The sequence below is a fragment of the Mustela lutreola genome, chromosome 7 (genome assembly GCF_030435805.1).
Source record: "Mustela lutreola isolate mMusLut2 chromosome 7, mMusLut2.pri, whole genome shotgun sequence".
Classification (NCBI taxonomy): domain Eukaryota; kingdom Metazoa; phylum Chordata; class Mammalia; order Carnivora; family Mustelidae; genus Mustela; species Mustela lutreola.
Genome location: NC_081296.1, coordinates 114,957,389 through 115,016,477, shown reverse-complemented (window position 1 = coordinate 115,016,477; position 59,089 = coordinate 114,957,389). Strand labels below are relative to the sequence as shown.

Here is a 59,089-nt window from a genome sequence, read left to right as displayed (position 1 = left end):
AAATTTTTAAAATTACTCATTGTTTATCTTAAACACAGTTTAAGTGTATTTTAAAGGATGTCCTTTATTCTTGTTTGCCAAAGTTGGCAATTCTACTTACATGTTACAGTAGTACATCGTAGAGTAGAATTGTTAGATGATAATGGGTGCAAATGAAAAACTTTAAAAGATAATGTCAAATTTTTTTTCTAGCATGGTTGAACTAATTTTCACTTCACTATCAGTGTATGGCAGTTCCAAATTCAGCCATATCATATCAGAAATTCGATATATAATCGTGGTCTTAACATAGTTGTGCATCTTCTTAAATTCCATTTTTTTTTTCCTATTTCCTCTACTGTGAAATGCCTGTTCATATATTTTACCCATGTTTCAGTTGGGTTGTTCACCTTTTTCGTATTGATTGGTAGCATCACCTTATATCTGAATACAAAATTGGTGTATGTTATATGTATTATAAATACCTTTCCCCAGTCTGATTTATTTTTGTTTACTTTATGGTGATTTTTGATGTACAGAGACCCTTATTTCTAGTGTAGTCAATTTTTAAAATATTTTCCAGTAAGGGTTTTTGTCTATAAATATGTTCCCTATATTTCATTATTAGCTAAGCTAATGCCAGTACTGTGACTTAATAAACTTAAATGATCGGTAGCTTAACACGAAAGAATTTTTTACTTTTCATGTTAGGTTCAATTGATGGCCAGATGGGGCAGAAAGTGTTCTGCTCTGAGAAGTCATCCAGGGACCCAGACTGATAAAGCCTCTGTGGTCTTCAGCCATTGATTTTTATTTTTTTAATTTTTTAAAAAGATTTTATTTATTTATTTGACAGACAGAGATCACAAGCAGGCAGAGAGACAGGCAGAGAGAGGAGGAAGCAGGCTCGCCACTGAGCAGAGAGCCTGATGCGGGGCTCGATCCCAGGACCCTGAGACCATGACCTGAGCCGAAGGCAGTGGCTTAACTTACTGAACCACCCAGGCGCCCCCAGCCATTGATTTTTAAAGCCACCCTGAACATAGGGGAAGAAAGAATGCAAAATATTGCATGAGAGATTGTTATGAGCCACGTCAAAAGTGGTGTACACTTAGTGGGTAGTCTGCTAACCTCTGCTGGTCCACGAACTATTTATTGCCTTCCCATTACTCAGTAGTACAAAAATTAAGAATAAGTACTTGTAAACTTTTAACAGCAATCTGGCAATGTAATTTTATGTCTGTTAAATCTAATAATAAAAAACGGGCTTGGATTTGGTCTGACTTTTTAAAATATCAATTTTCTGGTAATTTATTTGTTTTCGTTTACAGAAGTATTGATCCATAATAAATTGGAGACATATTGTCCATTACCACAGACAGTTCAAGAAGCACTGGTGTGCACTATTTCAGTCCATATCCTATTATCCAAAAGTCTCTCACATAGTCCTCCCCCGAGGCAAAGAGACCTGGGAAATGTCCCTAACTGGGCAACCTCTTCCCCACAACAACTCCTATCTATGGAAGAGGTGCATAATCTTTGTTGAACTGCCAACATTGTTGCTACAAGTTTATTCCAAAAGTCCAAAAGTATTGCCTTTCACTTTGGATTCACTGTATCTATCTAAAAATTATTTCTATGTGTGGTATGAGTTAAGGAACCAATTTCACTTTTTTGCATATATATAGCCATATATATATATATATATATATATATGTATATGTATTTTCCAAATGTGTAATTTTCTAGCACCTTCGATTGAATAGTCCATCCTTTCCCTAATGATCTAAAAAGTCACTTTTGGGGCACCTGAGTGGCTCTGGGTTAAGCCTCTGCCTTGCGCTCAGGTCATGATCCCAGGGTCCTGGGATCTAGCCCTGCATCTGGTTCTCTGCTCAGCAGGGAGCCTGCTCCCCTCCCCCCCTCTCTGCCTGCCTCTCTGCCTATTTGTGATCTCTGTCAAATAAATAAATAAATTTTTAAAGAATAAAAAATAAAAAGTTACTTCTGTGCCATATCAAATGTGCGGGCCTAATTGAAGCCAATACACAATTGTATGGCTCTGTACCTGTTAAGATAGAAAATATTTACTGCTAGTATATAAAATTTATTGTAGCGATTCTGAATACTGATTGCTCCCCCTTTCCCATGGGGCTGGTTGGTTTTTTTTTTGTTTCCTTGTTTATTTGTTTAGTGACCTGACTGGACTATTTTAGTGAGGTCCATTTCACCAAAGAGGTGAAGACTCTTTAAGTAGCTACTCAGAGGGTACATCCCAGGTAACTTTGTACACAGGTACCTAGGATGAGAGTGGTTTTAGCAAGGCTTTCTTTGGCTGTCTCTTTTCCAGATCTCTCCATTAAAGAGCCTGACTTTGTTGTTATTACACCCAGCTATTGGGCTCGTAACTACCTGTTGTTGCTCTTGACAGTATCCTGGGGACACAAGCTAATCCAATTACATTTCAGCTCGTTTGCAGAGATAGGCTTTGAGGCTTGCTCAGATCTCAAGAGGGCTTCTCCTAGTTGTCTCTTTCCTTGGCTTCCCCCCACAGCTCCCCCCCACCCCAACCCTGCCAAACTCATTGGTCTGCAGTTTAACTTCTTGCTGCCATGGAGCTACCAGCCTCCTCTTAATTACTTATCATGAGAACATCCATTGTTTTCAAGAGCACCTTTGGGTTTGAATCTTCTCACACTCTTCCAAATAAAATCCATTCTTGTGGGGAGAGCGTCAGAGTTCTCTGTTCTAATGGACTTTCTCTCCCCCTGGGAGAAATTTCTGAGCGACTGCTGTGGAGTTGGGGATGGAGACAGGGGCCCACTTCTCTCAGAATGATACCTCTGCTATAGGAGCAGAGTCGTGGGTGGGGGGTGTGGGGTGGCTATAGTCTCTTCCTTCTCAGGCTTCCTCTGCTGGCATGGAACTCCCAGCTTACATGAGAGTGGGGATGAAAGCCACTGGGATCTGAGCACTCTTGGCCTGCTGCACCTGGGATAGAGCCTGTCCTATGAATAGTCTCTGAAAGGAAGAAAGGAGTTCCCAATGTCTCCAGTCTTCAGGCTGTACTTACCTGGAATTTAGCCTTTGCAACATGAAGTTAAAGAGAATAAGAAGTGCTGGCAGCCTGGCCCTCCCAGAGAGGTACCATAGCCTTTTATTGGGACAGAGGGGTAGAGGGAACCCTTTCTTGGCCACACCCACCTGGAGTTGAGCTTTTGTCATACTGAGCAGGGTAGGGGAGGCAGCAAGTTATGGCGCAGGTGGTGTCACTAACTCTTGTTATTCTTACCAAGATTTAGTATACTTTCTTAAATAAAATTTTCTTCATCTGTTGTTTTCTCTTCAGCCAATTTCAAGAAACTTTAAATGGGATATATATATATTATTTTTTTTAATTCTTGCCAACTGTAGTTGTTTCACTGGGGAGCAAGTCCATGGAGCTCCTCATAGTGCCATTTTTCTGGACATGCTTTTAAAGGCACAACTCCCCCCTCCAATGATTGATCAGTGTGGTGGCGTAAAGGCCCCAGCCCTCTCTGTAACTTGGGACAACTCTCAAGGACCATCCCAGGTCCAGAGCTCCGCACATGGCTGCTGAAGACATTTTTTGGGACTGCATCTCAGCTCTGTTTCTCACTCACTTTTGCTTTTTTGCTTTCTCATGTTGTCCCTTAACACACTAATACATGACCTGCAGTCTCCATCTCAGGTCTACTTCCCAGGGAACCCAACAGCAGATACTTGGGCATCATTATACTATTCTCTTTACTTTTGTACATGTTCAAAGTTTCCATAGTGGAAATTTAAAGAAAGAAAAGAACTGAGTCAGACTGGATGTGCGGATAAGGTTGGAAGTGACAAGTGACCTCTAGGGATTGGTTTGGGACACTGAGCGGGAAATGCAGGAGGAGGAGGCATTTGGAGAACATATGATGAATCATTTGGAGCACAGTTTTTCAGAGGCCAAATCTGAGGTTCCTTTGGGGAGCAGTATAGTCTGGATACAGATTATCAAGCTAGAAACAATTCATGGAAAGAAAAGGTAATGGTGGCCCAGAACACATTAAATGGCCAGTAAACATTCTATTTAGTTTTCAATCATGTTTTGCTCAGTAAACAGCTGACTGTGTGAGTAGCTCATACAGGGGGCTGTTGATGGTAGGCACCACATTCTGGAATATTTGTATCACCTACAGTTCTTAGAATAACATTGTCCTGGTCTGTTCAAGCTTCTTTAAGAAAAAAAGCATAAACTGGGGAGCTTATAAATAACAAACCTTTATTCCTCACAGTTCTGGAGGCCGGTGAGAACCCTGTTACAGTTGAAGATCACTGACTTTTCACTGACTCCTCACATGGCCAAAGGAAGCAAAGGAGCTCTCAGGAGAAGTTGTGAACATTCCTATGCTGAAATCTAACCTCCAAGATGATGGTGTTAGGAAGTGGGGCCTTTGGGCAGTGATTAAATCATGAGGGTGGGGAGAGAGAGAAACATCTGTTTTATAAGGGCACAAATCTCTTTCATGATGCTCTACACTCATGATCTAAACACTGCCCAAAGGCCCTACTTCCTAACAGTATTATCTTGTAGGTTAGGTTTCAACATATGACTGTTGAGAGGAAGCAAACATTCTAAACAGCAAACCCCTTGGACTCACTCAACCCTCAGTAACTATTCACTGAATGAATGGATTTCACTGGAAGACTAGAAAATAGTCCTGTTTTCTCCATTCTCTTTTTCCAGTGATAATTCTTCTCTGGTCCTCCTGTCACAAGAGATATTTCCCACCTTTGATCATGTGTGGGTTGTCCTTGTGTAAACAGAGTGGAAGGTTTTAAGGAGCAATCAAAGATGAATCATATGGAATCCCACTCAAAGGAACTAAGAACTTTAGTAGGGGAGATAAGACGTGCATAAATGACCAAGGAAGCTTAAAAAAAAAAACAAAAACCCAAGAAGTTAAGAAAGCTAAAGTTGTAGTGACATGGAAGTTCACAGTGGTGACAAGTATTTGCAGTCGAATTTGCCTGGGAGGAGGCATAGCACCTACCCAGGTTGTGCTGGCTTCTCTCTACTTTGTTAATACCTCATTTTTTGCTTATGCTTTTGTTCTTGCTTTCAATATTCTACCAGCAGAGTGGGAAATCAGGAAACAGTTTATGATGGTTTATCCCACAGCTGTTCAGAGTTCCTGTGTTTATCATAGCAGTTGTGTAGAACCATTTAAAAAAAAATCTGTTTCAAAGAGCAAATATTATTATCCAAAAATATTTGAAAAGGAGTTCTAGAAAGTGTTTCTTAATGTTTCAAAGATCTCTAAAAATAGGTTTGACTGACAGAATTCTCATGTACTTGTGAGAAGATACATAGATATAGATATAGATATGATGTTTCTCAACTTTTTAAAATGCATTGCCCTTGGTGATAAACATTGCCCACTCCCCACCGCCTCAGCTTGCTCTGCTCTGTGGAGAATTGCCAGTTTATGATTATTAAGCATCCATAAGACCAAAAAAGTTTTAGGACTCTTTAAATGGCACTTCCCTAAATAAATTAATACAAACACAAAAGTTTAAGGCCACATATCAGTTTTTATTAGTAAAACATATTTAAACCACCTCAATCACTTTTTAAAAATGGACTCTTAATTTCTTCGATATTCTATTTGGAAAAACCATGAACAGCAAATTTTCCTGAAGGAAAGAATTTAAAATAAAATGTAAAATGTTGACAACTGTGGATATGCACAGATGAGGTTATTAATTGAAACAATACCTTTGTTGTCTTACTACAGACTGCACAATTTTAACACACTAATTACAGGAGATTAAGTTTAATGCCCCAAGCTTCTCCGTATTCCATAAACTCACCTCACTTCTGTCCAACTAGATTATTTTCTCCCAAAAGATTCTCAATAGCTGGCCTCAATAGGATGCTGGCACACAATATTCAAAAAACACAACAAATAAAAAGCAAAACAAAACAAAACAACACCTGGGGCAGCTAAAATTCCAATTAACTTAATCAGGGATATCTCAAAGTGCTTTATTAAAATTAACTAAATCTGGGGCGCCTGGGTGGCTCAGTGGGTTAAGCCTCTGCCTTCCGCTCAGGTTATGGGATAGAGACCCACATCAGGCCTCTGCTCAGCAGGGAGCCTGCTTCCCCCTCTCTGCGCCTGCCTCCTCTCTGCCTTCTTGTGATTTCTCTCTGTCAAATAAATAAATAAATAAATGAAATAAATAAAATTAATTAAATCTTTGAGTGCTTTATGAGAAATACATGTAAATAACCGAAAGAGTCCTCTATTTCTGACCAGATTAATAGATGATTAATTTTTTAAAACCTGTTATAATGTTAAGCAAGCTTCAATCTGTTAGGAGACCTCAGATATTTTTCTATTCCATAAAGCACAGCTTCCCACCCCAAAATATTTGGGAGTTCCACAGACAGCTCCACAGCAACACACTGAGTCTCTATGCCCTGAATCTCCCAACCGGCTCATCCCAAGGAAAGTTTGGGCAAGGGCCAGGCATCACAATTGGACAAATCAGCGGAGACAAAGGGCACTGCAGACCACTAGCGCACCCCGCATGCCCTGCCAGAGGCTGGGAGGGGCCCGCGCCTCCCACATGAGCTCTTACACGTAGGCGGGCGCCGGAGCAACACCCCCACAGAATGAACCCCGCCTGGGAGACGAGGGCGGGGGCCCGGGGCTGCGGTACTGTGGTGCTGCGCCCGAGCACGTACCGGGGCGGGGCCTGCAGGGGGGAAGGCGGGGTTTGGGGAAGTTTCTCCCAGCGGCTTGTGTTTCGCATCCTAACCATGTAGTACCAGCGGCACCAGGGATAGAAGGGGGTGGCCGGTCCCTTCCGCCTGTTATTTTCCCCGACGAGGGGTCTGTCTGATCAGTGCTGCTCTCAGGCACCTGTCTTTCCTCTCCGTCCCGGATCATGGAGCCGAGAAAAGGGAATAAAAGAAATTAAATAGTACAAGGAGATCGGGTGTCTGGGCAGCTTCTTGGATAAAACCGTCCACTACAGGTAAGAAAATTATGTCCAGACCTCTGAAAGGTGTGAACACAACAAAGCTCCAGAAGGCGTTTGACAGGAGGGGCTGTGGTTAACGTATAGCTTTTATTGTACAGGGAGACTATTTCATATCAAATTCTACAGATCGAACAACGATCTGTAAAACGATCTGGGACAACAGGTTCAGCGCTATTTTTAAGGGATGAAATACGAGTAAAGTGGTTAGTGGCAGACCTAAAAAAACAAACAAACCTGAGTGAAAGATTTTTTCCGTTACACTTTTGTTGTTTCCAGTTGGCATTATATTGGCAAAGGTTTTATTTAACCAAAATCCTTAAAAAAAAAAAAAAAAAAAGATTCCATATTCTTTGCACCTTTTTTTCTGATGTTGCTATATTAGAAATCTCAATTTTTAGAATCTAAATGTTTAAGTTTTTGCAAAGCCAGCAACTTTAAGTTCATCTTTTCTGTATTTTAGAGGTTGTAGGGGAAAAAGAGCTATTCCGAGTGGTAGTTGCAAAGTTATACAGACTTAAAAGAAAATAAACAGGTCTATTATGCCATTAAGTCGAACAGCCCTGGGAGAACTATTATCATACATTGGTATAACCTTTTATAGCTCATTAACAGGCTTCCTTCCCATAAATCACCTCTTTTACCTGTGAGTTAATGTTTTTCATCACCAGACACCTGAATCTCTAGATCAGACTCAAAATTCGATAGCCCTTTAGAACACCATTTTTACTCATTTCATGTCTTGCCATTTCTCACTTAGGACATACCCTAATTGTTCTCTATGATTCCATTGCCCTCACCCCACCTGATATTTTTTTTTTTAAAGATTTTATTTATTTGAGAGATCACAAGTAGGCAGAGCAGCAGGCAGAGAGAGGGGAAGAAGGCTCCCTGCTGAGCAGAGAGCCTGATGTGGGGCTCAATCCCAGGACCCTGGGACCATGACCTGAGCAGAAGGCAGAGGCTTAACCCACTGAGCCACCCAGGCACCCCCCGTTTGCTATTTAAACAGGGAAAAGGGTATGTTCTACTGAACTGGCTGACACCCTACGGTATTCCGCACCATGGGCTTTGGAGTCACTGATGGCCAGCTCAGATGCTTTGAACCTTGAGCTACCTCTCCAAAACTGTTTCCTTACCTATAAAATGAGATAAATTCACATGTGTTTTTTTGAAGACTGAGAGATAACATGCAAAATCTTAGCACAAAGTCTAACATATAATACCTAATAGATGTCAGATTCATTTTAAACTCATAGTCTAAAAGCCGTTGTACTTAGCTGTGGTAAGCTGTCTGTGGAACTCTTAGTACCAAAGCTAAAGGTAGGGCTTAGAACTAAAGAACAAAACATACTAAACTCCCTTACCATACTTTGTTCAGGTGTTAAAATAATATAGCAGCACCAGCAAAGTAGGAAAGTGATAGGCATGCATAGGAAGGAGAGAAAAGCTATTACAGAATTCTAGTTGCTAGAGCAGGGTTATACTTCAGAGAAAGGCATTATAAAGTAGTAAGGGACAGTCTCAGAGAGAGGCACAAATACTGGGAAGACCGCTTCAAATACTCCAGGGGTGGTGAATGACCAAGAGGTGGGTACTTATTTTCTTCCAGTCCTATGGTCCTTTAAAGTGGTTTTCTCTTCTAAATCATTGCTTTTAACAAGTCATTTTCTCCTGGTCGTTACATAACCTGACCACTTATTAATATTTGAAAACTATACATAAACTTCTAGTTTTCAACTAGAGCTAATTTGCTACCAAAATAAGCAAGAATTTTTGCTATTTTGACCTGAAAATATTAAGCAACTATTTTATTCTAACATTCCATCTCTATACTATACGTAATGAAATACAGATGTGCTTTGGACTGTAGTATTTACAGTGAAGTATACATATGCCCCCAAAATCTTGGATTAAGTCTATTACAAATTTTTGTTCCCAAATTTTCATGTTATAACAATTAATATTTTTTCAGTCTAAGAGAAGAAGAGCCACCTAAGATCTGGGGTTTAGTTTATTTTGTTCAGGATATTTTGTTCTTGTAACACCAGGACCTAAGGCTCTGGTACTGCCTATGTAATTTGTCCATAAAAAACATTTACTTCTAGGTGCAGAGGTTCACAGTGATTTTTCATCTTTTTGTGCTTGTTTTTTAAAAGTGAGAATATATTACTTTTATAATCAGAAAGATAGCTGTTCTATAAATAAAATATAGGAAAAATGAGTAAAGTTATTTAAAAAATATATACAGTATCATTAAAACAAAACAAAAAAAATGCAAGGTTTGTTCTAGTTTCAGATTAGAGTCAGAAGACCTAAGTTTAAATCTTTGGTGTATCATTTATTACCTTGAAAACTTAGACAAGTCAATTACCATTTGAGGTCTACATTTCTTCATCTATGAAATGGGAATAGATTGGAAATCTTTAAAGGCACTTCTAGCCCTTACAACATTATGTAACTATAATGTTCAGGATTTGTTTTACTCATCCCATTCACATAGGATTAAAGTATTAAAAATGGCTTTACTTTAATAGGTTCATAACTTTAAAAAATGACAAATTTCTAAAAGCATATTTTATACAGTGGAACATTATAGTTTGCTTTTACTTGACATTTAGGGACAGTATACATTAAGATGATAAATAAATAGGAATAATTATTTACGTAATTTTCATAAGATAATTAAATTGTTGGTAATCAATTTTATGAGCTGGAGGCACTTGAAGCAAATATTTTACAATAAAAGTTGATCAAAGGGGGCCTGGTCCACAGAAGATGTTTATTTGATGTAACAAAACAATACAGTTAGTGTTAGATCCAACCACAAAAAGCAAAAGGAATGGAAAATTTGTACAATGCACATAGAAAAACAAGAAGTTTACTGTGACAACTATATATTTCTAAAATAATGCTTCTAAAATTACTCAATTATTGAAATCTATATGAAAACAGAAGGATGTTAATAGCGACAAAGTGCATAAAACCAAACATCAAATTTTGAGCAAATTAACATACTAGGCAATTTTGCTAACAAAGCATGATTTTTTTTTGTTCACAATCTGCTCAAAATATCTTTATACCAACAGGGTGGGCAGAACATTTAGGTTTAATATCAATTACACAATATTAGCATAAACTTCCACAACTACAGATAGGATATTGTTTTCTTTTGAGCTGGCAAAGTGACTACAGAAACATCAGATCATTTCTCTGAATTGAGAATTTTATCCAAATAAATGTCACATACCTTCCAGATATATGCATATCTTTCTATATCATGTAAATGGCTTTACCCATTTAAATAATAAACCATACAAGCATTTAAGAATCATTATTATATGATTAACAAAGTCATGTTCCAGGTTTAACAATTTCATAGGCCAAAAAAAAATTTTCTTCTTAAAAACTAGTTTTATAAATGCAGAATATATTGCATGAGTAACTGCTGGTATTTTTTTAAGAAAATATATTGTGCAATTGTGGCTACCATGTACTGCTGGCAAATCATTATTTATGTAAAATGTGAAAAAACTGAGTAAAAATTTTTCAAACTGATCATGATGAAAGGTTACTGCCTCCTTCAAAAAAATTATATTGGCATCTTATTAAAAATAATTCGATAAGGGACAAAACTCCCTAGCCCAAAATAAATAAATAAAAAGGTGCATTTTAAAAATGATACTACTGCAATGTAATGGCTTAAATACCAAGGAACTGTGAAAATGTGCTGTGATCTGGCGTTAAAGAATGTACTAAAAAAGAGCATTAATGTAAATGAAGTAGAAAGGGGATCAAGATTGAACTAACCAAGTTTGTGCAGTATTGTAGCCAGGCTTCTAAAATTAGATATAGAAAATATAAATAGACTGCTTTAGGTAATGAGCCACCAGTGTCCAAAAAAAGGAATGAGATTATGAAAAAGCTCAGTTAACTTGATCCAAAGCTCTGAGTAATTCTTCACCCTGCAGTAGGTTTCTGCTGCCTTGTATAGGAGCATTAACTTCACAATCATAACTGGTCAGTTGTGGTAATCCACTCTCATCCATTGATTGCCCCAGCAGTCTACATGCTAAATCTGAAAAACAAAGACATGCCTAAGTATTCATTCACCAAGTCAATGAATATTATTGAACATTCACTATGCTATAGATATTGCAAGAAACTGAAGCAAATAAGCTCTGGGTCTTTAATCTATGGTTTAGTCTGTGGTTTTAGAACAAAAGCACAGCTATGTAAATAAGCAAGTGCAATAAAGTGTTACTGGTGCTGTCAGAAGCATTTAAAAGACATGATGGCACAAAGGAGTGATAAATCAGTTTTGAAAAAGGCATAAAAATGTACAAGTTTCAGCTTCTATTTAATATTGCTAGATAAAGACACATAAATAAAATATAATTACTAAAAATTAAAAGTTCCATCTTGAAATAGCTATTCCTCCATTACCACCAGTAGATAAAATGCTAACATTACTTTTAATGATGCTAAAGAACGAAAATCACTCTCACTGAGAGTAAGCCTTCTAAATAAAGTTTCATATATTTTAATTCTCTGTGGGATGTTCAAGGGTAGAAAGAATAAACTAACCAGAGGGTATTAAAATAATTGTCTTTTGCTCCATTCCACTGTGTTCACTAGATTTGCATCCTTTTACGCGTTTCCAAGAAAGTGACGTAGTAGTTGCACGATCATCTGGCTGCTGTAATAATGTTCCCTAAAAACAGTAAAGTTACTTCAATTTTACTATGTTGAATTTTTATATAATCAAAAACTCAAATCAGTTTAATAACAGTATGCAGGCAAATTTCTTAAATAACGGTCCTAAATTATTTTATTTCCTCTTAATACTATGATAAAATCATTTGCCACTATGGCAATTGTTTCTGTAAATGCTTTCTAGTTAAAATGCTCTGAAAACATCAATGTGGATTACACAATCCCTGATTTAACATTAACTACTGTTTTTTGGGGGTAAAGATGGGAAAGTAACTGAAAGGGAAGAGAACAAGACTGGTGGTGAGAGTGAAGAAATTCACTTTTTACTTAAAATTCATCTGTATTGTTGGGAATTTTTACAACGAGATTGTATTCATTCAATTTATTTCTATGAAGTAGTGCATACAAAGTGGAAGAAACAATATTTAACCTCTGAAAATACAACTCTTGTATTTGGAAGAAATAAAGAATTACTTATACATGGCACATTAGCTAGAACAGAAAAACAAGCATGTACTTTCACACTTACAATTCCTACTGCTTGAAAAAGTGAACCATCATGTTCTATTTTTCGCTTTCTCTGAGCATTCTGCAAAGCTAGTATCTTTGGATTTAGTTCTTCCTCAGGAATGGTGGTTCTGAAAAAAAAAAAAAATGGTTGCTTTACTATTATTTTTAAAATATCCAACTAACTTTTTGAAAACATATAATGCCTATTTGTCAACATTAAGGAATATGTTTTATGTATGAGAACTTTCCTGATTAGTTTATCATCTTAAAAGTCAAAGCTCAATTTTTGAAACAAAATTTCTTAAAATATGCATTTACCTATTTATAAAATAGATCTGAACAAAACTAAATTGATATTTTTCTAGGTTAAAGTGAAATACTGACTCTTCATTTCACCCAGTATAATACAGGTATTATTGGGACTACAGGAATACAAGATTAATTTCACATTTGAAGAGTGATTTTGTTTATAGAACATTGCATGTCATTAGTTCATTTTAGCATCATGCCCACCTCCAAGATAAGGAGGTATATAACACCCATCTTATAAATGAGACCTGAAGCTTGTTAGCAATGGGACCTTAAGCAAGTTACCTAGTTAGCTGCAGCTATGGAAGTACATTCTAGATCTACTGATACTCACTTCTCTCCCAGTAATCTTTCCCATTAAGCCACTCTGTCCTCAGTATTGATCTGGTTATCAAACCTGAACTATCTGCACTTAATATTAAATAGTGAAGAATCATTTTATGCATCAGGCACATGAATTCTGTTAAGTTTTGTCTTTACAAGAACTCCTTCCCCCAACCCATACACAATCACAATGGCTCCTTGCTCTTTTCCATATAGTTAGGAATACCGTATGGATAAGCATTATTCAAATTGCTCTCCTACATGCAGTTTTGTTTCTATTTTTTAAAAAGTCTATAAAACATTCACTATATAGATAGGGAGGTTTTAAAATTCCTATATAAATACATTATCTTTATGAAGTATTACTGACATGTAAATACCATTTCAGTAGCAGTAAAGAGAAAGACTATTTCTTCAAGGTAAGTTCATCTCTTAGAAGTGTTTAGTGTATAGTATTTTGGAACTAATGTGAAAAAAACCTACTAAAGTGACTAGATGTTACACTATACTTTTGACAGGTACACAGTTGTTCAGAAAACTGAACATTCCATAGTTCTCTGTAGCTAACAGTAAACTATAAATGCAAAGTCACTGCCAATTCTATAACTATATTCATTCATCATCCATCTAATAACCATTTACTGAAAAGTACCACACGTTACATACTGTACTAAGTATTAGCACCACACAAATGTCTAAGATACTGTCACTGCCTTAAGGAACTCAGTCTAAAGTCAGTTGGTGACATACTAATTTATAAAGTAATATAAACATTACATTAAAAAAAGTATTTTGTTATTCTAAAGCCCCAAGATCTTTTCCTAGTTCTGGGAAAAGGTTCCTCCTAGCATTCTGTGTCAAAATAGTGATGAAGGACAAGAGAAAAAAAGCCATAAATTCTTGTTATAGCAGTGCTTTTTTCTTGCTATCGTTATTTGGTTCAGTCAAGGCACAATAGAAAAGGAATTGTTTCTTTCTTCTTCATACTGCCCCACTGACTAGCTAAAACTTATTTCCTCTTGAGTACAGCCTCAAATTTGAAATATCAAATCACACTATAAAAATTATATACAGAAATTATTAAAGTTTGGGTGGTGTACAGGTATTTGCTCAAACTAACTCCATAAAAGCAACATCATAAATCATGCTTAGATTCATGTTATAGCTCTTAAACACTAATTTAACCTATAATATAGCTAATGTTCTATTAATATGTCATGAAAAATAAAAGCAATTACACATAAATTTTAAAAGAAGGCTTGTAAATACCTGTATTGAATACTGAGGACTGAAGACTATCGGGCTCAATTTGAAATGGGGAATTGGAAATACCCTTAAGTTGGAAGGTCTTTTATTCAGGTAAGCTTTAAAATAACTCAAAGAGACAAAAACAATGAGGATAGTTAACTAGTCTGATTTAAACAACTATAAGAAACTGGGCCAATTTTGCACAGTTAAGAACTTACTGGCTACATTTTATTTTAAAAAGGTACTGGAAGACCTTTCTAACACCTACATTTTGGATTGGTGATGTGATTATTTTTAAGAAAATACACAATTTAGAAAGATTTTTTTGAGTGCTTGTTTTACCAGAATTTTGTGCGTCAATTTAATGTTCTTAAAGCATATTTTCCAAAAGTTAGCTATGTTTAGAAATAAGTTACCACCACACATATCTTCTCAAAAATAATAAAAGAACTGTAACTTGAATGTTATGTGTAAGTACCTTTGACTCAAAGTGACAGATAACACATTAGGGCTTCTTGGATGAGATTTTTCTGTCTGTTCTATGACTCCTTTTCCTGCTCTGTTTGGTGAGGCTGTCCGACTTCCAGTATCACTGTAAGGTGATGTTGTGGTACTAGTAGTTACTTTAGGTACGTGAGTAGGTGATGGGGATGCAATCAATATTTTAATGTCTTCTATACCATCATCTTTTGTCACTGTTTTTAATTCATCAGTGGTAGCAGTGGTACTGGTAGTGGTAACAAGAGGTTCCTGCATTTGAGTCAGCTGGAATACTGTAATTGTGCTTGCACTTTGAGGGCTTATAGAACTGCTTTCCAGTGGCGACAGCTGATCGAAGGAACGTAACTGGAAGTCATCATCCATTGGGATATAAGGAGCTAACATCTCCAGGTCTAAATCAGTGTCCTTTAAAACAACAAGTTAACACAAGTTAAACCCCAAATCACTTCAAACTAAAAATTAATAAACTTTGATAGAAAATATAATAAACATGTTCCTGTACCTGGGTGGAAAATGGATTCTTTGCTTCTGTGTCTTCAGCAAAAAGTTTCTCTACCAATTCCAGCTTAAATTCATTGACCATATCACTATCCACATCAAAACAATATTCACTGGGACTGTTAGGCTGTAAAAGGAATTCAATGTGTTTACTTTTCCCTGAGGAAACATGCATATTATTTTGCTAGTGGTCAGAATTCTCAAATCACACCTCAGAGAATACACAATAAAGTCTGTGTCTTCCATCACATTTTATCTAACTAGTGAGAAGTTAAACTTCTGACCTTACATTTTTAACTAATTTTGCCAATATATACATTTCTAACTGTGTAACAACATCATTTATAAAAATAGGACTAAAAGATACATTTGTCTGTTTCTTCTGAAGAAAAAACTCTCTTATAATTCACTTCCACATGGTACCAAACTGGCCAGTAATTAGGTATGATACACTCACTGGAATCTTCCTTTGTTCTGAGAAGCCACACTTCCATAGATGTACCTAAAAATCTTACATGTATTTTGGGTGTGGATACTTAAGTTCTATACTTGCCTTCACCTTAATGAATGCAGTACTATTTTAGGAGTTCTGAGCAAGGATTCTAATCAGAAAACTGTAAATATATAGTCTAAGCATAAACTTTTGTTTCCTTCATTTTAACATCTTTGTTAGATTTAAAAAAAAAAAAGAAAAGAAAAGAAAAGAATCAATAGATTTTTATGCTGGGTAAAGCAGAGCAACCACAGCACAGAATACATTCTCCAGAAGGCTGGGAGTTGTCAAATCTCCTACTCTTTGCCTGCCAGTCTCAATTGATAAATATTTAATGTAAAATTATTCACCACTTCCTAAGACCTATTTATGCCTACAGGTCGTAATATTCAAGTCTGAGTTACCCTACTCCTGAGCATAGTTTTAAACCTAAGAGGCTCTGAAATGGAATCATTCTAGATTTAGAAACAGAGCTCTATGTGACATCTTTAGTCTTGGTCTCAGTCTAGCCCTGGAGTATTTTCACGGTGTTTACAGAAAAACTATTACCAAGACAGAACTTGAATAAAAAAATAGTTATTAGGCATTCACTGTGTAAGAACTTGGTATTTTCATGTTATGCTAATCCAGAACAGTGATGGAAATTGGGCTAAATTATGCAAATAGCTTAGGGTCCTTTCCCTTTTAAGCTTCACTAAAATAAGACTTTTGCTACTTGACAATCCTCCAACTCAAAGGGCAGTAACAATGGGCCTGGAGTAATGATAGGGACACACATAATTATCTGTTGATGTCTAAATTTAAGACTTTTTGTACTCATTTTATAAATACATTCCTGAACATTAAAATGTGAGTTATCCTCTTCTTTTATCATGAACCTACCTCAGGTGAACTTTGTCTAGTGCTTCCATCAGAAGGACTAGCTGGCTGATCCTGAATCTGGGGCATAGTAAAAGACAGTTCCAGTGACTCTGGATTTGGCTCTAATTTTAACACAATTTCTTGATTGAGTGCAGGGTCAGCACTACTTCGAAGTGGCTTTGGAGTTTCAGAAGGAGGTAATGGAGACATTGCCAAATTTATATTCTGTAATTTTTCATTGGATGAGGGAAGCATTACATCATTATACAATGGAACTTCCTCAAGTTGTTGGTCATCAGTTTCTGTGTCTATAGGGAAAAAAATTATTAGTCAATTTAAAGAATACCTAAATTTTAACATATACAGAAATGTATGCCCCTTTACAAAAGGTCTAATTCATTCAAAAATGTTACCAAATTTTCCTTAACCAGGAAGTTTACACATATAATAAGTATTAATTAAGTCTGAGTTATCTTTCCAATCTACTATTGACAATTTCTATTATACTTATGGCATAAGAGCCCTGCAATTCCAACTTTTCATACCTTATATTCATTAAAATTACACCAACTTCGAAAAGTAGTTTTTATTTTCAATGTTTGATATTATGTTATGACTGGTTTTTATCTTTTAATGAACTACACTTACTGCAATATAACTTCTACATTGTGGAAAAAATATGGCAATAGGATATAGAAATAGAGTAACTAAGAAACATTAAAGTGGGAAGAAGAAATACCAAGAACCCTTTGAAGCACAAATTCCAACACTGTTGACAGAAGCAGGAATGCTAAGAAATTGTTAAGAGCAAAAATATTTACACAAATACTTTGAAAAATATGTAAGACTATGATGTCCAAATGATACCAACAAAAATATGTCCAAATTCTGTTAAAATGGGCTTATAGCAACAGACAGTCTTTAGTCAATCAGAAGAATAACTAAAGACCCACCATTGCTGCCGAAATCTAAAGATATGATTGTGTCTCCAGCAGCTGGGGCCAGCAAAGTTAAAGCATCAGGTTCCTTCTTAAGTTTATCAAAGAGACTACTTGTATCTTCTGATTCAACTTTGGTGAATAGCTGAGTCATTTTCATATCTGAAGATTCAACTGGTTTGAGGACACATTCTGTTTGTTGAAGGGAGAAAATCAAGTCGTGCTGAATAATACCACTGTCAAAAGAGAGAGATTAGTAATTCTTAAAGGAGCATTGACACAATATGGGGGGGATGGTCTCTGAAATAACCCTATCTCTTAAAATTCTGCTTTATGAAAAGGAACATTTTAAGATGCCTTATCCTAATTTCTCTTGCATACTTGGTCACATTTAGGGTTTAAAACACCAATATGAAATAAACACTTAAAAAAATACAACATAGTTCAAATACTGACCAATTAAGAAACTTCAGCTATCCCTTTGGAAAGAGTAATGGTGACAAAGAAATGTTAATAGTCAAGTATATGAAGGGCACAAAGAGATCTTCACTATTTTTGGGCTGACTGACATGGAATGGAACTGGCACAGAAGAACTCTTGGGAATGATTTATGAGGCATGACCTAAGGATGGTTCTAGAATATAAAGATAGATAAACACCCAAGGCCTTTCTAAGAATGTGCTGTATTTTCCTTGGTGGTAAGAAAACGATATCGTGATAACACTTGCAGGATAGAGTTGAAAAGGGATGATGAATAGATCCATTTTTGTGTTTAGCTTAAATGTGAATTTTATTGTCCCTTTAATCAACAAATATTTAAGTGTTCACTAAGTGAAATGAACCAAGGATACAAAGTTTAAAATACCTAACTCTTGCCCTTAGAAGTTTATAACCCAATGTGAAGTAGATGTTCAAACAATTAAAAAAGTGGTAAATGCTAACATAGAGAAAGTGTGCTTCACAGAGAAGCCAACAAGCTGAAACTCTGGCTCAAGTAGGCTTTTTTGGCAGATGGGGTAGGGTGAAAAGAAGGACATTCCAAGTGGGTGATTCTTACATAATGGCAAAGCCACAAGAGAACTCTTTGGCACTAATATTAAAACGTTAAAGTATGAAAAAAACTACAACAGCAACATTAAAGGATGGGGTCAGAAGTGGCAAAAATAAAAACAAATGACCAAAGTCTTCCTAAGAGAGGTGGTCAGTTTTAGAAAGACAATAGAGAAACTGTGAAAGCATGGGAGTATAGAAAATGACAAGAAATGATGCTATGCAAGTAAGTCATGGTTTATCTTGGGGGTAATAAAAAGATCTTTGTAAAACCATTCTAAGGAAAACGAGATGATCAGATATTCATGCAAGTAAACTCACTATGGTGGTAATCTAGAAGATGGACTAGAAGGGGGCAGTCACCTGAAGTAGATCAAATAAAAGACTGGCTTATGAGATCCATTATATTCACAAGCCAATCATCTAAAAGAAGAGTTCATGAATATACAAGAGCCATGTGCCACATTATACAGCCTTTTACAGTCACCTTATATAGGATTTCATCTAATCCTCATTACAACCTTCTGAGTTAAGTTATTATCATTTCTCCTTTATGGTTAATTTCCAAAGAAATGAAAATTTCCCATGGAAATTTCCCATGGAGCTAATAATGACTATGACACAAATCTAACTATTCCAAGGCCAGTATTCTTCTACAAAAATAACATAGTTATTTGAGATAGTATATGCTGATAGATACACAACTAGAACAAACTAATCCAATAGGAGATGTGGGCTTTTTTTCCAAGGTCCTTTTTAAAAATGGGAGCGAAAGGATGGGAAGAGATAGCTACAGATAATAGTAAAATCACTGTAGAATAGCTCAGGTCAGAGTACTGAAAATCATAATTAGGTAGAAATGTGAAGATAAAATTCAGTTAACATTTTATAATCTTTCCTTCCTATAGAAGAACAGATTATCCAAAAAAGTAATGACTTCTTCCCCAAAGTATTTAATTTCCAAGCTTACCTCACCACATAATTTACACATACAATGCACTGTGGTTGAGAGTTCTTAGTGTTATATATGACAGTTGCTTGAGTTTCAACCCAGACATATCCACCTCTTTTGGCAAGCATCCTGTACTGTCCTGTGGTGACTTGTCCTTTAGTAAACACTAGGAGTGGAAAGGAAAGGAAAAGTAACTTTGAATTTTCAGTCAAATGAATGGATGCTGAATGTTGGTCATTATTTCAAAAAAGAGAGATGTTTATTTTAATGGAATCAATTGTAACCTTTTAAACTGACAGAGGAAAAAGCTCTGGCATAGCCAAAGATACACCTATTTCATTTTTCTAACCCCCCAAATAAACTCCTTTCCTGCCAATCTTCATGTTAAATAAAATGAAAGCCAGGAATGAGGGACAGCAGTGACTAAAATTCCTTTAATAACTTACATGTTGAAAGTATCAGAAAGACTAGAAAATGAATAATCTTGATTTAAGCAAGTAGCACTGCAGTATTTCTACTGAGGTTTCCAGAGAATTAACGATGCTTCAAAATAGCTGGGCTGGCATACCTGAATCTCAACTGATACCATGTTGAAATCTTCTGGCAATTTAGGCAATCCTAATCTCTTACTGATTTGGGAGAAAGTACTAGATAAATAGTAATGATGACATTATCATGAGGATTGGGGTCCTGACTGCCAACTTGGGATCATTCTGCAGTCCCAGGCTAATCATACCAACTCAGCGACATTCAGGTATTCCCAATCACATTGGGAAGTCATGTTTAGGTATAGATTAAACAGGCAAGTGAGATTTCAAAGTCTTACTTACTATGGATCTTTAAATAACATTCAGGAGTAAAACAGAATTGTATCTTTTATCAAGGTTACCATTTTTACATGACATTGATCACATTCACATTCACATTCATTAAGTCACTGAACAATTATTTTCTTGAGTACCTTCCATGTGCCAAACTGGTTTGCATACTTGTATGAATTCTGAAAATGATGCTATAACATTCTATGATCATTTTTTAGTCTTTGTGTTTAAAATACCAAGGTAGGGTTTTTTTGTTTTTTGTTTTTGTTTTTTAAAGATTTTGTTTATTTATTTGACAGACAGAGATCACAAGTAGGCAGAGAGGCAGGCAGGGAGAGAGGAGGAAGCGGCCTCTCTGTGGAGCAGTGAGCCCGACGTGGGGCTTAATCCCAGGACCCTGGGATCATGACCTGAGCCGAAGGCAGAGGTTTTAACCCACTGAGCCACCGAGGCACCCCCCAACGTAGTTTTATATATCATTAAATGATTCAATCTTAACTAGTACTGGTTATAACACAAAACATAGACTTAATGGTCAAAATCCCTTATGAAGAGTTCTATTAAGACATTTAGTGTAGAAGGGGCACCTGGGTGGCTCAGTCGGTTAAGCATCTGCCTTCAGCTTGGGTGCCAGTATCTTGTGAGCAGGGAAGAAGCAGGCTCCCTGCTCCTCGCCTCCCCCATCCTAAGTCCCCTTGCTCCTGCACTCTCTTGCAGTCTTTTTCAAATAAATAAATAAAACCTTAAAAAAAAAAAATTTTGGTCTAGGAGAGGCGCCTGGGTGGCTCAGCTGATTAAGCATCTGATTCTTGATCTCAGCTCAGGTCTTAATCTCGGGTTTTTGAGTTCAATACCCAAACTTAAAAAAAACAAAACAGTTTTTAGTCTAGGAAGACTAGTTAATTTTAACCAAAAAGTTAGATACATAGCTAAACGGTAAAGAGATTGCAAGAGTTAAATAATTAGAATATCTGTAGTTCTTCCACTGTACTTACTATCATGATGAGTTTTGGTCAGATGGTCCGAGTCCAAAGCATGATAATATTCATAAATTGAGCGGCCCAAAAGTTCTTCTGGCTCATATCCCATCAATTCAGTAATTCTGTTAAGTAAAAAATGTAAGAAGAGAAAAAAAGAAATTAAGTGTAAAAATTCTGCTTCTCCAAAGTAACTGATATGCATGAAGAGCATCTTTCTTGGCTTAGAATAAATTCACATCTCACCTTTAGTTACTGTACAGTTAACTAAATGCAGCACCATGCACTTCAGTAAGTCCTTTGGGTTCATCCTGCTACCTGACCCTTTTATCTCCTTCACCCAATTCACCCAAGCTTGTTACCTTTTTTTTTTTTTTTTAAAGGTTTACTTATTTCAGAGAGAGAGAGAAAAAGAGAAAGAGTGTGCACACAGTTTGATATGGGGGCCAAATCCCACACCTCCGAGGTCATGACCTGAGCAGAAACCAAGGGTTAGACACTCAACCCACTGCATCACCCAGGTGCCCCCTATTTTCATCACATTTTACAGTACTTAACGTTTGGTAAAAAGGGGATTCATAAAGAGAAAGTAGTACGAAATTAAATGATAAAAGTTATAAAGGTGTAGTCACTGACATTTAATTTGAAATATAAGATTAACTCCATAACATTTGTTTACCACAAAACCAGATTTTGTAATAGTTCCCTTAGGCAAGGCTTCACTTTGTGGAAACAATATTTACTACAGAATTTTAATATCACTAACCAAAGACTATCTACACTAAATGGGAACTTGAGAATTATATGTTAGTTGGTTTTGAGAAGATGCTCTTAGGTTTTTTAAACAATACAAAATTATAGGAATTCATTTCAGATAAAAAAAATGATATCAAACTAAAAATGGAATAGAAAATAATTCAGTTACCCCATTTGGTTTCTGGGAAACTCTTTTAGGACAGAGATTAGATCTTATTACTTTGTACAACCAGTCTGAAATGGAATGCATTTCATGTGAAAGAGAATGCTGTCTTCTTAGCACCATACTAAACAGAAATGTTCTCTTTTTCCTGAGAGCAAAACAGGAGTTAAAGTTTTCAATTTCTCAGACTTTAGAATTTAAAGAACTTTCTAACCAAGGTGTAAACAAAAGTTACTTAAGGTACTGTGTCCAAAAAAAGTATGAAAAACATACATGGACGATATCCTTCCAAGAAACGTATAGAAAGTAATACTCTTTGTGTTGTCACACTTTAAGGCAAGATCTCTCATATAATTTATTCCAAAATAAAAATAGGTAGATAGAAAATGGTTTGTAAAAAAACAAATTAAGCCAAACCAAGCTAAAATCCAGACTTCTTTACAAAGGGATATCCCTAAACACACCTGCACTAGGTGGCAGTGTTACAAAGGAACTGTCTTATAAAAAAGTCCTAGTTCTTTAAATTATACTCTGAAAATAATTTTAATTGGTTTTATAGGTTATTTAAATAAAATTCCCATTGAATAAAAAAAAATTCCATTATTTAAATCTTTATACACCTAAGTATGCCTGGCATTGTTCTAGGTGTAAAAATACAAGGTCAAAACTCAACATGTAGCTAATCTTCTATAACAATTACCATTACTACTTATGAAATAATGCGGTACATGTAAAAAAAATGGGGCTGTTGCAGGAGTCAGAGGACTACCCTTATCCATAAGAAGAACTAGTGGAGTGAGGGACAATTTCTTATAGGAGACTTAATAAGATGAACACAGGAGAGAAGCAGAGCGAGCAAAACCACTTCAGGAAGGCATACCAGAAGCAAAGATGGAGATGAGAAAATGCTTGAGAGTGTATAAACAAGAAAGACTCCTGGTTGGGGTGGGGAGGGCAGGTGAGGAGAGAGGAGGCTAGAGAAGTAACCAGATTAATGAGGGCTTTGTATTATCATATTAAGAATCTCTTGTTTAATTAGGTGTCTAGTCAGTACTTCTCAATCTGAGTTAAGGTGTATCTAACACTGAGGGATATATGATGTTAAAATATAAACAGCATATTTTCCTAGAAAGTCAATTTTATTTAACTTTGGAATATTATATAGCTTATATTCTGTACCAGAAAGGGGAGTGATCCAGAAAAATCTTATCAAAAAGTGTTCTTAAGGGACTAGGAACCTGTGATCTAAAGCAACTATGCAGCATATTATTCATTTTAAGTGTCCTGAGAGTAAGAACTATTGCTCTTCATTTCTACTTTGCCATGAACTTGCAGATGCTCAAATAAATGTGCATAATGACGACATGTGGAAATTAGTATAGTAAATATTAAGTGTTTGAGGAGAGAGATTCTGAATGCCAGAAGTTTGATATATTAGATTTTCTCAAAACTGAGCAAAAATTTTTCTAGCTTCAGTTCTTAGGTTAAGATACGAGAAGTTCCTAGAAAGAGCTCTAACCAGAAAACAATCTCCTGGTCAAACTCAAAACCTTACTTGGTTCATCTATAAGCAGGCAGTCTTTACTCCTCTGTCATGATCATTTTCCAGTTTTCTAATATAACCAAAGAGAAATGTCACTCCTTTTCTCAGATCTCATTCTAGCTCCACCACTTGAATTTCTTTCCCAATTTACTTCTATACTTTGCTGAGTTCAAAAAATAAAAAATAATTCCTCAAAAAGATACGGGTATCTCTGTCCCATCATATAGTCACATGAATAATGGTAATAAATGCCATAAAATACTTACTAGCTTTCCTATCTTCATTTTTCTGATAGCTGACACCAGTGGTAAAAAAGCATTCACTATATGTATAAGACACTCAACAAACTCCTTCAATCCTGGCAACAGCCTTTCAAAATATTACCCTTATTTAACAGGCAAGGATCATAAATTTGAAATAGCTAAGTTCACATACCAAGGCCCCACTGTAAGTATCAGAGCTGCAAGCTAGGACTGAAGCCAGGATTATGTGATTTTAAAGCCAGAGTTCTGTCACATTTCCTTGTCCAGTGGGGCGGGGGGATTACTATACTTTATGACTAAGTTCTTAAAATTTGTTTTCTCATACAGCCTTTAAGTTGACCCTACCAAAAGATGAAGAAACTGATGCTCAAAAAGAAAAACTAATATGCCCAAGATCATCTGGATACAGGCAGCAAAGTCAGGATTTAGTAGCCTGGCTATGGAATCTATGCCTCCAGCTACTATGTTACACAGTCTTACACTGAAAATGGGACAAGCAAGCAAATAATTGTTAAAAGTAGAAAAAATGTTGTAACAGATGTATGCACAAAGAATAGTATAGTTTCTTGAAGGAAAAAGGAAAGCTCCAGAGAGTAGATGGCTCTTGAAAGGTAATATGTGTTAGGAAGTGAAGAAAACTTCAGTGCAGAATGGGAAAATGTGTGTAAAGGCACTAAGACAGGGAGTCAGCATGTGGTGATCTCCAGCTGTAGGATGTAGGGGGCCACACCAGAGGAATCACCTCTTTTCTTGAGTAATTTAGACAACTGGGCTAGGGTCAGGTCATAAATATCTTTGTTGGTCATGCTAATAAGTTTCGGTTTTATTGTGGAGGTCTATTTTTCTTTCGGCTTTTCAGCCCATATCTTTTGATAAAGAAAAATCTCCTGTCCTCCTCTAAATGTTATAAACCGAAGTTTGTTCTGTGTAAAGACAAAGGGAAGCAACTGAGGCATTTTCAACTGTAATATGACCGGATCTAATTTTTACATTAGGAAGTCCATTTTTTGAGAATGTGAATGAGAGATTAAAAGACCTACCTACATCCACTGGCAGAGAGACAGCTTAGGAGATTATGGCAAAAATTTGAGCCAAAGGTTGTAATAATGAGCTGAGAATTCAGTGGCAGTAGAGTAAGGGTGGGAAGGAGCAATGGATCAAGAGATATATGTAACATAGTAAATCTGTAAGATTTAGACAAAAACTGAGTACATATAATGAAAATAAAAGTTAAGGATAAATTCCAGATTTTTGCAGTTGTGTGTCTACAGTGGTATACTAAGCATGTTAGCATTTTAAAAGGAAAAGCAATTTTTTAAAGTTGTTGTTTGGAGGAACGGTGGTATAATTTGGTCATAGAAATACTCAGTTTATTAATACAGAAGAATATCAAGATAAAAATATCAAATTGGCAATTAAAAATAGTTATGGACATAAATTTGGGAAATGGCAATAGAAATCGTGGGCAATATGTAGGGTGAGATGATAAAACACTTTCCTCTCTAGTCCATAGCCATGATCTATTCTTCCTCAAATTACACATTATGTCTTTGAAATACATTTATTTTCTTTTTGAATACATTAGAAAGGAAAAAGACAAACACTGTGATTTCTGGAAAACACCTTGGTAAAGTATTCATAGTGCATACTTAAATGTGGCTGAATTCATCTATAAAGTTAATGTAATACTACTGAGTTCTACAATGTATCACTGTATTCAACTTAGTGGAAGGAACCGTACAATCTTTATTATAGTGAACAGTAAAAAAAAATGCCAGGGACTAATTGAAATTTCAAATTACATCTTATATATCATTTACCTTTCATCACAATAAGAAAATTTCATATCCAGACTGTGACGACTGAGAAAAGTCTTGCTATCTAAAGGAATTTCAATATTTGATGGATGAGGAATGGGTTCACAAATGAGCACCAAGCACGTCATAGGTGGTTTCTTATACCCACACTGGGATTGGTTACTATTAGTATCGTAGACATGAATATGGCCTGTGCAGTGAAGTACCTGTGTACAAAGAAAACAAAGTAGTTCTTTAAAAAAATATAAAAATGCTATTAAAAAACGCAGAGATAAGCAGTTCAAGTGTGACATAGCAAGGAAGCTTTGCTAAAACTTATTGGCATTAGTAGATTAACCGTATCTTTGAAATCAATAAATGTTTCCCCTGTAACACCACTCATGACTCAGGTACCATAAATTACTCTTTAAAAAATTTCTTCCAGACAAATCTGGGCTAATTTTTCATTCATCTGGTCATAGTGGCTATTTATTATTTTGTTATTTCTTGTTTTGATGACTGTCTCAACACTGAGCAAAGAAATGCAACAATAAACAGAAAATTAAGTTCTATCAAAATTCAAATATTCAGAGGGCAGCAAAGCCAAATGATGAAGTTAGCTTGGTACACAAGTGTGGCAATCACATAATTGAAGTTCATGCCTCAAACTGAAAAATTCCTAGTTTTGGATGGTAACTCTGCAAATGTCAATGAACAACTCTAAGTTTTCCCTCACAGTTCTAATGCTATCTTAAGTATTGGCAGTATTGAGATGTGTATTACCACTTACAAATCATTTTTACTTACCTTCCAAGTTGCCGACTTTATGTTCATAGTTCTCCCCCGGCTAGTTAGGGTACACTTCATTCTGAGAAAAAAGCTTCGCTGTGTATTCTGCTCTTTACCCTTTTTCACAAGGCCTAATGAATGAAAGCATGAAATAAAATTTAAAAACATAATTAAATATTTAAATCTGTCACAGTAAGAGTAGAACCTAGGTGCTATTTTCAATTGGAAGTCTCAGCATGAATAGCAATTCACACTCCAACACGTACAAGGGATCTAACATGCTTCAATCAATGACTGGGGGTGACAACTCTAATGATTCCCCGGTTTCATCTAACAGTTAATCATTTCACATCCAAGCCAGTGAAGTTGGCAAAATTACAAAGAACTATAAATGTGGTATAAATTTGCCTTATAAATGTGCTATCAGTTTACAGGCCCACTCCAGAATAAGAACTTCAACAAACTTCTCCAAACCTTTGAACACTCTATTTACAGAACTTTTAAAATAGCAACTTTCTTTTCAAAGCAAATAGCATTTTTATATTTTTTATTTTTTTACATTTTTGATTTTTTAAATCTTCCTGTAAAGCAGGCATGACATTATTTCTACTTTTGTTACTAGAGGAAAAAACAAAACAGAATAAAATACTAAATGACTTTTCAAAGCAAAATTAGAGTGAAATAAAATCAGGTTTATTCACTCCCATTCCAATCCTCATAGAACCAAGAAATGGTGAAAGGAAAAAAATGAAAAGCACAGAGGTACGGAATGAAGAACACATGTTTGGGGAACAGTAGATAGTTCAGGCTACTGCAATATGAAGTATAAGCAGAAGAGTAATGAAAGAGAAAGGGAAGATTAGGGCTTTGGATGGTTTAATGAGGAATTCAGCCTTAAATATACAACATGGAGCTTCTAAAAAATTCTGAGACGGGAAGCACAATCAGGAATTTAAGATACATTAATCTAGAAGCAATATAAAAGATGTATTAGAAATGAAATACAATGATGGTAATCAGGGGCTGAGCAGTAGCAGAAGTGAAAAGGATGACAAAAGACACACTAAGAGCTAGAATCTGTAACAACCTGAAAACTGATGGAAGTAGGTAGGTAGAAGAGAAATTTAAAAAGAAAAAAGAGGGGCGCCTGGGTGGCTCAGTGGGTTAAGCCTCTGCCTTCGGCTCAGGTCCTGATCCCAGGGGCCTGGGATCGAGTCCCACATTGGGCTCTCTGCTCAGCAGGGAGCCTGCTTCTCCTCATCTCTCTCTCTGTCTGTCTCTCTGCCTATTTGTGATCTCTCTCTCTCTGTCAAATAAATAAATAAAATATTTGAAAAAAAGAATAAATAAAAAGAAAAAAGATCTGGAGATTTTAAGGCTAGCATATTAAATGAAAAGTGCCAAGTAGAAAAGAAACACAATTTTTTTTTCTTTAAAGATTTTTTTAATGTATCTGACAGAGAGAGATCGAGAGAGAGCACGTGCACAAGCAGGGGGAACGGCAGGCAGGAGGAAAGGTAGAAGCAGGCTCCCTGCTGAGCAGGAAGCTTGATGCGGGGCTCATCCCAGAACCCCAGGATCATGACCTGAGCTGAGGCAGATACTAATTGACTGATCCACCCAGATGCCCCAAAAGAAACAAATGTGTTAGTTTAAATTTAGGTTTGATTAGCTAGAAATGGCAGGACTCTTGGGGAAGAAGAGTTCTAATTCTATGCTAATGGAACTTGGCAAGGGGGTGGTCTTGGTGCTAATACAAATTATTTGGGTTTACTTAAATAAGGATTAAATTTGCCCTCCCTAGAAGCATTTGAGAATGGATTTTAAAAAGATGCCATGAGAACCATACTCGTCTCAGCGGGGGTACACAGCTGGGTTGTGGTTGTGGTGCCAGCAGAGATTTCTTTGTAAATTCTCTGTTATTATTATTACTATATTATGTAATAATATATTTGATTTAGAATAATGCATTAACTTAATTACCAAATCCAAACAAAATTTCATAATATCCATCCATTCATAGTCTAGCCCCAAGGAAGCACTGAATAGCCAGTAGAAACCTCACTCTAAACACTAGAAGTCCTATATTAAACTAAACTGACAGCCTATTTAGGCCCCTGTGTGACGTGTATTTACTCTTCCTTTATACAAAATTCTAAAAATTATACATTTGCTTTCCAAGTTCACAGGAAACACAAAGTATAAAATTAAAAAGCAGAAGAGAGCTGCGACTGGCAAGGTCAAAAGTGGCCAGAGCATGTAGTGAGAGTTGGTGAACATGAAAGATCTCCAGAGTACTAATGAGTGTAAACTCAAGCTCATCTACCTGAGCTTAATCTACATTCTGCTATGCTATTTACTAACCAAGTAATCTTGGGTAAGTTACTTAATAACTCTGTGCCTCAGTTTCCTCAGTAAAATAGAAATAGTAACTTCACAGGGTGTTATGAGGAAAAAAGAAATTAAAGCATACAGTAGGCAGAGAACAGTGTTCTGACATAGTAATCTCTCAATAGAGGTTAACTATTATCAAAGTGAAATGAGATAAAAAAGAAAACCATAAAAATATTCAAAAAGTGCTATGAACTTGAGTTTGTTTAATACAGAAGCAAACAAACATCCACTTAAATTGGAGAGCTACAGAGAATAATGACAACTTTTCATCATGGTAACTTTATAAATTATTGATACACTTTGTTTAAGACAGCACAGGTGTGAAGAGACTTTCTTTAGTTATCAAGTTTTTGTAATTCAAGAGGTACTTCCCCAAAATCTTAGAGACTTATTTTTAACAATTCATTCCTAAGAGTTAAGAGGCCTTTGCGGATCTTTTTTATTGTTACTAACATGGGGCATCCATAGTTAATACTTGGTAATTCTACTACACAGTCTTAAATAATTGTGAACATCCTGAGGTCAAATAAGCAAGTATTAGGCTCCTGAAATCTGGTGAATTTTCTCTTTTCTTTATCTTTGTCCTTTAGAATCCCTGAACACACACTGGTACCTCAAGTGTAATCACTATCGAAAATCTTATTATTTGATTATGACTTCCCCTGGCTTAAAAATTGTAGGTTATAAATTGACTTCTTTGAAGGGCCTGATTTTTTATTTACTTTTCCATTTTCTTTTATGTGGTACTATATATAATTATTTATGGAATTAGGTGGGCTTTAAAAAAATTTTTAGGTGTTTTTATGAAATTTCTAGATAACAGAATAATGTAGATTTCACAGAGAACAGAGCAACATTTTATTAAACATGAAATGATGTTTTGAGCCTTAGGTTAATACAACAGCAAAAGTGAAATATTAGTAACAGTATCTTATTATGTAAAACTACCTGTCATATTAAATCAAACAACAGACTTCTCTTCTTACCATTTCTGTGTGTAAGCATTTCTCTCATTTCCTCATGGTCGCATGGATGAGTAAAATCAAACACACTGTGTCCGGTTAGTTCAAACTGTAAACACATTAAGAAAATTAGATCTATATCATAAAATCATAAAAAACATAAAGAAGAGCTCTTAATATGGGGGTATTTTACCTGAGTCAATCCCATGTATTTGTTCACATTATCAGAAATGTAAATCATGTCACCATCATCTGTGAGAACCATAACAAAACCATCCAGGGCTTTCAAATAAAAGCAATTCATCTGTGCTTTCATTTCATCTTCAATATCTAAATCACCTAAGAGGAGCACAAGAAAAGAAAAATAATTAAAAGTTATACTTAAATGATAATATTTAGACATTTTTATAAATATCTGATACTTTATTTAAAAATTATAATTAGATTTGCCAGCTGTTTTAATGATTATTTAATGTAACACAGCAAGCAAACCACTGAAAAGAGAAAAGGTCATGTTATTAAAAGGAGGACAGGTAGGACGGTAGGGCAAGAGAAGAGGGGAAAAAGGCCAGTATCTTAAAAATTCCTTACTGAAGCTTTAAAAGCAGGTAATAAAAATCACATTAAAGGAGGACTGAGTTATGACCATCTTCTAATTACTTCTAATTTCTAATTTTTAGGACTATTACACTTTTGTAAAACAACTCACCAGCATCCAGAAGTTTCCTTACACGCAAATAGCTGATGGTCAGCCTCATAACAGAAGCCTTATCAAGATGAGAGCTCACATTATGGGGGAGTGGCAACTGATGAGCAAGCTCATAAAACACTTCAGACTCTTTACTTCGCCGAGATCTAGCTGCATCTCTAGACTTTTCTTTTCGACGTTCAGAACTTAACCTATTTAACAAAAGAGGAGGAGGAAAGAAAGAGAAAATTTATGTTAGTTTGCCTTTGTCTGGATAACACTAACTTTATATTTTTCTGCTTTTCACAGAACAATTTAAAGATGCCATGTAAATCAAACTATATAGAGAGTTGTCTATTAAATAAATGTATAAGAATGTAAAATACAGCTATACAAATTTCAGATTACTGAAGACATAGGGAACTCTCACAAGAAGTCTAAGATGAAGCTTTAAACCTTTCCGAACAGGTATTTCCTCCCTGGAATATCAAATTGGAGAGGATGCTTTTGTTTTAGCCAAAATCTTAAAAGCAGCCTACGCCTCTAAGGCTGTACCCTCACAGCCATTCTGAAGTAGTCTCACTATAAAAAAAAATCACCACTAAGTCTAGAGAAACTAAAGTTGTATATATTAACTTGAGAACAGAAGTTGTTAAGCAGGTTTTGACTCAAGTTTCTCTCGACTCCAACATTTTCCCATCCTCTACCCTACATGAGCAATACTGACTGTAAGCTATAGATATTTATACTAGTCACTATAATAAGTTACCATTTTCAGGTTGCTTCTTCCCTTAGCAGCCCCTCATCTATTACTAGCAAAACAGGTACCAAATAAAGGCAGGAGTATAGATGAAAAAAAGATGTGGCACAACAGTAATTGAAAGAAACAGTTAATAAAGATTAATAAAGGTGTCAAAACAATGACATATCTTTAGGGAACTCTTCCAAGAATAAAATCAGAAAGATTTTCCTAAGTCACACCAAGCAGAGACATTTTCCTCCAACATCTACTCCTCCTGACCCAGGTTGGAGGTAAACAAGGCTAAACCTGGTTCTGTCCTTAGGTTCTTCTTTAATAGCTATTGTTTATTAAAACCTACTATGTGTCAAATGCTACCTGGTACAAGGTAACTAGTTTTCTCATAAATTGTAAACAGGTTTAAATATTATCCCTTCTTACAGAGATTATATAGTAGGTTAAAAACAGCCATTATGTAGCAGACAGGACTTGAACACAGTGTCCTTTACTCCTAAATCTTTGTTTACTCTTCCACAGTTTTTTAATCTTAAGCAAGAATGCTGTTTCTACCTCAAATACTCAGCTGCTCTCCTAGGACCCTCAACCTAATTCTGTTAAGTCGATTATTTATTAAGTGTTGAAAATAGCCATTACCATTTACTGAGCACTTAGCAAGTGGTATGGTAAGGACTCTGCCAGCATTATTTCACTTAATCCTCCTTAAAGCCTATGAATAAAGCATAATTATATCTATCTACCTCACATCTCTCCTCCCTTCAAATCATCTGCAAAAATGCAAGATTCAATCATAGAAGCAATATTCTCAAAACAGAACAAAACAAAACAGGCAGGGTTCTCAGCACATGCTCCTACTCAGTTGTATAACAAGTGGATAACAGTTGTATTATACACTAGTGATAATGTAAGTTTTAGCACTTATGTTTGTGTGCTTTATCTAACTTTTATATAAGGAATGTGAATATTACTATTTTAACTGAACTTTGATACAAATTATTCAATTCAAGCACCTAGAGCAATTTAACGTGAGTACCTTGAGATTTAAGGTGAGCTATTAAAAACTATTACTACTTGGGTGCCTGGGTGGCTCAGTGGGTTAAAGCCTCTGTCTTCAGCTCAGGTCATGATCCCAGGGTCCTGGGATCGAGCCCCTCATCTCAGCAGGGAGCCTGCTTCCTGCTTCCTCCTCTCTCTGCCTGCCTCTCTGCCTACTTGTGATCTCTGTCAAATAAATAAATAAAATCTTTAAAAAAACTATTACTACTTATAACTAGTGATCTATGGAAATGAAGATTTTCTTAATGCTGTGTAATTTTTAAAATCCATGAAAATAAATTAGACTGAGGCCACCATGAAAATGTAACAATGTCAACAGCCTGCAACTTCAATTTTTATGTGCACTAGAAATGCCTCATTGTTCTCATTAACTTTAAGTGAATGCTTTAGATGTGAACTTAGAAACAAAATGTACAATAATAAAGGTTTCAAAATCTATTTTATATATATACCAGAGTTCCCAAGTATGGGGGGAAAGATCCAGTTGTTTCCCCCCACCCCCCACTGGCTCTAACATCCTCACTTTTTTCTCCTCTGAATTGGCAGGTGAGAGGAAGGGATGGTAGTACAATGATTCCCATCTGGTTCAAGTAAAACCACTAAAAAAATGTGATGACCAATGATCTCACGATAAACCTGAATATAAGTTTAAATGTCACAATTACTCTAGTTGATCAGAATTTGATTAATCAAGAACTATCATCATACTTACTTGCCTTCTCTTAATTACTCAACCAAATTTAAGTGACCAACAAATGACTACCCAAAAGAAACACTTGGTAAAAAATTTAAATCCTTTTACTACCTGCTTATGCTTTTAAAGGATATCTGATTTAGCTCACCATGGTGATTATCTCCATACCTTTAGAAATAATTGTACTGTCCACAACTTTAAAGATAATAATTGTTAAAGATGTGGCAACTAAATTTATAAGACAAATTCATAAGAAATTTGAGCCTGGATAAAACATCTAAAGCATAATATACTTAAGCAGTGAAGACTGGGAGAAGAAAAATTTGAGCAAGAGCCAGAATTCTGGAAGAGAAATAAGCCTCGATAAAACAAGTAATATGATACTTCAAGAATTGATAAACCTAAGTGCTCCATATCACTCGGCATCAGAGAAATACAAATCAAAACCACAATGAGTTATCACCTCACACCAATCAGAATGGCTAAAATGAACAAGTCAGGAAATGACAGATGCTGGCGAGGATGTGGAGAAAGGGGACACCTCCTACACTGTTGGTGGGAGTGCAAGCTGGTGCAACCACTCTGGAAAACAGCATGGAGGTTCCTTAAAAAGTTGAAAATAGAACTGCCCTATGACCCAGCAATTGCACTACTGGGTATTTACCCTAAAGATACAAACGTAGTGATCCAAAGGGACACGTGCACCCGAATGTTTATAGCAGCAATGTCCACAATAGCCAAACTATGGAAAGAACCTAGATGTCCATCAACAGATGAGTGGATAAAGAAGATGTGGTATATATACACAATGGAATACTATGCAGCCATCAAAAGAAATGAAATCTTGCCATTTGCGACAACATGGATGGAACTAAAGCATATCATGCTTAGCGAAATAAGTCAACCAGAGAAAGACAACTATCATATGATCTCCCTGATATGAGGAAGTGGTGATCCAACATGGGGGCTTAAGTGGGTAGGAGAAGAATAAATGAAACAAGATGGGATTGGGAGGGAGACAAACCATAAGTGATTCTTAATCTCACAAAACAAACTGAGGGTTGCTGGGGGGGAGGGGGGTTGGGAGAAGGGGGGTGGGGTTATGGACATTGGGGAGGGTATGTGCTTTGGTGAGTGCTGTGAAGTGTGTAAACCTGGCGATTCACAGACCTGTACCCCTGGGGATAAAAATATATGTTTATAAAAAGTAAAAAATTAAAAAAATTTTTAATTAAAAATTTTAAAAAATTAAAAAAAAAAAAGAATTGATAAACCTAAATTAGAAGGTGATGAAAAATGAGTATGTCCTCTATTACATAATCTATCTAGACAAAAAGCAATCAGGGGACCTATAAAAAAGATTTAATATAGAAATTTATCTGATGTTCTTCACATGTGACTATGGGAGCTCTTAAAACATTGCTTAGCTTAAAGCTGTAACTTCCAAAGTTCTTAAGAGTTTCAGCATCTGAACTGCCCAGCTTCTTGTCTACTCAGAGGAAGGCTCTTTTTATCAGGTCATACCCCACAGAATTACAATATTGAACAAGAAATTTCTGGTAGACCACAGCATGTAGGTTCCATACAGATGAATCCTATACTTACTTGCACAGTAAGTTTTGTAGACCAGAAGAAAATAGGCAGATTTTCTGCATGTAAATAAGTCATTGTATTTCTCTAAATTATCAATTCCATCTTTGTTGTTTTTATTAAGTATAGGTTAAGTAAAGTTCTGCACTGACATATCTGTATAAAGTGCTATTTCACATCTGCTAATCATAGCAGAAATCAGTTAAGGTTACAGTAAAAATTCTATCTTTTGAACAGTGTGCTTACGCATTTCTATGATTGTTCTGGGACTACTGTTTGAATAAAGTAGCAAAATAGCTTAATCTTTGTGATATGGTAGTTTTCAAACACTTATTATTTTATTATTATTTAATATACAATACTAGACAAGCTAACAAATGTATCTTGAAATTATTTTGTATAGGAAATATATTTAGGAAAATAATCCAGATGCACTGTCAAGAAGCTTCTTGTATACAAAGTTGAACACCAATAGCCATTTTACAGAGAATGCTTAGTATTCTTTAAATTAACAAGAACACAAAATTTCAGACATTTTAATTCATCTGTGTTGCCTAATTACATAAGAAAAGCCTGTTAGCATTCCTGATTGTAAATATACGGGACTTTAAGAACTGAAGTTAGGGGTGCCTGGATGGCTCAGTCGGTTAGGTGTCTAACTCTTGATCTTAGCACAGGTCATGATCTCGGGGTTATGGGGTTGTGCAATCCAGCCCCATGTCTGCTCTGCACTGAGGGCTTGTCCTTCCTCCTCTGTTCCTCCCCTGCTAGCATGCTCTCTCTCAAATAAATACTTAAAAAAAAAAAAAAAAAAAAAAAAAGAAGAAGAAAAAAAGAACTGAAGTTAGCGCCAAACATTCAAAGCATTAACAGTTGATCCATCCTCTTTCTAATAATGTCTACATTTTTTTTTCAAATCTCTCAACTTTATTTGCTGCTTTAAAAACTCTTTCTTGCTTTGAAACTGTTGTTTTCCACTCCTTTTGTCAGTATCTCTATTACAGTACAAACCTTCTAAAGTTAAATTCCATGATCTAAAGGATGTGGCATTTATAGTTATCTTTATAAAAAGGTCTGTGCCCATTTTTGTTTCTGCTAATTGATGAATGTGTTTATTTCCCCATGCACTCTGCAGTAATATATATTATAGATCTTCTTTATCTTTTTAATTTCTGTCAAGCTGATAGGTGAAAATTGTACATCTCACTGTTTTAATTGCCCTGCTCTTCTTAAAGTTTCAGGCCAGAGGAAATTTCCATGTTCTTCAGTTGGCATTTTGGCCTGCAGCTTTAAATCCAAAGTCAAAGGTACTTATTATGTACACAGTGGTATTCTAAACATTTCTCATCAATTAACTTACTTTTGTATTATTATCACTATGTTACAGATAAGGAACCTGGTTAAATAACTTACCCAAGTTTACAGAGTTAAATAAATGGTAGACCCTATAGTCAAACTCAAGCAATTTCGCTTAGAAACTATGCTGTTTACAGTATATTACACTGCCTCTCCGAAACTCATTCTAATTAATAAGTATACATACAGCCAGGCATTATAAAGTTCCAAATTTGTTTACTTCACATCTCCAAAGACATAAAGGAGAGTATGTATGGGGGTTGGCTTTGGAATTTAGGACTTACAAGCCATTCAGAGGGACTCATGGACAAGATCTTTCCTGGAATCTAACTAGAAAGCACCTATAATGGCAATGCTCTGCTCCACTGTCCACCAGCACTTCAAAGCAATACAATAGTATCCTTTAATGGATACTGCCAACTACTAAGGGAAGAGAATCAGAGGATAATAATTCAATCTACCTCAATACTGCCACCAGATGTTAATTTGTACAGAGGACCTATTCAAACATCTCAGCTCACTATTGTTGGTCTTTCATTTGCTCTACATCTGGATCCCCTCAAATTACTACCACAATCATCATTCCAAAATAAGAAATCTGGTGTTATGCCTTCCTTTACGTCCCATCAAATGTACACATGACAAAATCTATTTTCTATGGAAACCCTTCCTTAGCTAGTTCCCTGTCCATCTCTTCATTCTCATTATTTCCTATGTTCTTTGGCCACACTGCAGTTATCAAAAGCATAATATTTCATTATTTCTGGCTTAGTCTTTCTCTGCCTGAGGTACCCTTCTCAATAAGCAGTTTGCTATATTTATTTATGTGAGAAACTTCCAGCATTCAACCCCAGCATTACTTTATTTCTCCTGTCTTCTTAAAACTGTTCCTCTCCCCTAGATCTCACCATTCTGGTTATTCTGCTGTATAAACATGACCCTTGAACAACAGAGATTTGAAATGTGTGGGTCCACTTATACATGGAATTTTTTGACAAATACAATACAGTACTGTAAATGTTATTTTCCTTAGGTTTTCTTAAACCATTTTCTTTTCTCTAGCTTACTGTATAGTAAGAATACAGTATATAAAACATACACAAAATATGTGTTAATAGTTACCAGGAAGGCTTTAATTTGTAGTTAAGTTTTTTGAGGAGAGCTATTTGTAGTTACATTTGGGGGGGAGGAGTCAAAACTTATCCATGGATTTTTGACTATGCAGAGAGTCAGTGCCCCTAACCACCTGCACTGTTCAACGGTCAGCTGTATTTATCTTCCTCTAAAATCCTTAAAGCTTCTTGGAGGCAGAAAACTGCCTCATTCATCTTTGTATTTTTATTATAAATATTATTTTTAAAATAGATTTTATTTATTCATTTGAGAGAAAGTGAGCAAGCACAAGCGGGGAAGAAGGGCAGAGGAAGAGAGAATCAGGTTTGATCCCAGGTCCATGACCTAAGTCCAAACCAGATGCTTAACTCAATGAGCCACCCAGGCACCCTTCATCTTTGTGTTCTTAATAGAGATGTGCCTAAGTTCAGCTTGGCTTTAGTATTTGGCCCTAATCTTCTATTTGACTTTTGACTTAAGCCCATGGAAGGCTGACCGCCCCTTCAACATTTTTTTAGGATCCCTGAATCTGTGCTTCATCAATATTCCTGTTATAGTACAGACTATGATCATAATTGAACAGCACAATAATATGAGTATCATAAACAAGGCATACTGTTTGGATTTATTGTGATTACCTGGATATGCACTTTCAAATGTAATGAAGCATTTGGTAAGCATCTTGTAAGCATACTAGATACGTTAGAAAAAGGCTACTGATTTAAAAAAAAAAAAATCACCAAGCACCACAACAGTGAATGGCACCAATACTATCACCAAGGAGAACAGATGATTTTGCCAAAGAAGAGATTTGGAGGCACAGGGAGAAAGCAAAAAAAACTAAAATACCAATTTATTGAAAGAAGTGAAAGCTTTTAAGATTATTTTCCCTTATCACTCTGATCTATAATGTTTTTTACTGTTTTGTCCTAAGCTAATGCGGACAGGAAAATGCATGAGCTGTAGTTAATGCTATTAACCAATTAAATCAATACCTTTATAATTATGTCCTCCTAGCCCAGTTGTAAACAGAAGATTGAATCTCTTTTCTACAATCTTTTTCAAGAAGGTATCGTAATTTTCATCCTAAGACATGAAAGTCTTCATTATGTTGACTATTTTTTTAAAAAAAAAAGATTTTCTTTTTTTATTTGGCAGACAGAGATCCCAAGTGGGCAGAGAGAGAGGAGGAAGCAGGCTTCCTGCTGAGCGTAGAGCCCAATGTGGAGCTGCATCCCAGACCCTGGGACCATGACCTCAGCAGAAGGCAGAGGCTTAACCCACTGAGCCACCCAGGCACCCCTGATTTCTAATCCTATTGGCTTTTTTCAAGGGGAGGTTACCCTTAGACAAGTATATGTATTATTTAGAGTATTCTTATGATTAATAGGATTTGTTGTTCTATTTTCTACTTGGTAATTGCTGCAAAACCAGAATAGTTCAAACAGATTATGTTTAATAAAAAAATGTGTTCCTACTTAATGGAAAAAACAGCAAAATTTGACATTTCAAATTAAGTATAAATTACATTTTCATGATAGCTAGCTATTTATAGTTTTCTCCAGGAAAATGTCTTCTGATCAATAAACTTAAAAGTGAACTTTTAGGATATTTATGTGAGAGAACTTCATTCATTAATTCAACAAGTATTTCTTAGTCATCTCCAAGGAGCCAGACACTGTTCTCAGCATTGGGCAATAAGCAAAATAGACCATGTTATTATTCCCATGGAGCTTATATTCTAGGACAAATGTATCTTTATATTTCTTGTCTTTACTTGATAGTAGTTACTAGGGTCAATCTATAACTGACAGTACATTAGCTCTAGGGATCTTTCCATAAAATCAAAGAGTCAAAATTAAGAGACAAGGCAAAAATCTACAAAAATTAATCTGTGCTTATAGAAGAAGTTACAATATAGCATTATGTGAAAACAGGTCATACAACAAAATTTGAGTATGAATCCATTTCTGTAAGGCATGTGTACATATGTAAATAAATGTGTATGTATATAAGTACACATATACATATGGATATGTAAGTTTTAAGTGCATAGATAAAACCAGAAAGATTCAACGATATATAGTTTGCAAAGTTTACAAATATTAGTAGCAGTTTCAAGATAACAGGATCACAGAATATTTTATACTTTGAGAAAAATTCATCAGTGAACTGACACTATTTTAATGCACCTGCATTTGTCAGAAAAATCCGAAAGAAGTAGTCATCTTACTTTTAAACTTGTTTTACAGAAAGATTAACTAGAAATGAGTTAAATGTTTTCTTCATTTGGGGAATGAAGCAGGAACAATCCTATTTCTTTCCAGGAAGTGGAAAGCAGAGACCAAGTAAGCAGTATAATTCAGTATTTTAAGTTTCTTATTCTAATTAGTGGCTTTTGAAAATTTAATTTCATGGTTAACTTGAAATTCCAAAATTAAGTGAAATGGTTTCTAAAGAAATATTCAGAATATATGTACTTATTTTATTTTTGAAAGCAACTTAAATTTCTTGGTTTAGGTATTTATTACCTTACTAGCTTGGTAATATCTTATAAAAATATCCACAATCAGAGAAAAGATGGGTTAGTTCCCTTCCAATAATCTCACGAAAATGCCTAAATATTTAATTTTCTAATGCTATAGTAAAATAAACAAGAAAGAATCACTGTTTTAAATTCAGGGTAGAGTCTGAAAATAAAATGTATACTACATCTGAGGTAGCATCAATGTGAAAATGTTCTACTTATACATTAAATCAATTTTTTAATTAACAGATTTACATTTGTTGACAATATTGTGTATTAAAATTCTGTCTGGGGCGCCTGGGTGGCTCAGTGGGTTAAGCCGCTGCCTTCGGCTCAGGTCATGATCTCAGGGTCCTGGGATCGAGTCCTGCATTGGGCTCTCTGCTCAGCAGGGAGCCTGCTTCCTCCTCCTCTCTCTCTCTGCCTGCCTCTATGCCTACTTGTGATCTCTGTCAAATAAATAAATAAAATCTTAAAAAAAAAAATTCTGTCTGTAAAAAGAATATGCTTTTGTTTTTAGATTACTCCTAGATAGTGATTTAAATAAACTCTCTCCTGGTTCAGAATTGGTATTGAGCCTCTCAAAAAAAATCTCTGATCCCCTAATATATATAAAGTAGGAGATAAATAATACCAAAAATGTGTATGTGAAATTGTTACTCTAAGACGGAGGTTCTCTAATTTTAGCTTGTATCACAATCACCTGGAGGGATTCTACAAACACAGATTCTGGGCCTTACCCAGAATTTCTGATTCGAGAGGGCACGATGGGGCCTCAGAATCTCCTCCATAAGTTAAAAGGTAAGTACCAGTGATGCCAGTCTGGAGAACACTTTGAGCCCCTCTACTCTAAGAAAATACCTCATGTGTCTTTCAAAAATACTCAGAGTAAAAAATTGTTCAACACCCCAAAATGGTTAAATACTTTCTCTAAAAAAAATCTGCCCAAATGCTTTTACATATATCCAACCTCTTAGAAATTAACACTGCCACATACTTAGGAATGCAAAAATTACAAAATACACTAAGAACTTTGACTAGATTAGGCATGGGTTGACCTGTGGTATACATCACAATCACCAGTGGAACTTTTTTCCTAGATATCGGTGCCTAAATCCTAACCCTGGAAACTCAAATTGTAGACCTGGCATGTCTCTTTAAAAAACAATCTCCCAGATGATTCTGATTAGCATTCTTAGCTATTCAAGGTTTGTACTTCACCTATGGGTACTTGTGAAGTTTACAAATTCTTAGAGTTGATCTTAGCCAAAAGACCGAGAAACAGTAAATCTACAAATTCCTGAGTCTCACCTCAAAATTACCAGATCAGAATCTCTGGGGGTGGGTACCTGGAAATCCTTTTATTAACTAAACACTCAGATGATTTTTAAGCCACGAAAGTTTGAAAACCATTAGAATGTCTTATAGCAGAGATTAAATAGGTTAGCCAGCGAATTCTGAAAAATAAGAAAAATTTATTTTTAGCTGCAACTACATACACATACTATGACAATTATGTTTTTCAGGTAGAATACTGCACCGAGTAGTTGAGTGATACTGTATAGAATGATTGCTGGAAATGAGAAGCTAGAGGTACAATTCAATGACAAGCAAGTAATAAAGTATGTGCTTAATATAACAGAAGAGAATAATTAGGCTTCAAGGATGACCAAATGAAAAATGTAGTAACTACAGAATGATTTTTGCAACTCTGAAAAATTTTTAAGAATTATCTTTAAACCTCTTTACAAATGCCATAAACATAAAAGGGGTTGAAAATAACTGTTCACAAATAACAGCTGTGTGTTAGTGGCTTTACCCCACATCACCTACTCTATCACTCTTCTCCCTTTGCCCTCTCAGCTTGTAAATGCTTTTGTTTTCCTGATTTCATGCTTTTCAAGAGTAATAGAACTGAAACTGGAACTTAAAGGTCAGTGACACTATATGAGTTTGTGGATGTGTGTATGCAGAACATGTTCTTAATTATTTCCTTAAATATAACAGGAGATAGGTAAGTTATAAGTATTTACACAATTGAAAAAATTCACATGTATTAGAATAAAGGTATACACATAGAAATCACACGCTGAAGATTTCTCCTATTTAGTTCTAAATCCTAACCATAATGAAGATTCTGGAAACAACAAATGAGCTCTCCTAAGCAAATGTCTTGGTCCTTCACCTACACTAATCCATCCTATCCAATGTTAGCCAATAAATTCTCCCAACTAACTCTCTGATCCCTATTTCCTTGTATATAAAAAGGGAATGAGGGGCGCCTGGGTGGCTCAGTGGGTTAAAGCCTCTACCTTTGGCTCAGGTCATGATCCCAGGGTCCTGGGATAGAGCCCCGCATTGGGCTCTCTGCTCAGTGGGGAGTCTGCTTCCTCCTCTCTCTCTCTCTCTGCCTGCCTCTCTGCCTACTTGTGATCTGTCAAATAAATAAATAAAATCTTAAAAAAAAAAAAAAAAAAAAAGGGAATGAGTAACACTATTAATAAGTGGCAGGTCTCAGATTCCACCTGAGACTGAAACCCCCATATTTAATACAGCCTATGCCCTGCCACAAATCAGAAGCTCAATAATATTTAAATCAAAATATTAAAGGAATTTGGAGATGTTTTTACTTAGGAAAATAACTAACTACCTTCTTTTATTTGAAAGGGATGTCACATGGAAGAAGGCAAGTTAGGTGATTTATTCAACTGCAGAGAGTAACACATGGGAGTTAAAAGATGGCAAGGGTTTTCATCAGCAGAATTAAAGCAGTGTTAAAGGTGAACTTTAACAATTTTTAAACTGTATTCTCATTCTGATGGCAACGTAAGAAAAAGGAAAAAGGCATATTCTGGATCATCTAAATGATCTCTACATAGGTCTATATTTTTCCTACAAGCCTTCTGTGTTTGAAGTTACATTTGTTTATAATCAAATTTGGTACCAAATAATCACAAAAAGGAACAGTTACATTTTTGCTTCAAAAGAGATTTAAACATTAGTGAGTGTTAAGAAATACAAGAATAAAAAACTTTCTAACATTTCAAGTTGCCAAAAATGAGTAGACTATTTTGTAAGAGTGCTTTTGTGTCTAAAAAATTTCTCAAAGCAGACACTAACTTAGTAAACACAATTTAGAGGATACTGCTGTGATAACTGATATTAATAACAAAACTTAAATACTAAAGTCTGTAATTTTCAAAATCCCAAACTTGAAATTACTTAAAAATGAAAGATATAATACATAATATATGTTATCAGTTAACACCAAAAACTCAAATGTGGCCTGTGCCATCAGAATTCAATGATCTGCTTGACAAATTACATGCACAAATATCCTTTGAATAAATGAATATATGTTAATCTGTTACAAGCCATAGTGGTTAGATGCTAGAGTCTTGGGATGAAAAAAATTTTGGAACCATTAAAATAAATGAACTCATTCACATTACCCAAGAAAAATACCCCTTCCTCCATTCACGGTGAAGGCTTTAATTACTGGTCTGACATACAACCCATTTAAACATTTTAGCCATGTTATCTGCGAAGGCAAGGGAATTCCAACTCTCTTCTGCAAACAGGTTAAAAGACACTTAATGAATTCCTGACGCCAAAAGAGCATGGAAAAGTAGGCTTTCTTAATTTGCCATCTCCAACAGCCAAATAAAGAGCCTTTCTCCTTTACCATTATCACTATGGAAAATGATATTTTAAATAGCATGTGTATACCAAAAAAAAGCATCTTCATTTAATCTGTAAAAGGCCAGACATTCATTAAAACAAAACAAAACAAAACAAACAACAAAAAAACCCCAAACTGATGTAGAGGAGAAGCACCACTAATATTCTTACCCCTCTTAAATAGGTTCACTGATGGTGTGGCCCAAAGGACATCATCCTTTGTCAGACTGTCCCAAAGAAGGCTAGAGTGATTCTCAGTAATTTGAGACTTCAAGAGAGTGACTCTTCTGAAACTTAGTAATTATTATAAAAATGAATCTAACGATAGTTTCTAGTTTATTTAGTCCCTACTTTGTGGTCTGAACTCTGTTTCACAAGGGTTAATATCTCTTTTATCCTCACAACAATCCTATAAGGTAAATATTATCATCCTAATTTATAGATGAGGAAAGTTAAGACCTAGAAAGGTAATGCAACTTGTACAAGATCACATAGCTATATGTGGTAAAGCAAGCAGCCAACCTTGAAAGCCCAAGTTCTTAGCTATTAGTCATTCCTATCTTTTCCTAAGGAAAAGAAATGAAAACCCTAACCCTAAAAGCTGAGAAGAGACTCTTAGCTTTCCCAAAGGCACAGCAAGAATATTTGCAGAACAGTTATGATTGGTAAAAAAAAAAAAACAACTAGAATATGAATTCAGTTGATTTTCAACAAAAACCTATAGCCCATTCATTACAATACCAGCAATGATCAAAAGTCCTAGATAAGGAGATAATTAATAATCTACACCAAGGCAATCAAATACTTTACAATATGACATTTGACTCATGTAATCAGGGAACCCCACTGACACAGTTAAAAATGGATAGTCCAAGCAAGGCAAATCGGCCTTCATACAAAAGGCTGATACATGGATACTAGAAAGGAGAGGGAGTTTTCTTTTCACTTTTTAAAATACAAACTGTGGGGTACCAGGGTGGCTCAAGTGGGTTAAGGCCTCTGCCTTCAGCTTGGGTCATGATCCCAGGGTCCTGGGATGGAGCCCCGTTTAGCCTGCCAAGGAGAGAGCCCACTTCCCCCATCCTCTCTGCCTGCTTGTCATCGCTGTCCAAAAAAAAAAAAAAAAAAATCTTAAAAAAAAAAAAATACAAACTGTATGAATGCAGGCATGGGAATGCTAGGTGCCATCTTTCATACCATACAGATACCCTGTCAGTGGCTTAAAGAGGCCAACATGCAAGTAGAACAAAGGCATATAGGCAAAGTCATATTCAAGAGAAAGTCAGGAATTAACACTGTGAGGACACCACTTGAGACTCTGGATTTAACTGTCCTACAACCAAAACTAGACTGTGTAAGCCAATAACTGGCTTCCCCCTTAAACTAGCTTGAGCTGTGTTTCATCACTGCAATAAAAAGAATCTCAATAGGGCGCCTGGGTGGCTCAGTGGGTTAAGCCGCTGCCTTTGGCTCAGGTCATGATCTCAGAGTCCTGAGATCGAGTCCCGCATGGGGCTCTCTGCTCAGCAGAGAGCCTGCTTCCCTCTCTTTCTCTCTGCCTGCCTCTCCATCTACTTGTGATTTCTGTCAAATAAATAAATAAAATCTTTAAAAAAAAAAAAAAAAGAATCCCAATACACTTACAAACTCCCAAGTTAGAACTAACTGTTCTAAATTTCCAGGAAGTTTGGACCTTTTTTTTTTAAATGAAAATAAGTCATTTCAATTATTTTTTAAAATAAGTTACCAACTAAATGGGACTTTATCAACAAAAAACAGTTATAGACCTTTTTAATCAAGTATTTTTCTGAAAACACACTGGCAGATCAAATCTTTCTAAGTCCCTAGAAAAACTTAATTCTCATTTTAGAGGAGCTTAACTTCACTTCTCATAAAGCTTCCCTGACAACTGTTCTCTGCTGTTAACTTTTAAGCTGGTTATTACACACAAACAAACCCTTAAAAACACAATCTCCTCACCATGTCCATTATCATAAAAACATAAGATAACAAATGTTGGGGAGGATATGGAGTAATAGTAACCCCTGTGCACTACTGGTACAAATGTAAAATGGTGCAGTCACTATGTAAAACAGTATGTGAGTTCCTCAAAAAAATCAAAAATACCATATGATTCAGCAACATACTTCTGGGGATATATCCAAAAGATTGAAAACAAAATCTTTAAGAGATATTTGTACACCTGTGTTCACAGCAGCAGTATTCACAATAGCCAACAGGTGGACGCAACCTAAGTGTCCACAGAAAGATGAATGGATGAACAAAATGTGGCAAATATTAGCCTTAAAAGAGAAGGAAATTTTCACACATGCCTACAACATGGGGGAATCTTAAAGACATTATGTTAAGTGAAATAAACCAGCCACAAAAAGACAAAAAACTGCATGATTCCACATATATATAAGGTATTTACTAATCAAATTTATAGTAGAATGATGGTTGTCAGGAACTAGGAGGGGGAAACTGGGAGACCTGTTTAAATGGTTACAATTTCAGTTTTACAAGGTAAAAAAAATTCTGGTTACAGAATGTGAATATACTTAACACTCTTGAAGTGTACACCTAGGAATGTTTAAGATGGAAATTTTACATTATATAATATTTACATTATATATATATATATTTTTTTAAATTTTTTATTTTTTATAAACATATATTTTTATCCCCAGGGGTACTACATTATATATATATATTTTTAACCACAATTAAAAACCTCACAGTACTTCAAAAGCTATGGAAAAATAAGTCATGAGGAAATCACTTAAATTTTCTTTTTATAAATTTAGATTTTATGTCTTACATTTTTCTGAAAGGGTCATGTCTTGCAAATGATACGGGTTTGATAGTTTTTTTTATTTCAAAAAACATGAATTTTAATATAAAACTCAATACACATACAAAATAGTTAATTCCCTTTTTAAAAAAGATTTTATTTTAAAGAGAGAGGATACAGGGGGAGGAGCAGAGGAAAAGGGAGAGAATCTCAGCAGACTCCCCACCAGTGGAGGAGTGATGGGCTGGATCTCAGGACCCTGAGTTCACAAAATGAGCTGAAATCAAGAGTCAGATGCTATCTGAGCTACCCAGATACCCCCCAAATAATTAATTCCTGATGCTCCAAAAAATAGATAGGGATAAAATTATTTTTAAAATTCCAAGATCTAGTTATTTCAAAAATTCTTGCCAAACTCTTACCCAAAATACTGAGCAACATGATTGACTTATCTTAGCTTCATTATTTTTCTAGTTCTATAGTTAAGCAGAAAACATACACAACACAAACACTGCAAGTAGCAGAAAGTGGGTTAAAATCCACCAACCAGATAGTTAGTTCCACCATTAAAAAAAAAAGATAAAAAAAAGAATATTCTTATGAATTAAAATCAATTTCTTAATAGAGAACAAATCCACAACACATATTATTTTTTCCCACTTTAGAAACACTTATGTTAACAATCTTAGGTTAAGTGTCTAAATTATAGAAATTGTATTTTAAGAGGACACATTTATGAATAAACACAGTAATCTAACCAAATCTTTAATATCCACATATGGTAATAGTTGTTTTTTTTTTTTTTTTTTTTTTTTACCACCGAACATAATAAACTGTTATGGGTTCTTCAGAAAACATCAATAGAGACTAATCTCCCTCAGCCTCCTACACACATTCTTGACATACAATAATAGAATAGAACCACAAAATCTTAACTTTGAGCCCATACAAAGATAATGGAAATCAGCAGGTAGAAAGATTGAACATTCCCCAGACTGCACAAAATGCTTTGTAGTGGACCACTGATATGAACTACCATAGCACAAGTAAAAGAATGTACAAACATAGACTTCATACAAATCAAGCCTCCAAAATTAGACTAATATAGAGTATGAAGCCTTGCCTTGAGAGAGAGAAGCCAATAGTTTTAACTGGAGAAATTCGAAAGTAAAGTTTTTCTATCACGCAGGCTCACATTCTTTACTGGGAGTATTTTGTTAACTCATGTTTAGCAAAGATAAATATAAAGTTGTCTACTCTAAACTGTGGTGTTGAGACAAAAAATGTTTAAGTTACCGCCACCCCAACACTATAGTGTCTTGCACCTATCTTGCTGAAAGAGTAGTGTATGTATTTATGACTCCAGTCTCCGAAATCCAGAGTAAATTCAAGTGGCCTATTTGTGGAGGAAGGAGGGGTATACAAAATTGTGAAGGAGGGGATAGAGAACAAATACTCAAGAATAATTGGTGAATCATGAGAGACTATGGACTCTGAAAAACAATCTGAGGGGTTTGAAGTGGGGGAGGGGGATGGGAGGTTGGGGTACCAGGTGGGGGGTATTATAGAGGGCACGGATTGCATGGAGCACTGGGTGTGGTGAAAAAATAATGAATACTGTTTTTCTGAAAATAAATAAATCAATTAAAAAAAAAAGAATAATTGGTGCTAGATGCCAACATAACCCAGGGTGTACTGTTTTAGATGGGAAGGAACCCCCCCTTTTCTTTAAATCTAAATTCAGTGTTAGTCTTTTCATTTTTAGGAGACTTAGAAAAGATGCATGAAGGTGGGGAGGAGAACTAACACAAGAAATATCTGGAAACACCTGCAAAAAAAAAAGTGTGTTTAAGTGTTGTGTAAGTTCAAACTAGAACAATAGGTAACAACTATTTTCAATTATAGTGTTACCAAGATTCCCAAACCAGACAGACACTGAACATTATCTCATTTAATCTTCACAATAACCTCTGAGATAGTTGCTATTATTGTCATCATTTGAAAAGGAAGAAATAGGCTCAGAACCATTCAGTAACTTGCCTAAGCTCACAAAGTTAACAAGTGAAAAAACTGAACTCTTAGTTCTAATTAAGAGGTGTCTAGGTCCAGATCCTATGTTCTCAAGTACCAGGCATGTTCTTTTTCAAAAAAGAAAATCAAAGTAAAATTATAACAAGAAGAGAGCTTACTAATAGAGAGCTTCTTGACTTTTAATGACCAAAAGTTAAAGAAGTTAAGAAATGTCCATTCTCAGATATTTTAATGATCCAATAACTAGTTTTGGATACTGAAAGAGTTTGGCCTGAAACCTGGAAGAGAACAATAAACCACTTAACCTTCCCTTTGAGATCTAAAAAATTGCTATTAAGTCCAGTCCCTACCTACTGCTAAGGCATCAACATGACATTCCCTGTTAAACCCATTATAACCATACCCATCCTCTGTTCTGATTTCTTCCAACGCTTCAGTTTTTTATTTTCCTAGACCTTCTTTCAAGAAAACAAGTTCGCCTCCCCAACCTGGGCTCAAGAGCACATTTAAAGTGGAAAAACTGTAAGGAGAAAATACCTTTTCCCATAATCTCTCAGTTAACTTTCCAAAAAGTTTTAAAATTAGTCAGAAAATGGTAAAAACCACAAAGTGATAAAAAAAAACTTTAACAAATAACATCTAAAAGTTGAGTAGCCACTTACTGTTTAACTTCCAAGTTATAAGAACCTCTGTATTAAGAAATATGACTCAATCTGACCCAAGTTTGCTGAATTTTCAAATGAGAATATTTTTGAAAATAACAGATGGGACTGAGCAAAAATCTAAGCATTGGTTTAGAATTGGGAGTGATGCACAGTAACCAATTCATTTATATTAAAGCTGCTTGTGATATCCCAAATGATGAACTGCAAAGGAAAAATGAGTACAATATTACATATAAAAAGGGACTGGTGCATAACTTGATGCACAATATTAATATGATTCAGCATATAATAAGGACTGAAAATTGGCACAACACAGAGGTAATCTGCTTTAGGTTTATAATCTAGCAGCCTCATCATTTCATCAAAAGCACTGTAATCACTTCTGCAACATTAATTGCAATTAATTCCTGTCAACTCTTGGACTTAAGTCTAGACCTGTCTACTCACTTTTTGAATTTATAAGAGCTTTCTCCGGTGTACACAAACTGAGAATTTATCATTCCACTAAATAAAAACCATAATGGTATCTACAAAACAGCAACACCACCACCCAGTTTATCTTCTGCTGATACTGATTAGGAAAGTTAATCTCTCCCAGAAGAGTGGAAGGATTTTAAGGAGTAAAGCTTCTACTAACCACAACTCTTATAAATCTCCAATTCCTGAAAATGATTTCCACAAAGGTTAAAATACCCAAAATGTACAAATTGTGTGTATGGGGGTGGGGGGGTGGAATACTCTTAATTCCATTGGTTCCACTTACAATTCTTAATCCTATAATGTACCACCTAGACTCAAACTTGAAGGGGTTTTAAAAACTTGCAATAAGTTCTAACAGAATGATTATTTTCGTCGGATATATCCAGAAGGTTTTCCTTTAATATACTTTAATTTCATGAAAATAAAATAGTTCTAAAAATGCTGAAGCTACATTTCATTTGCTGCGATCACATCCTTCCCCCCCCCCCCATTTCATTAATATTGTTTGCCTAAATTCTGCCGGCCCCTATATTTTTACTAAGATACTTTTAAGAATGAATGAGGCACACATTAATTTATAACGTCTGGGCTCTCTTGACAGCTGATATAAATACAAGTACCCAATTCTGACGTTCTCTTTAAAATGTGACGATTTCTCCAAATTTCCGTTACTCTCTCAGTCTAGACGAGTTTTTCAAGGCGATTAAAACAAAGCAAAACAAAACAAAACCTGCACGTGCAAACTAAAGTTAGCATCTGCAAGCCACCGAGACAAATCCCTAATGCACAAAGGCAAAGACCCCCGCCGCGGCTAGACAACCGCACGGCAAGATCGCATCCGACCACGCGAGCCCTTCGGTGGGAAACCCAGGGCCCCGAGCCCACTGGGAAGCCGGGACCGGCGCGCAGGGTCCTCCCCGGGGCCGAATTTGCCAGGGAACCGGAGAGAATGGGGGCGGGAAGGAGCGGAAGCTCGGGTGCAAACGGCGGCGACCGAGCTGCGGCTCGTTTCTCTTCCCGGGGTTTTCGGGCTAGGGGAAGTCCACCCGGATGGAGGTTGAGGGCAGGCCGGGTTTTCACCGCGGGCAGGAGGGCGGTGCGAGGCCCAGGCGGCCGGGAGGCGAGGGCTAGCCGGGCTCGGCTCCCGGCCCCCGAAAGCACTTTCGACGCGTCTCCCACCCCCCACGACAAGATGGCGACGTGGGCAGCGGGGGAGCCCGGCCGGCGAGGCTGGGGGAGAGGGGAGGGGAGAAGAGGCAGAAACAAAAAGACGCCCCCCCCCCCCAACCCCGGAACGCTGAGGCCGGCCCGCGAGCCCAGGGCGGCGGGCGGGCGGGCAGGGGCATCGGCGGAGAACGCGGCTGGCGGAAGACATGGGCTTACTTTTTCTTGTCGTTCGCGCCGCCGGCGCCCTCCATGGCGAATCGGTCCCCGAGAAGCCTTCACGGCCGGCCGCCCGCCCCCAGGCTCGCTCCGGCCTAAGCGCTGGTTCCCTCCACACGCGGGGAGAGAAGGGGAGGCACGTCCAGAGGTGGGAGGTGCAAGGCGGGAAACCCCTCGTAAAACGCAAGCAGGAGGAGCAGGAGGCAATCGCAAGGGTCCAGGTCCGGCTCCGAAGAGCCTCCCCTCCCACTGCTTGTCAAGGCCCGGCCCAACGCACTGGCCGAAGCGGCGACGAGGCCAATTCTCGCGTCCCCTCAGACGAGGCGGCTCTGTGCACTGAGGAGCTGTGGCAGCGGCAGGGGGCGGGCAAGGGCGGAGGCGCGCTCGGCCGCGCGCAGGGGATAAGGGGAGGAGGGTGTCGGGGGCGCGCCCGCCCGCGGAGCCCCGCTCGCGCACACGCAAGCCCGCCTCACCTGAGGGGAGGCGGGTTTCCTGAGAGCCAATGGCGAGGGACGCAGGCGGCCAGTCCCACCCCAGCCCACGTCTGTCTCGGCCAATCAGGAGGCGGTCAGCTGAGGCACAGCTGGGTCGCGCTGCCGCGCTCACGTGCTCGTCTGTGTGCAGCTGCGGAGGAAAGAGAAAGGAGCTGGGGTGCGGCCAACGTGGGTCTGGGGACGCTCTGCCTTCTTAGGGATAGCAGCGGCTGGCTTTGGGAGGCGCTGCTGAGAAGGGATTGGGTTTTTTGGGTCTCAAGCCTGCATCACATTTCCTGCTCTCGGTGCAGCAAGTCTCCCGCTCTCTTTTTCTTCTTCTATGGTTGTGTTGTGCAGGGTTGCCGCCGGCTCTGCTAAGTTCCAGTTTAACAAAGCCGACTTTTCGCGTCGGGGCAGAAAACCCTTTCGACCCTTCGCTTAGATGTGTTCCAGTGGGGTTTTTCTTGCCAGGTTATCCAACCACGGGCCATGTCACCAACCGCGCTCTTTGCCGTAGAACACAAGGGTACAGTCCTTGCCCACTACATTTTTCTGTGATGAAGTTTGGTTACTGGATAAATGCAAATAAAAATGTAAAGCAAACAAACCCCTCATGCTGTAAACTTCTCAAGGGAAGTAGTTAAGGTAACAGGGAAATTTTAAAAAATCTGAAATTATTTTGGCATTTACAAATAGGGGTAAGTGGCTTTAATAAAAGAGCATAAACCAGAATTTCAGGGAAGGAGGAAGAAAATGGCTTTAGGTAGGTTTTCATTTTACTTTCTTGTTGCTTGTAAAAGAGCCAAAAATAATCTTAGACTGGGAAAAGATGAGACTCATTACCTTTAATTCATTGTGGAGACTGAAAAGAGGAAGGATTCTCCAAACCCACCACCCAGAATTGGGCAAGGAGGGGACTGCTGAGCCGGAGTTAACTTGATGTGGTGGCGGCCAGTATTGTCTGCTTGCTAACTGGAGTTTGCAATCCTCTGAGTAAAATTTAATCTGTTTTGGATTTGAAAGTATATATTTAAGGACTGTCGGTCTTTTAAACAAAGAATGTATTTTGAGTTCAACAAAGAATCATAGCACTTTCATCTCCAGTGGACACTGGATTATTTTACTTCTCACATTTGTCTTATTAGTGACATTTACAATCCTGCTTTGAATTGTATATTATTGTGGATATCTGTAGTGGATTCAGTTATATTGATGTGTAAAAACAAGGGTCTATATAACATGGCACTAAACTGTTAACAATTGATTCATAAAGCACCTTATTTTAACTGGTCAGTAGACCCATAAAGGTATAAAGACTGATCTTAATGTTAGTTGTTTTTTTGTTTTGTTTTGTTTTGTTTTTTAGATTTACGTTGCTGAATGATATGTTTTCTTTAAAAATACCATTGGAAATGCCTGAAAAGGGGAAAGGACCCAAAGTATTTACTCATGTATTGTTTTTAAATTCTGAAATGGATAACTTGGGAAAATAGAAACCTTTTAAGTTAACATCCTGAAAACTCAATGTTAAACATGGTGAGTTATGCCAGTCAGGAGTAAGTTTGGATATAGACTCTGACACTTACTAACAAGTTTTTAAATTTCTCAGTGCCTCAGTTTACTCATGTATGTCTATGTCAAAGAATTATGGCATAACTCAGCAAGCTAATACATTGTAAAGCATGTAGAATAATACCTGGCACATAGTAATCAGTTAATAAATGTTAGCATTAGTATTGTAGGTGGGGTTTTTTCCATTATTATTCTTATTATTATCCCCAGATTTGTGCCTCTGCTAGTAATAATTACTTGGGCCTCTGCCACAGTTCAGCAAGTTTTAACTATCCAAGAATGTCTATTACATTAATATAAGTCCACATATATTCTCTATTTTCAACTTTGGAACTGCCCATGGGTTCCTATTCTTGTATGTAAACATGATGGCAGAGATCTTCAATCAGTTTCTTTCTCATTATACTTGTAAGAAATTCTCTTTAGCCAGTGATTACAGTCAAAGTGTATAATGTTCGTTATATAAAAACAGAGCATTAAAAAAAAAAAGATTTTATTTATTTATTTGCCAGAGTAAGAGACCACAAGCAAAGGGAGCAGCAGGCAGAGGGAGAATCACGTTCCCTGCTCAGCAGAGCGCCTACTGCGGGGCTCCATCTCACGACCCTAGGATCATGACTTGAGCCAAAGGCGGATGCTTAACCAACTAAGCTATCCAGGTACCCCAAGAGCATTCTGTAATAGCCAATCTAAATCACTGAAGAAACAATTTGAGCATTTCGAAAGTTTAAAGCAGAAGGATAATTTAATCAGCAAAAGATATTTTTGAACATTTACTAAATTTACCTCCAAAATATGTAGAATATGCTGTTTTATGTATGTGTGAAGAAATATGTATGTATATATGTTTATACACACATATACGTATATGAGCATGGAAAGCAGTAATAATCAGTTTGGTTTCACATAATTACAAATGAGCCAAATAGTATTCCATAATCCAAACAGTCCTGTTAAGTAACAGAATTTGAAAAAGCAAAGTTTTCTTGGAATAGAATTTTAAATCATTCTCTTTATAGCCACCTATTAATAAATGTATTTGGATTATTACAATTTAAATAACCCTTAGTGAATAGTCTTATTTATTCCTTTTGTAAGTGTTCAAATTTGAACCCAAAATACTCTGCAGAGCTTTCTACGTAGACTGACAGATGACTTGCAAATGACTTGACTCTTAACCCACATTAGTACGAAGCAGGAAGTTGGGCAGTGACTGAGGAGGAGGCAAGGTAAAACTTGAAATTTGGATTACTACTAAATAATACGGAGCATTGACACTTTTAAAGAGTGAAACACGTCAGATTCAGATAGTTTAGAATGTATCAAACTATATGGGAAGAACTTGTGGTCAGTTAGTGAGTCTTGTCTTATTATTACTCTTTCTTCCTCCCCCACCTTCGACCTTTGTATTATAAGAACAATAACAGACCAAAAGGAGATCATTGGGAAGGAAATTGTTTAAGAGAGAACACATTAAAAAATCTTTTGTTTTTTCTTTCAAGGATCAAAACAAAATAAATAACTATATTTGTCTGAAAGAATAAGAATAACCTGAAAATTTTCCACTAGCACTTTTTAATTCTGGGAGATTTTAAGCATAATTTTACAGAGAAATGTTGAAAGATTTTCAGTTTCTGGCCCAACATGTAAAGAGCTTGGAAGCTCCCATTCTCACAATAAGAAAATAAAGCTGAACAAACTTAAAACCAACAATTCTTCTTAGATCCATCAGAGAATTGAGGTCACTGAGCAAACTGCTGCCCTGAAAACTGAAGAGACAGACGGATAGAGTGAATCGCAGCTTACCGGAAGATCACGGTTTTACCAGGAGCAGAAGCCAGCAGCTGAAGCCAACATGACAGTTGGAGCAAATATCAGTGGGAATACTTTAAATTCTAATTGTGGAATTGCTGGAGGCTCTGTGTAGACCTGCTCGAGAGCTAAAAATTCAATGGCTCAGCCTTAGAGGTGTCCCACAACTTTTCTCAGTTTTACCTTCAGGAGCCCTTAAATACATTCTCACTGTGAAGATCTAAGAAATCTTCATGGGGGAAGGGAAAAGTCACTTTTAAAAATACTCCCAGAGTACTCTGTTCTTCTTCTTTTTTTTTTTTTAATTTTATTTGACAGAGATCGGAAGCAGGCTCTCCGCGGAGCAGATAGCCCGATGCGGGGCTCGATCCCAGGACCCTGGGATCATGACCTGAGCTGAAGGTCGAGGCTTAAACCCACTGAGCCACCCAGGTGCCCCAGAGTACTCTGTTCTTCTTAAGAAAATATGCTCTCGGGGCGCCTGGGTGGCTCAGTGGGTTGGGCCACTGCCTTCAGCTCAGGTCGTGATCCCAGGGTCCTGGGATCGAGTCCCGCATCGGGCTCTCTGCTCAGCGGGGAGCCTGCTTCTCTCTCTCTCTGCCTGCCTCTCTGTCTACTTGTAACCTCTGTCTGTCAAATAAACAAGTAAAGTCTTTAAAAAAAAAAAAAACTTTAAGAAAATATGCTCTCAAAGGAAACTATTTTGCCAAAGTCTAACTGACCATGCGGGGAGAAAACCCACTCTAGCCCCCTCTCAACTCAACTCAGGCTAAAGACTGAGCACTAATAAGAGGAATATAGAATGCTTTCCTTCCTCCCACACCTGACCATACTACCACATCAGTAGGGCTTTTGTGTAATGGTAGGGAATTGCAGCTAAAAGAACTGCAAACCTCAGACCCTATTAAAAGAGTCACTTAGGGACATCCAAAGACAACACAAGAAACAAAAACAAGGACACTAGAGGCAATTTTAGCCTCAGACACCACAGCTACAGCAAACAATAATGCAACCTAACTCTTAGCCAGATAAACATAAAACCGCATCGTGAGGTTCTATCTACCTAATCTCCTTAGACCTGACATAGCATGTCTGGCTTTCAACAAAAAATTTATAAGACATACTAAAAGGCAAAAACACAATCTGAAGGGCTAAACCAAACATCAGAATGAAACTCAGAAATGGAGAGATTTTGGAATTATCAGACCTGGAATAGAATAGTTATGATCAATGTGCTAAGGGTTGGTTTTTGGTTTGGGGTTTTTTTTCTTTTTTTTTTTTTTTTGGTAAGATTTTATTTATTTATTTGACAGGGAAAGAGAGAACACAGGCAGAGGGTGAGGGAGAATCAGACTCCCCACAGAGCAGGGGGGCTCAGTGTGGGATTTGATCCCAGGACCCTTAAACCATGACCTGAGCTAAAGACAGTCGCTTAACCAACTGAGCCACCCAGGTACCCAACATGCTAAGGGTTCTAATGAAAAAAGTGAACAGATGGGTAATACCAGTAATGATATGAAAAAATGCTAGAAATTAAAAACAATGTAACAGAAATAAAGAATGCTTTTGGTGGGCTCATTAGTAGACTGGACACAGCCAAGGAGAGAATGAAAGCTTGGAAGGATTATCAGTGCAAACTTCCAAAACTGAAATACTAAGGAGACAAATGAGTGATAAAGATGGAACAAAATATCCAAGAACTGTGACCATTACAGAAGTTTAATGGAAATACCATAAAGGGAAGAGAGAGAAACACGAGAAATATTTGAGCAACTAATGACTGAAATTTTTCTAAAATTAATGACAGCAAATCACAAATTCAGGAAGCTCAGAGAATACCAAGCAGGATGAATACTCAAAAAATCTAAGGTCAGACATAGCATATTCATACTTCAGAGAACCAAAGACAAAGAGAAAATTTTTTTTAAGGAGTTAGGTAGGGGATGAGGTAGAAATACCTATTTTAGAAGGGGAAAGAAAAGAATTACATTGGACTTCTCTTCAGAGATCTTGCAAACAAGAAGAGATTGGAGTGAAATGTTTAAAGTGTTAAAGGACAAAAACTCACTGATCTAAAATAATGTTCCCAGTGAAATTGTCCTTCAAAGGTGAAGGAAAAATAAAAATAAAAAATTCTTGCCAGTAGACTTACCTTGCAAGAAATGTTAAAGAGTTAAAGAGACAAAGAAAATAATAAGGGTTGGAAACTCAAATCTACATTAAAAAAAAAAAAAAAAAAGAAGAGTGTTACAGAAAAAATAAATGAAGGTAAAATATTTTTTTAATTTTTCTTAGTTGTTCTAACTAATAATTTGATCAGAAAAATAATAGTAAAATTATATTCAATGGTTATATCTCATGGACAAATGAAATGATTGACAGCAGTGTTAAAAGGGACAGAAGGGAGGAATGGGGAAAACTCTCATAGCTATTTGCATTGCTGGTGAAGAAGTATAATGCTATTTGGAAGTGGAGTTGGATTAGTCACACTGCAAACTGTAGGGTAACCCCTATTTTTTTTCTCTATCCCACCTCTGTCCCCACCCCTTTCCTGGGCCTAAGGTTTTTTTTAAGTTTCATTAAAAAGAAGAAAAAAAAGTAATCATATAGAATAATCAGATGAAATGTTTATCTTTAAAACCAAAAAGGCAGAAAAAGAGTGGAATCCAAAAAAGAAATGAAGGACAAGAGCGACAGATAGAATCCCAAAGTTTGAATGAAACAAAAACAAAAACAAAACAAACATAAAAGCTCCTGAAATGAATAAGCAATTATAGTGAGATTGTAGGATATCAGGTTAATATAGAAAAGTCAGTTGCTTTTCTGTATCCAGAAATGAGCAGTTGGACTTTGAATTAAAATCATAACAGCACTGATTAGAGTTAACAATACTGTATTGTATACTTGGAAGTTGCTATGAGAGTAGAGTTTTCATGTTCTCACCATAACAAGAACAACAAGATGGTAATTATGTGAGGTAAAAGAGTGTTAACTAATCTTTTGTGGTGAGTGCTTTGCAACATATACGTGTATCAAATCATCACATTGTACACCTTAAACTTCCACAGTGTTATATATTAATTATACCTCAGTAGAGCTGGAGGGGAAAACTCAACACCATTTACATTAGCATTCCCCCTCAAAAGAAAGAAATGCTTAGGTATAAATCTATCTTAATATGTACAAGACCTATGTGAGGAAAACTATAAAAATTCTCAGGAAAAAAAAATCAGAGATCTAAATAAGCAGAGATTTCATGTTCACGAATAGGAAAACTCAAACGGATAGGAAAACTCAATATTGTTAAGATATCAGTTCTTCCCTCAGTTTATCTATAGACTCAATGCAATCCAAATCCCTGGAGGTTACTTTTCATTGTCAACACACTGATTCTAAAATTTTTATGGAGGGGCGCCTGAGTGGCTCAGTCAGTTAAACGTCTGCCTTCGGCTCAGATCATGATCTCAGGGTCCAGGGATCAAGCCCCACATTGGGCTCCCTGACTAAATCTTTGAAAACAAAACAAAACATAAAGTTTATATGGAGAAGCAAAAGATCAGAATACCAAACATAGTATTGAAGAAGAACAAAGTAGGACTGGCACTACCTAACTTTAAGATATAATATAGAGCTATAATAATCAAGACAGTGTGGTATTGGCAAAAGAATAGATAAATAGAACAATGGAACAGAATAGAGAGCTCAGAAATAAACTCACACAACAATAGGCAAGTGAGCTCTGACAAAGGACTAAAGAAGGCAATCCATTGGAGAAAGTATCATCATTTCAACAAATGGTGCTATAATGACTCAACATCCACATTTGAAGAAAATGTATCTAAATTCTGACCTTATCACACCTTTCACAAAAATGAACTCAAAATGATTTTAGCCCTAAATGTAAACTGCAAAACTATAAAATATTCTGGAGATAACATAGGGGAAGTATCTTGGTGACCTTGGCTTCAACACCAAAAACATGATCAATGAAACAAAAAGTAGCTAAATTAGATTCTATTAAGTTAAAAACTTTTATTTGCAAAAGGCACTGACAAGAGAATGAAAAGACAGGCCACATACTGGGAGAAAATATTTGCAAAACACAGATCTGATAGAAGACTTGCATATAAAATATACAAAGAACTCTTAAAACTCAATAGTAAGAAAATAGACAATCTGATTTAGAAATGGACAAGAGATATGAACAGATGCCACACCGGAAAAGATATACAGGTGGCAAACAAGCATCTGAAAAGATGCCCCATATCACACGCCATTAGGGAATTGCAAATTTAAATAACAATGAGATACCACTACACATTTAAAATAACTGAAATCCAAAGCACTGACATCCAATGCTGGCAAGGATGTGGAGCAATAGGAACTCTCTCATTCCATTGATGGTAGGAACACAAAATGGTATGGCCACGCTGGAATACAATTTCTCAATTTCTTAAAGAGCTAAGAAGTGTTATCATATAATCCAGCAATGATGCTCTTAGGTATTTACCAAATGACTGGAAA

The 59,089-nt window shown here is 36.4% G+C and overlaps 1 protein-coding gene and 1 long non-coding RNA gene across 2 annotated transcripts; one reads left to right on the top strand and one right to left on the bottom strand.

Annotated features, from left to right (window-relative positions):
* Positions 1 to 6,517: 6,517 nt before the first annotated feature.
* Positions 6,518 to 30,661, top strand: LOC131836656 (uncharacterized). The gene is made up of 3 exons (XR_009355709.1): positions 6,518 to 7,026; positions 28,720 to 28,914; positions 30,574 to 30,661. It is a non-coding gene; the product is annotated as an uncharacterized LOC131836656 (long non-coding RNA).
* HIF1A (hypoxia inducible factor 1 subunit alpha) lies at positions 9,793 to 51,052 on the bottom strand. The gene is made up of 15 exons (XM_059182260.1): positions 50,709 to 51,052; positions 30,603 to 30,793; positions 30,087 to 30,232; positions 29,918 to 30,002; positions 26,556 to 26,668; positions 25,773 to 25,975; positions 21,246 to 21,352; positions 19,448 to 19,595; positions 17,443 to 17,663; positions 16,511 to 16,797; positions 15,140 to 15,262; positions 14,615 to 15,042; positions 12,275 to 12,383; positions 11,617 to 11,743; positions 9,793 to 11,107 (listed from the first exon to the last, which is right to left on the bottom strand). Exons 1-15 carry the CDS (start codon positions 50,741 to 50,743, stop codon positions 10,956 to 10,958), a joined length of 2,475 nt encoding a protein of 824 aa, XP_059038243.1. The 5' UTR covers positions 50,744 to 51,052; the 3' UTR covers positions 9,793 to 10,955.
* Positions 51,053 to 59,089: the final 8,037 nt, after the last annotated feature.

What these genes read in the sequence shown, in the direction of transcription:
- HIF1A (XM_059182260.1), bottom strand. Translation starts at nt 50,743, where the DNA reads ATGGAGGGCGCCGGCGGCGCGAACGACAAGAAAAA. An exon ending in AATACATGGGATTGACTCAG is followed by an intron (nt 30,003 to 30,086) that starts GTAAAATACCCC and finishes ATGTGTTTACAG; the next exon opens with TTTGAACTAACCGGACACAG. An exon ending in TGTGTAAATTATGTGGTGAG is followed by an intron (nt 17,664 to 19,447) that starts GTAAGCTTGGAA and finishes CTCTTTTGACAG; the next exon opens with TGGTATTATTCAGCACGACT.